The following is a 72089-nucleotide window of genomic DNA, read 5'->3' on the forward strand; positions in this document are numbered from 1 at the left end:
TAGCAAATTTCTGTTGGCACTTCGCATTCGTCTCAATATCAGAACCCAAGAAAGTTGAAGAAGCCTTCGTGGAACCTGAATGGATTCAAGCTATGCAAGAAGAGCTTCAACAGTTTGAGCTGAATAATGTATGGGAACTGGTTAAGCGTCCTGATCCACGGAAGCACAACATAATAGGCACCAAATGGATATACCGCAACAAGCAAGATGAGCATGGTCAAGTTGTCAGAAACAAAGCTCGTCTCGTTGCTCAAGGATATACTCAAGTGGAGGGCATTGACTTCGATGAAACATTTGCTCTTGTGGCTAGGCTTGAAGCCATACGCATACTGCTGGCCTATGAAAATCATCATAACATACTTCTATATCAAATGGATGTGAAAAGTGCATTTCTCAATGGCAAGATTGAAGAAGAAGTGTATGTTGCACAACCGCCTGGCTTGGAAAATCCAAAACATCCTGACATGGTATACAAGCTCAACAAGGCACTGTATGGCCTCAAACAAGTCCCTAGGGCCTGGTATGACACACTCAAATATTTCCTGAAGAGCAAAGGCTTCATACCTGGTTCCCTAGATCCCACTCTTTTCACGAAGACATATGATGGTGAACTGTTTGTGTGCCAAATATATGTGGATGACATTATCTTCGGCTGCACAAATCAGAGGTACAGTGAAGAGTTTGGATATATGATGCAAGAGCAATATCAGATGTCCATGATGGGGGAGCTGAAGTTCTTCCTTGGTCTTCAAATACGACAACAACGCAATGGCATCTTCATATCTCAAGAGAGGTATCTCAAAGATTGCCTGAAGAAGTTCGGTATGCAAGACTGCAAGGGCTTCACAACACCAATGCTAGCCAAACATCATCTGGGTCCTGACGACAATGGTAAAGAGTTCGATCAAAAGGTATACTGCTCCATGATTGGTTCTTTACTTTATCTATGTGCATCTAGGCCAGATATTATGCTTAGTGTTTGCATGTGTGCTCGATTTCAAGCGGCACCAAAGGAGTCGCATCACTTAGCTGTGAAGCGAATTCTTCGATATTTGGCTCACACCCCAACTCTAGGATTATGGTATCCAAAGGGCTCAGAGTTTGATTTGGTTGGATTCTCGGATGCTGATTATGCTGGTGACAAAGTTGATCGCAAGTCTACATCAGGCACATGTCACTTTCTGGGACGATCACTTGTATGTTGGTCTTCAAAGAAGCAGAACTGTGTATCTCTCTCCACTGCTGAATCTGAATACATTGCTGCTGGATCTTGCTGCGCTCAGCTTCTGTGGATGAAGCAAACACTCAAGGAGTATGGCATTCATCTGAAGCAAGTGCCACTGTACTGCAACAACGAAAGCGCCATCAAGATTGCCAACAACCCAGTTCAGCACTCGAAGACATTGAAATTCGACATCACTTTCTCAGAGATCATGTTGTGAAGGAAGACATTGATATCATACACGTCAACACTAAAGAGCAATTGGCAGATATCTTCACCAAGCCCTTGGATGAGAAGAGGTTTTGCAAGTTACGGTGTGAGCTAAATATCCTGGAATCCTCAAATGTCCTGTGATCAGGCACACATCCTAACCCTTATGCATATTGATGACTTAGATGTGCAACACACGAAGTGAAGTATATCTTCAATCAATGAAGACATACATTCTAAGTGTGAATACATTAATGTGGAATTTGACTTCAGAGTGCCACGATAATTGTGCGCCGTGTCTGGGTCTAATACTTCCTATACGGTGGGTAACGCCACCACCAAAGATCCATTTTGAAGTGTTTCTCTCATGGCGTTACCTTGCAATGTCTTCACATTTGGTTTGGCTTCGAACATATTTTAATGATTATCTTCACTACGTTGATTATAGAGATATATATATATATACTAGTGTTCTGTCCTCTATAGCATTCACTTATAGCTATGTCTTCGTGTTGAATCTTTTGAACTAAGTGAATGTGATCGGACCCCAAACTTCTCTATGCTTTCTATCTCAAACTCTATCTCTCTAAGTCATATGCATTCATTGAAACTGTCGAATGTCTTCACTGCGTCCTTGTCAGCAGATGATATAGAGACAACCATAAAGTCTGTTTTCAATGCTCATTCCTCCACATAAAATCCGGAGAAGCAGGAACGACCGCCCGATAATCCAGGCGTGCGTGGGACGTGGAACAAACCCCAAACTTCCACAAACTGGCCACGCGTTCCTCAGATGTGAATCGCCAGGGGCACCTGTGTAATAGCACAGTGCCGCCCCTGTGCCTATAAATTCACACTTACCGCGGTCATTATCTCCTTCTTCCACCCTCGCACGAACCCTAGCGCCACCGCTAGCTCTCGACGACGCCGGCGACGAAGCGCTTCGCTGCCGCAACTTCTCCGACGCCGTCTTCACGCCGATCGCGTTCATCATCCTCTCCGCCGTCGCCGTAGGTGTCTTCCATCGCCAAGTAAGGGCACGGAGGATTGAACTGCTCGGCATCATCTCCCACTCCGTCTAGCAGTTCCAAGTGTGGTAAATAAAACTTCTTTTTACAGCCCCTGTTGATCTCATGGTTCTGTCACTTTCTACCATCAGAAGTTTCTCTTCACACAAGTTAGATCTCTCAATCTGCATCTCATAACATGCCTAGTATATTCACTTGTGCTTCATGAAGTAGTTAGATTCCTCACTTGTACTGATCTGTGGGTTCGTACAAATCTGGAACCAACTTCTTATCTATGAGTGAATGTCTTCGCACGATGAGGTCAATGTCTTCTAAACTGATTAATCTTCAACACCTTCTGAGAATGCATATGACCTCTTCCCCTTCCCTCGCACCTTAATGCTGTCACAGGTACATGTCCGTGGGAGAATCCTTCAATTCTCATAGTCTGCATTCATTTGCAGAATTCCTACAGCATCACATAAATTCTCCTGAAGCCAGTTCCTGTTGGTCCATCAAAAGAAAGCCTTTGAAGCCTTACAAGTTAAAGTTTATGGCTTCAGAAGCAGCAGCAAGGAAGGGGGGCAGACAGCGACGTGGAGGAACTTCCAAAGATCTGCCTAAAGACCTGGCAGAAATGTATAAAACAGATCCTGAAGAGAATTATGGGCAGCGCAAGACCCGAATCCAATGGATTCGACGCTACTGGGCAGAACAATGGTTCAAATACCGCTTCACAACCCAAGAGTATGCTAAGAAAAGTGCCATCAAAAGATCGTGGGGAGACATCTTATACAAGAACCTTGTACCCAGGTCCAGAGATGAAGCTATTGCCCAAAGCTTCTATCCATGCATGGTTCGTGGGCCACAGCCTGATGATGCACATCCGTCGTCACTACTCTGGTGTCGTGACGACAATCTGTTCAAGCGCAACTTCCAGTTTGCCCAACAATCAGCGAAGCAGAACAAGAAGAAATTTGGGTTAGACTTCAACCCTAGTCCCTCCGCACCAAGGGCAGACGGCACACACGACGCAGAACCCAATATCATCGTTCTGTATGCCAACCTTGAGGGTCTCATCACCCGCATCTTAGTCCAAGGGACTGTCGTGAATGACCCTCCAGCTGACTCTGAGTCTGATGAAGCTCCTGCGGTGCCGAAGCCAAAGCAGTCGAAGAAGCCAAAAGATTCAAAGCCGGCCCCTTCACCACAAGTCTCAAGGCCGAAGCCATTGGAAACTGCACCTCCTGAAGACAGTGTGCAGTCTGAAGACGTATCCCGTGTCTCCAAGCCCTAGAAGGCCAAGATGCCTTAGCCACACAACGGCAAAGAGCTCACAGCTGCTGACATTCTGTGCAGCGAAGCCATTGATCTGTCAAGTGATGAAGATCTTGGAGATGACGCTCTCGAGCAGCTCATCAAGAGCAAAGAAGAAGCTGAAATCTTCAACAATTTGCCTCTCTTTGATGTCGCCATCATCCACAACTTCATCGACGAATGGTTTGCCACACCAAACATCACCTTCGATGATCTGCAGCTGCCCGTTGGCCTTAGCGTCGCCTTCCAAGGCGCTATTGCTTCAGAACTTGCAATTGCCCAGCGCATTGTTGAACTGAAGAAGAAAATTGATCATGAAAAGGCTCAGTTCAAGAAGCATATGGCCAAGCTCAGTGTACAAGAAGTGAAGAGCTTCAAGATCATGTTGCATGAACTAAAGGAAAACTTTCTGAAGAAGCATGCAGAAGCTCAAGGTTTGCGGGAGCGAATGAAGACTCTTGCAGACAGATGTGTGCAGGCCTACAATGAGGCCGAGAAGCGCAAGGCACTTGGGCGTCCTGGCATCGACCCCAAGATGGCCGCGAAGAAGAAGAAGAAGCCTGCTATGGCTGAACCAGAGGCACCAAGGCAAGAAGCGGTTCCAATTGTCTTCTCAACTGCAACGACTGGCTCGAAGCCAAAGAGCCGGTTAACCGCTTCAGAGCTCAAGAAGACGCGAACTGCAGAGGCTGAAGCCAGGAAGCGGAAACACTCTGAAGCCTCTCCTTCTGCCCCCACTCAAAAGAAGCGAAAGATCAAGAAAGCTCGGGCTGCTCCCACAGAGCCCATGATGGTTGAACCCCTTTCTGTCGTCTATCCTGACGCAGAACGACAACTGACAGTTCATGAGCCTGCTTCCACAGAGGCTCCTAAAGCTGAAGACATACCAGCAGCCGACCCCATCGCTGCTGAAGACATTGGTCATCAGGACAATGTACAAGATGATGCAGCCCTTCCTCAGTATGAACACGGCGAACTCATCAGCATTGGTCGTCCTTTGACGCCAATTGCACAAGATGCGTCATGGGCGGATCGCCCTCAAGAGGAAGAAGACAATGAGGCCTAGCCCACTCCAACCCCACAGGCGTCGTCTGCATTCCGCAGGCTTCGCAAAGGTCTAAGGCCTCAAGTCTATGCTGAAGACATTCCGGCTGCATCAGCCGCAGAAGAAGCACCAGAAGAGCCCACTCCTATGCTCCACCAAGAAGCAGTTGTCCAGGAGAACATGCTTGTGACCGATCCTCTAGCTAGTCAAGCGGAGGCTGAAAATATTGAGGCTGCCACAACCAACACTGAAGCCAATGTGGAGCCCTCCCCACCAAAAGCTTCAGAAGACAGCGAAGCTACTAATCCAGACACTTCTGTTCCTGAGTCTGCTGCAGGTCCTCAATTTGATTACCATGTTGAGCACAGGCCTCATGTCCAGAAGCCAGTCCCACGGCTGCCGAGGTTCCCAGGTCCTGCATCAGCACCTGGATCCTTTAACATCAACAGCTTCAAGGCAGATAATACGTTCTTCAACAGCTCCAAGAACCCCTATTCAAGGGAAAGGATTTCATCAGATAGGTTCTGGAGCTATCCTCAGCACAGCTACTATTCATGCATCCTATACAACCAAGGTCGCATCTTCCCGCACAAGCGCCTTGATGTTGAAGCTATTGCTGGTCTGCCCTGTCTAGAGGAAGCATTGGATTGCTTCAAGCAAGTGGGTCTGCTGCAGTTTGTAACTGATGAAGAGCACTGGAATGAAGAGCTTCTGCTGCAATTCTATGCCACCCTCCACATCAAAGGATATAACAGAGATCCGAAGACTTGGGCCCTGGAGTGGATGACCGGCAATGTCCATCACGAAGCCAATGCATTTGAGATCATTGAGCTCATCGGCCTGCCCACTCCTGGCGAATTCTTCGAGGAAGGCTGTCCACTGCACACTGAAGCTCTTGAGAGCATATTCCAGAGGCCTGAACCGAATATGAGTCAGATGCTCTCAATGATGAAGCCATTGCCCAACGATGCTCCTTATCCAACAGAGTTCTTCGTTGAAGACTTTGAGTACCTGCCCAGAACCATCTATCACATTATCCGGCGGACTCTCTGGCCTATCAAAGGGCACTCTCCAAATGCCAAGGTCGAGGGTGCAATGAAGACTCTGCTGTTTTGTATCCTTCATGGCAAATGATTCAACGCACAGGACTTCTTCATATGACAACTAGCTGCATCAGGCTCAGATTTACTTGGTTTGAAGTTCTATGCTCCTTGGGTAATGAGACTGATCAAACTTCACTCTGCGATCTCATATCAGCCCTCAGCCCGCAACCATCGGATCTTCTTGCCAGATGTGGATACCTCTGCTGAAGCTATATATCCTGAGCCTGCCAAGCAACCTTTGAGTCTTCAGAATGCAGAACACCAGAGCTTCACTCAGAACGTTGAAGGTGTTGAAGCCATCTCCAGGGTGTATCCTTTGGCTGCCACTACACGTGCACCACACCCTGCTTCAACTGAAGCCACTGACAGTGCAACTGCTTCAAGACCCAAGAAGCGTGCTCGTGTTCTCAATGACCGAGAGCTTCGTGTGGCCCTTCATAAAAAACAAGATAGGCATCATGACTGGATAAAGCGTCAGATGAAAAGCCTCTTGGTGGATGTTAATCGTCTTCGAAATCTTGTCACCAAGAATGCTTTCGTTACCCATGAAACCTGTCGTCGTACATGGAAAGGGCTATCAATGATGTGTACTGAAGCTGAACTTGCAGAGGATGGCTTCACTGAGCGATTCAAGTTTGACACCACACCTCCTAGAAGGGCTGTGATGCGAAGCACACCATCACTTGAATACTCTGAGTTTTCTTCATCTACTGCCACAGTCACTGCCAAAATCATTGATGAAGAAGACGATGCTACCTCACCGCCACCTGCTTCAACACCTCCAAGCTCTTCTGCACCGCCAAACACCTCCAACGACCCTGCTTCTCCTGGGAACGAGTAGACGCTCTATGTCTTCAAACCTTTCTGGTCCTTGCTGACAAAAGGGGGAGAAGCATATGGGTTGATAGTCTTCAAGCGGGTCCATATGGGCGGGTGCTTTATGTTTTGTTATATTTTGCTTCGTGCTTACAACTTTCGTTTTACATTTGGTTCTTATGAGTTGTAACACTTAAACTAGATGGTCGTCTGCTACTTGTTTGCAACCCTGTTTTGCGAAGATAAATTCCGCATGTGCGACAATAAATTCCGCACTTATCTCATTCTGTAGACATCCATTTTCCATTATGCATGTCATTATCTTCATATACCTTCACATGCATAGTGGATTGTCATCATAAGTTGAAGTGGATCTCCACAAGTACAACCTGCCATGTGCATTTGCATTCCAAAGGCAAATTACTTATATGCACATCTTCAGGGGGAGCCCTTGCAACTTATGAAGACAATTCCCTTACAAATTTCACAGATTATATTCCCCGTTGAAAACTTCAACTAGTTTGTCATCAATCACCAAAAAGGGGGAGATTGTAAGTGCATCTAGTGCCACCCCTAGTTGGTTTTGGAGTATTGACGACAAACCTAGCTGAGGGACTAATGTGTTTGTGAGAATTGCAGGATAACACAGGTAGAAGTCCCTCATTGATTCGGTTTTACTACCAGAGATGACCCCTAAAAATGTATGAAGACATTGAAGTCAAAGGTGGTATATGAAGATATTCATATTGAAGACTATGACAAAAGAAGACACATTATGAAGCCTGTGGAGCTCGAAGACGTAGATCTTTCGTAGTTCTTTTTCTTTTGTGTTGAGTCATAGGAACCATCGTACTGTTAAGTGGGGTCCAGGAGAACCAGTCAGAATGACTGAAGTGATGCCTAAACCAAAAACCTATGTCTTTGAGTGAAGACAATGAGAGCGAATCTTGTCCAGAGCCGGACAAGTCAGCTTTGCTTGTAGCCCAGGTAAAGTTTCCATGAGAGTTTGAAATCTGACCGTTGAGACACATGTCAGTTCCTTAGTGACCCAGGGTCATTTCGGACAAATCAGGTCGAGTTGCCAAGTGGCTATAAATAGCCCACCCCTACAACCATAAACGGTTAGCTGCTCAGATTTCAGTGCACGGCTTTTGTCGTTTGAGAGAAACCCACCTCGAAGCCTTTGAGAGAGAATTCCTTGCAAGGATAAAGCCCTAACCACCTAGAGCCAGAGAACATTGGGCATCACTTAAGTCTTCTTGTCTGTGTGATCTGAAGACTTATTACACTTGAGGACTGTGCATCCCCAGACGGTTAGGCGTCGCGTTCAGAGCATCCAAGAGACATTGTGGATTGCCAGTGAATGAAGTCTGTGAAGGTTTGGGAGTCTACCTTGAAGACTTACCAGAGTGATTGGGCGAGGACTAAGTGACCTTAGCTCAAGGAGAATACGGTGAGGACTTGGTGTCCTGAGCTGCGTGTTCAGGACTGGGTGTCCGGGACTGTGTGTCCTAAGGTTTAAATACCTAACCGCTCCAACCAGACGTACAGTTGTCACATCAATAGGAACTGGTCCAACACATTATTGTCTTCAACGAGTCACTGGTTTCATCTTCACTTCCTTTACTTACTGATCACTCATTGTGAAGTCATTGCGTGTCTGTTCTATCTTTTGTCTTCACAACATGAGTGTATGATCTGTTTGCCTTCATAGTATCTTCCTATCTGATCCTTATTACACTACAGCTATTTGTCACTGTGCTTTCACTCTGTTGATACTTGACCATGGCTTGCCTAGTGTAGTCTAACTTTCGCTGCATATTAATAGGCATATCTCTACTGTTTGTCTTCATAACTTCCACGTTTTGAAGACTTTCATAAAAATCGCCTATTCACCCCCCTCTAGTCGATATAACGCACTTTCACATGGCAAGGACAACGAGCTGCGTGTCTGCTTCAACATGCCAGGGCTCAACACGGCCGCGTCCTAGGAGCGGTTCTGGCCTTCGCGCGTTGGTTGGTGCGACGGTCCACCTCACAGTTATGTTCGCATGCCATTCGGCCTACCGAATGCGGCTGTCACGTCCCAGCGCCACCTGTAGAGCACTCTGGCGGCTCAGGAGGCCAGGCATCACGCAGTCCTGGCAGAAATCGCGATGATTCTTCATGAGCCTCCCGGGCCCTAGAGCCTCCCGAGGCTCTAGACTCAGGCGACTCGTGAGGCGCAACTTCTTCAACATGCGTCTTCAGATGCTTCAACATCCCTTCAGCAACAGTGCCAGGTGACTCTTCCAGATTCATTCAGTTGGGGCGCCCCTCGGGCAGCATTATCCCGAAGTTGCATGGGCCTGTCCCTGTGATGTGTATCCTTCTGTGTCTTTAATTTGTTGTGTTGGGGGCGCCCCTTGGGCTGCATCATCCCCAGGCCACATGGATCCGTCCCTGCGGCATGTATCGTTCTTGCATTTATCAAACTAGCTTGCCTCCTTCCATGAGTTACCTTAAGATTATGCCTGTTCGGTACTTCGATACCATAAATGTCGTACGCCGTTGCAAACCCACCCACGATCGCCTCATGATTAAGGGCTGGCACGGCGTCTGTGCTTGGGTTCGTCCCTGCAGTGTCACTAAACCCAAGAGGCTGAGCTCTGGCTCGCGGGCCAGCTCCCATGTACGCCACCTCCCATGGCCCTTGGTGTCATGTTCTCGCATGAGCTAATCACGGGCGGATGAGCCAGGGTGCACGAACTGGCGCCCCGCCACCACAGGAGCCGCGCTCCGGTTGTCTTTATTCAGGATCTTCACATGAGAAGACTGGGCATGATGTTTGTGCTTGGGTCCATCCCTGCAGTGTCGATAAACCCAACGACTGAACTCTGTCTCGCGGGTTGGCCCCATTCATGTCACCTCCTGGGGTCGTTGGTGCCTGGCCTTCTCATTTGATCACCTCAGGAGATTCATTCGGCGCAGGTTGCCTAACCATCTCACAGGACCATCACAACTATCAACAATCAAATTTAGGCGCAACCCGCCTTGAGGTTGGGCCTCATGACTCCCGCGCTAGCTCACGAGTGCCCAGACACACCTCGTCTAGCCCTGCCGTGCAAGCCACATGTCAGGGCGGGCCTGTACATGCCCGGTGGCTCCACTTAGATGGAGCCCACACCCATGCACAAGTGGAAGCACCATGATCCGCGCTGGCAGTCAACATAGTCGAGGCGCCCGCTATGCCCGTGCAAGTGTAGAAGCGCCATGCTCCGCGCTAGTGATAAACAACTGAGGGCAGCCCCATGGCCGTATCAACCTCGGGGAGCCACCAGGCTCATTGACCAGCCTCAACGCAACACTTTCCCCTCGGGAGAGTCGCGCGAGGGGGCTGGGCACGGGGGCTGCGCTCAGGTTAGGCCTAGCGCACGCCACCCTGCTAGTGGGACCACGGCGAGGAAACGTATGGAGGTATGTTTACGTGTCAAGGGGGACTCCTGAGCATCGCGATTCAGGAGCCTAACTAGTCACGTAGCCCTCACCCCTTGGTCTCGTCCTGGTGGTCCGGACGACCCAACGGCAGCTGAGGTACACACGGGGTCGAGCCCTGCTGACACAGAACACTAAGGCCTACTTTCGCATCTCCTTCCCGTAGGCCGTTTGTGCATCAAGGGGGACCCCTGAGCATCGCGACTCAGGAGCCTAACTGGTCACCTAGCCCCTCACCCGTTGGTCTCGTCCTGGTGATCCGGACGACCCAACGGTGGCTAAGGTATGCACGGGGGCCCTGCCGAGGTAAAACATCAAGCAAATGGGAAGGAAATCGCAGAATCCTTGCAAATTATTACAAGACATGTAGTTCCTCAAATACCAAATAGCAGTTTTAACGCCTCCAGGAGGCACAGTGCATATCGCAGGAAAGTAAAGTGGAAAGGAGCACTGCCAGCATGCCTCCTCTTCAACCTTGGGCACAGCTGTCATGGAGCGCCCCATCGTCGGCAGCGTCGCCCTCGCTCGTGTCGTCGGCCGTGGTCGCGGGATTGGCGGCGCCATCAGCCGGAGGCGCAGGGTCGATGGCAAGGCACTTCTCAAGTAGGGCTTCCACCAAGTCCTTCACGACGTCGGCAGCAGCTGCAAAGTGATTCTCGTCCACAGGTCCCAGCAGAGCTCCAAGGTCGATGCTGGGGTCGCGAAGGTGGAGGTGGCTGAAGATGAGTGTCATAGCCGAGGAGGAGAGTGTGCGAGCTTCCCCTTCCACCATGGTGCCAACACCATTAGAGATGCCCTCGAGTGCCTCGACAAGCTGAGGGAGCAGCTCGGCAGGGCCCTCCTCGGCCATCACCAACGGCTTCTTCAACCCCCTCCCGTAGAGTTGCTGCAATGCCTCGCAGGATCTCTTCTTAAGAGAGTCAAATGTGGCGCGGTCATTGGTAAGGATGCCGGCCTTGGGCTCCAACTGGGCCTTCTCCCCTTCCACCTCCTCCTTCAGCTTCTCCAGGCTCTCGCGCTCCACGGCCTGCGCCCGCGCCAGCTGCTCCAGCTCGACGTCATGGGCAACAACCGTGTCCTCTCGAGCCTTCAGCTTTTCCTACCGTGCCTCGTGCTGACGAGCCTCGGTAGCATGTGCATTGCGTAGGTTCTTCAGGTCGGCCTCCGCCGCCCGGCAGCGCTCCTTGGCGGCCTCGGCATCCTTAAACACCACTTCACGAGCGGTTGCGGCCAGGTCGGCGGCCCGCTTACCCTCCTCAAAACTGCCACGGCCTGACCCCATGCTGCCCTCACAGACACATCGGATCATAGCCACCCCGCGATCAACTCCGGTCGCCCCGACGCCAGCCGACTGTTAGCACCCTGCAGGTCATTGCGAAGCTGGGACAGCGCGAGAAAGGCATATTCCAGGGCATCAGCCAAAGCAGGGAGACCACAGCCCAGCGGTGTGACAGAAGGGGGAAGAAGTGGCATCGACGCTAGGGTCTGTAGATTTGCAACGGCAGAAGGAGCCGGGGACTCCTGAGCCTTCGCGACCTCAGCATGTGAGCTGGGGGCGGAGGCCTCAGGAGTCAGGTTGGCTATGGAAATCGCCTTCTCCTGAGAACAGGCTTCTGGATCTCGCGAGGATGACTCGGACGCTGAGGCTCGGGAGCCCTCGCCATCCCTCCGTGCCAGAGGAGGCGTGGTAGTAGTTGGCTGCTGGGCCTCAGGGGCTGCGCTTGCCCCCTTCTTCTTCTTCACCACCGACGTTGGCCTAGTAGTGCAAGGGGAGACATCAAGAAACTATGGCAAGGACAAGATTGAAGGATCAGGACGGAGCGCTTACTGGTCTCTGGCAGCGTACTCCCTCGCCCTCTTTTGAAGCACCTAGCCCGAAGGTTTCGCGGCCTCGGGCACTAGCACGCGAGCCCCAGGGGCAGGCAAGGGTATGACGGTCGGACCCAGAGCAGCGCCGGCTGGCGACAGAGCAGAAGCGCCGCCTTGGGAGATCAGCACCGATCTGCTCTTCTCCGGGACCCCGGTCGGCAGCTTCTTCGGATGGGTGCCCCCGGACCTCGTCGTGACCCCGACAGGGTTCGGCGACTCCCCCACCGGATGTTCGCCGGCCTCGTCGTCGTCAGGGAAGGAGCGGAGGAGATCCGCCAGGCGAGGAGGAGAAGTCTCCCCCGCTGAGGGAGTCCTGGACTAAGGGGTCCTCGGGCGTTCGGCCTGTTAGACATGGGCCGGACTGATGGGCTGTGAAGATACAAAGACCGAAGACTCTACCCGTGTCTGGATGGGATTCTCCTTGGCGTGGAAGGCAAGCTTGGAAACCAAATATGAAGATTCCTTTCTCTGTAACGGACCTTATGTAACCCTAAATCCCTCAGGTGTCTATATAAACCAGATCGCTAGGTCCATAGACAGATAGATCCTCATAATCATAGTCAGACAGGCTAGACTTCTAGGGTTTAGCCATTACGATCTCGTGGCAGATCAACTCTTGTAATACTCATATTCATCAAGATCAATAAGGCAGGAAGTAGGGTGTTACCTCCATAGAGAGGACCCGAACCTGGGTAAACATTGTATCCCCTGTCTCTTGTTACCATCGACCTCAGACGCATAGTTCGGGACCCCCTACCCTAGATTCGCCGGTTTTGACACCGACATTGGTGCTTTCATTCAGAGTTCCGCTGTGACGTCGAAAGATAGGATTGATGGATCACCTTGTTCTCAAGGACAACGTCACCTCCGGAGGAACACTGGCCCTAGGCCAAACCCTCCGGCTGGGCGGCTTCATCATGACCGCCCGTTCGGCCGTTAAGCCGACAATGACTTCTCGGGTCATCGAAAATCCCCTCCATGTTGACTCCAAATACTCCAAGCAGGTGGATCCGGCGGAGCTGTCTTCTTTAAACAAGCTCCTAGATCGAATCTCCGCCCTGGGGGTCGCCATAGACTATGATCGGACTAGGCTTAAACCGGACGAGAGAGACATTATAACTCCGTCGATCACCCACCGAATAGCGGTAGTAGAGGAGCAGGACGACAAATCTTCCTCTATATTGAGGACGAACTACGTTTGGATCTCTGAGCTTGAAGAGCCAGACACCTACCTGTAGAAAGACATGCCTTGTCCTCCGAACATAGAATCGGACGACAAGCCCAGAAAATCAGTTGACATCCCGGAGCCCGAACTACTAATTCCGGAAGTTCTTCAAACTCTGGATCCTAAATTGGGTCAGGGTTCGGATTTCAGAACACCCACCCGCTAAGATATAAGCGCTCTCATGGGCATACGATAGTAGTTTCAGGAAATGGTCCACCACTTTTGGGCCAGATTCCTCCTTGTCAAAGATAAGATTGAAGATTGCCGCGACGAAGTCGCGATCTCAGCGTTCCACAACAATTGCACAGATGAAGGAATCCTCAACGCCATCAACCATCATCGCATGTCACGCTTTGCATGGCAACACTAGTATACAAGTACTCGCAATGGAGAGCGCCTGGAAAACTCAGGCAGCTTGCTGGGAACCGTCGTTTTCCACCCAACCCCTCATTCAGGAGACAAGGACGCACCCTCGTGGCATGCCCAACCCAATGATAAAGAAATATAAGCCCGTTACGGGACATGGAACCATTCTGGAGGGATGGCTCGATGGGCCATGCAAGTTACACGCAACACCAGATACTATATACCCATAGCCTTAGAGCATGTTGGATACTCCGGCAGGTGGCCAAGAGCGGCGAGGATATCCTCACCAAAAATAACCCAGAGTAATATCCCGACAGAAGATGACGACCTCAGAGTACTGACGGTCTTCAAGACTTTCGCTTCAAACAATAAGCGCAGAAGGGCACTCAGCGACCTCGCCGAAGTCTTCCAAATAGCAGCAACAAACCCTTGGAACGACACGGCCATAACTTTCAATGCCGATGACGAAAAAAATTCAGGACAATCCGGGCACTAGCCGCCTTGGTCCTCAGTCCGATCGTGGACGGCTTTCGGCTCACCAAGGTTCTCATGGACGGCGGCAGCGGACTAAACCTCATTTACAACGATACACTCGCTAAAATGGAAATAGACAGGAGCCGCATTGAGCAAAGTAGCACGACCTTCCGTGAAATCATTCCCAGTTGGGAGGGGTGATGCGCGGGAAAAATCACACTCGACGTGGTATTCGGCACACCGGAGAACTATCGGACCGAAGAATTAACCTTCCAAGTGGCCTCTTTCAACAGTGGATATCACGCCCTAGTGGGGCGAGATGCATTTACATGCTTCCAAGCTATACCTCACTATGCGTATATGAAGCTCAAGATGATTGGGCCCAACGGTATAATCACTCTCGCTAGTGATCCGTACATAGCACTCCGCGCTGAAAATAAAACCGCATCCCTGGCCCTTGAGGCATTATCTGAAGCCCTTGCAGCCGAAGAATTAACCGCATTACGCTCCATGGTGGATAGAGATGATGTAATCCTGGACAAATGACCCAAATCCACCTCCTTCAAACCAGCAGAATAAATAGTCAATTCCAGGTCCATCCAACGGACCCCAAGAAGATAGCATCTATCGGGGCACAACTAGACCCAATGGTCGACACCGCGCTACGAGAGTTTCTGCGCGCGAACTGGGATATATGCCTGGCACCCTTCTCATATGCCAAGAATCCCACGCAGATTGGCCGAACACAGCCTCAATATATTGAAGGGATATAAACCGGTCAAGCAAACATTGTGACGCTTTTCCGAACCCAAACGTCAAGCAATGGGGGAGGAGCTAGCCAAGCTTTTCGAGGCCGGATTCATTAGAGAAATAAAACACCCGGACTGGCTAGCAAACTTGGTGATGGTGCCAAAGAAGGATAAATCTTGGCGCATGTGCGTCGATTTCAAAGACCTCAATAAGGCCTGCCCTAAGGATCCCTTCCCCCTCCCCTGCATCGACTAGATTATTGATGCCACCGTAGGACACGACTCACTGTGCTTCCTCGACGCATATTCCGGATACCATCAAATCAAAATGAAGGAATCTGATCAAGATGCAACGACATTCATTACCCCATATGGGTCATTCTGCTTCAACATCATGACCTTCAGGCTCAAAAATGTCGGGGCCACTTACCAATGCATTATTCAAACATGCCTAGAGAAACAGATCGGCAAGACAGTTGAAGCATACGTGGATGACATTGTCATTAAAACTAGGCACGCCGATTCACTAATAGACGATTTACGTCTCACATTCGACAACCTCCGCGCAAATGACATCAAGCTCAATCTGGAAAAGTGTGTTTTCGGCGTCCCTGCTGGAAAGCTGCTGGGCTTCATCATTTCCAATAGAGGAATTGAAGCAAATCCAGCCAAAATCCGAGCTTTGTCACAATTGGCTACGCCAACGGACCTTAAACAGGTCCAAAAACTCGCTGGATGCGTGGCAGCCCTAAGCCGCTTTATCTCCAGATTGGGAGAAAAGGCATTGCCACTGTATCACCTCCTCCGGCGCACCGATCAGTTAGAGTGGATGGATGCGGCAACAGCCGGATTGGAAGAAATAAAAACACTTCTTGCGAGCAACCCAATCCTGGCCGCGCCGAACATCGGCGAACCCATGTTATTATATATATCGGCAACACACCAGGTGGTGAGCACCGTGCTCGTCGATGAGCGAGAGCAGGACGGACACAAATTTCCGCTTCAGAAGCCGGTATATTACGTACCTGCTGTCCTAACACCATGCAAATCCCTGCACCCTCATCATCAAAAGATAGCATACGTGGTCTTCATGGCATCCCAGAAGATACGACAATACTTCCAAGAATGTTCAATCACGGTGGCTTCCGAAGTACCACTAAATGATATAATAATCAACCGCGATTCTACGGGCCGGATAGCCAAATGGGACATTGAGCTCCTTCCATTTGACATAACATACAAACCATGTCGAGCCAGCAAACCGTGCCTATGATGTACACATCATAGAACATGTACATTGATGTCTACTACACAACATTCTTCTTGTAGACGTTGTTGGGCCTCCAAGTGCAGAGGTTTGTAGGACAGTAGCAAATTTCCCTCAGGTGGATGAGATAAGGTTTATCAATCCCTGGGAGGCATAGGATGAAGATGGTCTCTCTCAAGCAACCCTGCAACCAAATAACAAAGAGTCTTTTGTGTCCCCAACACACCCAATACAATGGTAAATTGTATAGGTGCACTAGTTCGGCGAAGAGATGGTGATACAAGTGGTATATGGATGGTAGATAAAGGTTTTTGTAATCTTAAAATATAAAAACAACAAGGTAACAAGTTATAAAAGTGAGCGTAAGCGGTATTGCAATGCTAGGAAACAAGGCCTAGGGTTCATACTTTCACTATTGCAAGTTCTCTCAACAATAATAACATAATTGGATCATATAACTATCCCTCAACATGCAACAAAGAGTGACGCCAAAGTCACTAATAGTGGAGAACAAATGAAGAGATTATGGTAGGTTACGAAACCACCTCAAAGTTATCCTTTCTGATCGATCTATTCAAGAGTCCGTAGTAAAATATCATGAAGTTATTCTTTCCATTCAATCTATCATAGAGTTCGTACTAGAATAACACCTTAAGACACAAATCAACCAAAACCCTAATGTCACCTAGATACTCCAATGTCACCTCAAGTATCCATGGGTATGATTATACGATATGCATCACACAATCTCAGATTCATCTATTCAAACCAACACAAAGTACTTCAAAGAGTGCCCCAAAGATTCTAATGGAGAGGCAAGACGAAAACGTGTGCCAACCCCTATGCATTGGTTCATGGGCGGAACCCACAAGTTGATCACCAAAGCATACATCAAGTGGATCAATAGAATACCCCATTGTCACCACGGGTATCCCACGCAAGACATACATCAAGTGTTCTCAAATCCTTAAAGACTCAATCCGATAAGATAACTTCAAAGGGAAAACTCAATCCATTATAGGAGAGTAGAGGGGGAAAAACATCATAAGATCCAACTATAATAGCAAAGCTCGCGATACAACAAGATCGTACCACCTCCAGAACACGAGAGAGAGAGAGAGAGATCAAACACATAGTTACTGGTACATACCCTCAGCCCCGAGGGTGTACTACTCCCTCCTCGTCATGGAGAGCGCCAGGATGATGAAGATGACCACCGGTGAGGGGTTCCCCCTCCGGCAGGGTGCCGGAATGGGTCTACATTGGTTTTCGGTTGCTACGAAGGCTTCTGGCGGTGGAACTCCCAATCTATTCTGCTCCTCGATGTTTTTAGGGTATATGGGTATATATGGGAGGAAGAAGTACATCGGTGGATCTCCGAGCTGTCCACGAGGCACGGGGCGTGCCCAGGGGGGTGGGCGTGCCCCCCACCCTCGTGGGCAGCCCGGGACTCTCCTGGTACATCTCTGATACTCCGTGGGCTTCTTCTGGTCCAAACATAAGTTCCGCAAAGTTTTAGGTCAATTGGACTCTGTTTTATTTTCCTTTTCTGCGATACTTTAAAACAAGGGAAAAAACAGAAACTGGCATTGGGCTCTGGGTTCATAGGTTAGTCCCAACAAATATAAAAGTGTATAATAAAGCCCATAAACATCCAAAATAGATAATATAATAGCATGAATACTTCATAAATTATAGATACGTTGGAGACGTATCAGCATCCCCAAGCTTAATTCCTTCTCGTCCTCGAGTAGGTAAATGATAAAAGAAATAATTTATGAAGTGTGAATGCTAGCAAGTGCACAAGTTTGATGAATTATAATTTCAATCACCTTTTCTAGCATCATTATATATCATAACAGTAGCTCATCTCATTAAGCTTCTCATGATCAAGTAACCAGCTATTCACATGTTAAAGTATAGATCATAAACTTTCTTGAAAACTAACAAACCGTGTTATTAGTCATCAAACAATTACAATTCATCTTATTTTCAGGAAGAGTCCATGTCAGAGCTTTGATTTAGCAAACTCCACATAGTCAACTATCATTTAGTCTTTCACAATTTCTAACACTCACGCGATATTTATGGGTTCAAAGTTTTAATCAGACACAGAGAAAGATAGGGGCTTATAGATTCGCCTCCCAACCTTTTACCTCAAGGGTAATGTCAACAATAATAGTTCATGATGCCTTACATCCAATTGGATATAGATATATATATCAGAATCTTTCGAACACGAGGTGCTTGCCAAAGGATAAAATGAAAAAAAGGAAAGGTGAAGATCACCATGACTCTTGCATAAGGTAAAAGACAATAATAAAAGATAGGCCCTTCGTAGAGGGAAGCAGAGGTTTCCATGCGCTTTTATAGTTGGATGCACAAAATCTTAATGCAAGGGAACGTCAATTTATATTGCCACTTGTGATAGGGACCTTTATTATGCAGTCCGTTGCTTTTATTGCTTCCATACCACAAGATCACCAGAAGAGCAATTTTTATTGCATGCACCGATGACAACTTACTTGAAGGATCTTACTCAATCCATAGGTAGGTATGGTGGACTCTCATGGCAATACTGTTTTAAGGGATGTTTGGAAGCACAAGTAGTATTTCTACTTGGTGCAAAGAATTTGGCTAGCATGAGGGGGAAAGGCAAGCTCAACGTGTTGGGCGATCCATGACAATATACTTTATTTCCAATATAAGAAAACATAACCCATTACGTTCTCTTCCTTGCTCAACATCAACCTTTTAGCATGTCATATTTTAATGAGTGCTCACAATTACAAAAGATTTCCAAGATAGTATATTTATATGTGAAATCTCTCTTCCTTCAATATTCTTTCATGAATTGTTCATGTGACCAATACAATGTTTGCTAACATTCAATAAATTTACCACCTCTACTTCTTATATGTTAAGTCATTAATCCCTATGGGATAAGCATATGAAACATATATAATTTTAGATTTATGACATTCAAATCATTCAACCATTTACTGATAGGATATAAGTGAGGCACACGAGTAAATGACAAACTAATCCAAAAAGATATAAGTGAAGATCAATGAGTAGTTAAATAATTATGTAGCTACGTGAAGACTCTCTCTCATTTAAGAATTTCAGATCTTGATATTTATTCAAACAGCAATCAAAACAAAGTAAAATGACATTCTAACAATAGCAAACATCATGTGAAGAAGCAAAAACTTAGGATCAACCGAAACCAACCGATAGTTGTTGAAGAAGAAAGGTGGGATGCCAACCGGGGCATCCCCAAGCTTAGACGTTTGAGACTTCTTGAAATATTATCTTGGCATGCCTTGGGCATCCCCAAGCTTAAGCTTTTGTGTCTCCTTAATTCCTCTCATATCACGGTCTCCCTAAATCTCAAAATCTTTATCCACACAAAACTCAACAAGGACTCGTGAGATAAATTAGTATAAACCAATGCAAAAACCTTATCATACTAAATGCCTCTGCATATTGTATAGTCCTATCCTCAAATAGAATCATTAAATAAGCAAACATAATAGCAATGTGCCTAAACAGGACAGCCTGTAAAGAGTGCAGCGAGATCCATACTTCCCCACCTCCAAAAATTATGAAAGAAAATTCCCACTGTAGTAAATTTATCAGAGCTTATTATGAAAAAGGTTTCAACATTTTATCACATTCTGACTTTTCTAGGGAATTTTTGCAACAGTGGTAAACTTTCTGTTTTCAAACAGCAACATGTGGACTTGTGAAACTTTTATTGAAATAAAAGATGAAAAAAATTGTTCTAAATAACAGCAAGCAAATCCTAACAAAATAAATTGACGCTCCAAGCAAAACACATATCATGTGGTGAATAAAAATATAGCTCCAAGTAAAGTTACCGTTGAATGAAGATGAAAGAGGGGATGACTTCCGGGGCATCCCCAAGCTTAGGCTCTTGGTTGTCCTTGAATATTTCCTTGGGGTGCCTTGGGCACCGCCAGGCTTAGGCTCTTGCCACTCCTTATTCCATAATCCATCGAATCTTTACCCAAAACTTGAAAACTTCACAACACAAAACTTAACAGAAAACTTCACACCACTTCGAGGTACTGTAATGAACTCATTCTTTATTTATATTGGTGTTAAACCTACTGTATTACAACTTCTCTATGGTTTAGAAACTCTTTTACTAGCCATAGATTCATTAAAATAAGCAACCAACACACGAAAAACAGAATCTGTCAAAAACAGAACAGTCTGTAGTAATATGTAACTAACGCAAACTTCTGGAACCCCAAAAATTCTAAAATAAATTTGTAGACGTGACGAATTTATCTATTAATCATATGCAAAAACAATTAACTAAATATAACTCTCCAATAAAAAATGGCAGCAATTCTTGTGAGCGCTAAAGTTTCTGTTTTTTACAGTAAGATCAACAAGACATTTCCCCCAAGTCCTCCCAACGGTTCTACTTGGCACAAACACTAATTAAAACATAAAAAAAATCAATCATAACAGATGATAGATGAAATATTTATTACTAAACAGGAACAAAAAGCAAGGAACAAGAATAAAATTTGGTTGCGTCCCAACAAGCGCTATCATTTAACGCCCCTAGCTAGGCATGATGAATTCAATGATGCTCACATAAAAGATAAGAATTGAAACATAAAGCGAGCATCATGAAGAATATGACTAGCACATTTAAGTCTAACCCACTTCCTTTGGATAGGGATTTTGTGAGCAAACAACTTGTGGGAACAAGAATCAACTTGCATAGGAAGGTAAAACAAGCATAACTTCAGAATTTTAAGCACATAGAGAGGAAACTTGATATTATTGCAATTCCTACAAGCATATGTTCCTCCCTCATAATAATTTTCAGTAGCATCATGAATGGATTCAACAATATAACTATCACATATAGCATTATTTTCATGATCTACAAGCATAGAAAATTTACTACCCTCCAGATAAGCAAACTTCTTCTCATGAATAGTAGTGGGAGCAAACTCAACAAAATAACTATCATGTGAGGCATAATCCAATTGAAAACAAAAATCATGATGACAAGTTTCATGGTTATCATTAATCTTTATAGCATACATGTCATCACAATAATCATCATAGGTAGCAACTTTGTTCTCATGATCAATTGGAACCTCTTCCGAAATAGTGGATTCATCACTAAATAAAGTCATGACCTCTCCAAATCCACTTTCATCAATATAATCATCATAAATAGGAGGCATGCTTTCATCATAATGAATTTGCTCATCAAAACTTGGGGGACAAAAAAATATCATCTTCATCAAACATAGCTTCCCCAAGCTTGTGGCTTTGCATATCATTAGCATCATGGATATTCAAGGAATTCATACTAACAACATTGCAATCATGCTCATCATTCAAATATTTTGTGCCAAACATTCTAATGCATTCTTCTTTTAGCACTTGAGCACAATTATCGGAATCCTTATTTTCATGATAGATATTAAAAAGATGAAGCATATGAGGTACCCTTAATTCCATATTTTTTTGTAGTTTTCTTTCATAAACTAAACTGGTGCTAAAACAAGAAACAAAAAGATTCAATTGCAAGATCTAAAGATATACCTTCAATCGCTAACCTCCCCGGCAACGGCGCCAGAAAAAACCTTGATGTCTACTACACAACCTTCTTCTTGTAGACGTTGTTGGGCCTCCAAGTGCAGAGGTTTGTAGGACAGTAGCAAATTTCCCTCAACTGGATGACCTAAGGTTTATCAATCTGTGGGAGGCGTGGGATGAAGATGGTCTCTCTCAAGAAACCCTGCAACCAAATAACAAAGAGTCTCTTGTGTCCCCAACACACCCAATACAATGGTAAATTGTATAGGTGCACTAGTTCGGCGAAGAGATGGTGATACAAGTGGTTTATGGATGGTAAATAAAGGTTTTTGTAATCTGAAAATATAAAAACAGCAAGGTAACAAGTAATAAAAGTGAGCGTAAGCAGTATTGCAATGCTAGGAAACAAGGCCTAGGGTTCATACTTTCACTAGTGCAAGTTCTCTCAACAATAATAACATAATTGGATCATATAACTATCCCTCAACATGCAACAAAGAGTCACTCCAAAGTCACTAATAGCAGAGAACAAACAAAGAGATTATGGTAGGGTACGAACCCACCTCAAAGTTATCCTTTCTGGTCGATCTATTCAAGAGTCCGTAGAAAAATAACATGAAGCTATTCTTTCCGTTCAATCTATCATAGAGATCGTACTAGAATAACACCCTATGACACAAATCAACCAAAACCCTAATGTCACCTAGATACTCCAATGTCACCTGAAGTATCCGTGGGTACGATTATATGATATGCATCACACAATCTCAGATTCATCTATTCAAACCAACACAAAGTACTTCAAAGAGTGCCCCAAATATTCTACCGGAGAGTCAAGACGAAAATGTGTGCCAACCCCTATGCATAGGTTCATTGGCGGAACCCGCAAGTTGATCACCAAAACATACATCAAGTGGATCAATAGAATACCCCATTGTCACCACGGGTATCCCATGCAAGACATACATCAAGTGTTCTCAAATCCTTAAAGACTCAATCTGATAAGATAACTTCAAAGGGAAAACTCAATCCATTACAAGAGAGTAGAGGGGGAAAACATCATAAGATCCAACTATAGTAGCAAAGCTCGCGATACATAAAGATCGTACCACCTCAAGAACACGAGAGAGAGATCAAACACATAGCTACTGGTACATACCCTCAGCCCCGAGGGTGGACTACTCCCTCCTCGTCATGGAGAGTGCCGGGATGATGAAGATGGCCACCGTTGAGGAGTTCCCCCTCCGGCAGGGTGCGGGAATGGGTCTGGATTGGTTTTCGGTGGCTACGGAGGCTTCTGGCGGCGGAAGTCCCGATCTATTCTGCTCCTCGATGTTTTTAGGGTATATCGGTATATATGGGAGGAAGAAGTACGTCGGTGGATCTCCGGGCTATCCATGAGGCAGGGGAGCGCACCTAGGGGGGTGGGCGCACCCCCCACCCTCGTGGGCAGCCCGGGACTCTCCTGGTCCATCTCCGATACTCCGTGGGCTTCTTCTAGTCCGAAAATAAGTTCCGTGAAGTTTCGGGTCAATTGGACTCCGTTTGATTTTCCTTTTTTACGATACTCTAAAACAAGGGAAAAAACAGAAACTAGCACTCGGCTCTGGGTTAATAGGTTAGTCCCAAAAATAATATAAAAGTGTATAATAAAGCCCATAAACATCCAAAACAGATAATATAATAGCATGAATACTTCATAAATTATAGATACGTTGGAGACGTATCATATGTCCATTATACCTGCGGGCTTCCCGGACAGAAGCTTATTCTTATTTTCGAGCATCAAGATCATCTCATATGCATTTTCCCCATATGGACCTTTTCTTCGCCATTATATGCATCGATATGACTTAAGTTTTGGCCAAGCTGGGTTGCCTAGCTCCTGTGCTTATGCCCTACGCTCCCGTTAGCTCGGCTAGGGCATAAAGGGAGCACCTCTGCGATTTTTACTGCCGGGTCATCCGGATGTGTACCTCAGACTGGGTGAAGCTGAAATATAGCATTCTTAAGGGAATATTCGGTCGGTGGATTAAAGATGTTTTTGCATTCACCCCATGGTGAACCCCCAGATGTTACGTATACTACGATTATTTCCAATCACAGTTCGGACATGCATTTTAACGCATGCACACCCAGGGAAAGGAACCCCTAATGGGACTATTATCTCTGGAAGATGTTTCTTACAATCATAATATAATATAACATAACTATCCGGATACAACTTGTTTGTGCAAGAAACTATGACCCCTACGCCTGGTTTCCACGCATACCCCGGTCTATTTTACCGCACAGGTATTCGGAAACACTCCGCACCTTCGGGTCCAAAGGTCGAAGCAAAAAGGTCTGCCATGACAAAGTTACATATGTCAAGGAAAGTACATAGTCAGTTGGACTCAAAAATTTCCTCCTCTATACCGTCCAGCAGGCTGTCTAACTTACAATCCTATTGGGAATACTTAGCGACTACTTCTACTTGGTCATATACCAAATTAACAAGAACTTCTTTTCCATCTGACCCTAGAGGTCCGACCCGAGCCATATGATTCGGATCAAGCTTGGTATACCGTGTTTTCACCATGGCCCAGGCCTCTCGTGCACCTTCCCAGCAGGCCGATATCTTCCACAATCTAAAGAGCCGCCGCACTCCCTTGAATAGTTGTATAAGCTCCTCCGTCTTTCTCGGAGGGGAGGCGAATGGCCATAAGGCCTTGGCAGCACTTCGCCTTGCCTGCCGAGCCTGCTCGTGCACTTGCGACAGCTCTTGTAGCAGATCGCTCGAGAATCCGGACATCTCCTCTTCGGGACGACCGGTCAGCATACCTGCAGATCAAACTCTGCCAGTCCCCTCTTTCTCCGAATTATTCGAAGGTAAGTTCCACCACATACTGAATATGCCGCCTCACACTCCTTTACAGAGTCAGCCAGCTGGGCCCGTACATCTTTCAGTTCCTCGCCCAGTTGGGTATTAGAATCCGGGAGCTTGTTTTTCTCCATCACGACTTTTGTTAGCACAAGCTCGCCAATGGCTAGCAGTTTTTTGGCTTCTCATTCTCCGCCTTGAGCGGCTTTCAGTTGCTCTTGCAGTTGATCTAATGATCCTATTAAGATGTGAGCAACCATGTTTGCATTATTGGTATACCATTATGTTTTCTCGATGGAGGGGAACATTACCAGGAGACGCCTTCTTGGATTTCTCCAGTTCGGCATTGGCATCAGTTAGCTGGGTCCGATACTTTTCTAGTTCCTGAGATAACAGGTTGTTCTTCTCCATATGTACCTGGTTATACAATGATCCTTAAATCAGTTGTATCAACTGCTATAAGTCTCGGGGACTACTGGTGTATGATTATTAAATCTACGCTTACCCGCATATCTTTCAGATGCTGGTCCGTGGCTCTGGCAAGCCCATCCCGGGCAGCTTGGATGTACGCATCAGCTAAGCTGAAGGCATCAAATGCCTCCTTTCAAAAGCCGTGGTCACGGAGAGCGGCCCTTCGACGATGATGATTCATGGCGCTCTCCACTTCATAGTTCATGACGGACATATCGTCTGAATCCTCTATGGAAGGACAGTTCAGCGCCACTCCCGTGTCAGCCCCCGTCCTTAGGGCACGGTCCGGAACCTGACTAGTGGAGACACGTCCGGCCGGACATAGTTCGGTGGATACTTTTTCTGATAGAATGCGGCGAATGGCATCATGATTTGATGTGGCGATCAGAAGATGTATTCTTGAAAAGAAAACCTTACCTCTTTGACGAGGGTTCTACCATGTTATCGTTTGCCTTCCTCTTCGAAGATATGCTCGGCGCGGGCGCCGTTCTCCTCGGAGACGCTTCTAGTGCACATTGTGGTGTTGCATGCCTTCCCTTTGGAACAAGAAATAGTGTGGTGGGTGAGGCATAGTAATGAAACTCTTTCAAAGAATGTGTCTTTGAAATTACTCACATGCGAAGCAGGGAGGAGACCGGGGTAATCGACGATGATAGGTACTTCTGTACCATCGTAACTCGTCTGATAGAATACTCCATCCTCGAGCTCCACAAATATGTTCGGATCTTCTTCGAATCCAGGGTCAAGGTCTCGGTTGTGACCCTCTGGCTGGGCAGCGGGGCTATAGCCTTGCACCATTCCTGTAGCGAGTGGATAGGTTATTGTCTATCAAAAATAATTCAGGGAGGGGAGTAAAATGGTGAGATTGGAGCTTACCCAGCTGGGAGGATTATACATGGAAAATCCATCTCGACGTTGGAGACGAGTGAAATCCTCCTTCTCCCCTTTGTACAGTTCGGCCAATATTTTGACCAGAGCGGCAGGGTTTTTTAGACCCTTCTGACCGCAACATGAGGTGTCATCTTCCCCATTATAGCGCCACATGGGAAGCCCTCTGTATTGGAGTGGTTGGACCCCCCGCACTATGGAGATCACCATTTCCTCGACTGTTGACAATCCGGACTGGGCAAGCATCTTAATCTTGCTCATCAACGGGGCACCTGAAAATTCGGGGAGGCCCATTCGGACTACGTCAGGAAGAGTGACGTCATCAATGTAGAACCATTCGGAAGGCCACTCTTCGGAAGGCTTCTTCGGCGTGCCGGACAGGTATCCGGTCTTGGCAATACGCTGCACTTCGGCTCCTCCCACTTCGAATATTGACCCTCCTTGATTACGAGGGACGAGGCCGAACAGTTTTCTCCATAAATCAAAATGGGCCTCGCAGCCTAGGAATAGCTCGCATAGAGCAACGTAATCCGCGATGTGCAGGATGGAGGCGGGAGTAAAACTGTGTAGTTGAAGGCCATAATACTCCAGAAGTCCTTGGAGGAAGGGATGGATTGGAAATCCGACGCCTCTTAGAAAGAAGGGAATGAAGCATACTCGTTCCCTCCTGGACGGATTGGGGAAGTTCTCCACCTGAACCTCGCCATTGAAGGACGTCAGCCCTGCTCGTACGGGGACTAGATCCGTGGGAGGAAGAAAGCCCTATTTTTGAAGCTTCGACAGCTGACTGCGAGATACAGAGCATCTCTCCCAATCACCCTTTTCGGAGCCATGGGGACGAAAGGAAGAGATGGGAGTGTTAGCCAAGTTGGGATGGTTCTGCTTAGCAAGCTTTGAGGATTTTTTCCATGGGGTGTGGAATGGATCTGAGATCTATTCTATTTTAATAGGCACCTCTCTTGTATGGTCAGGGTGGTATGTACAAAAATACCCCGACCTCTGGTATTCACTCGACACATGGAAGCTGAAGTCATGAAGGCACAGAAGCCGAGGGGTACAACATTAAATGAAAAGCCGAATACATCGCTTTGAAGTCATCGGAGGAGGAACCCTCCTTGCAATGCTGAAGACTATCTACGCGCCAGACACCTTGTCATTGAAGTCTGGTTCAGGGGCTACTGAGGGAGTCGTAGACTAAGGGGTCCTCGGGCGTCCGTGTAACGCCCCGAGACCATTGTGCCAGGTGTCCTCCAGTTATTCGCTGTTGTTGCCTTGTCATTGCTTGCGTGTCATGCATTGCATATCATGTCATCATGTGCATTTCATTTGCATACGTGTTCGTCTCATGCATCCGAGCATTTTCCCCGTTGTCCGTTTTGCATTCCGGCGCTCCGTTCTCCTCCGGTGGTCATTTCTACCTTTCTTTCGTGTATGGGGATTAAACATTTCCGGATTGGACCGAGACTTGCCAAGCGGCCTTGGTTTACTACCGGTAGACCGCCTGTCAAGTTTCGTACCATTTGGACTTCGTTTGATGCTCGAACGGTTAACCGAGGGACCGAAAAGACCTCATATGTGTTGCAGCCCAACACCCTTCCAATTTGGCCCAAAACCCACCAAAACCTTCTCCATCATCTAGAGCGTTCGATCACGATCGCGTGGCTGAAAACCGCACCTCATTTGGACTCTCCTAGCTCCCTCTACCTATATATTTGCACCTCCCCCCGAAATTTTCGGGCGAAACCCTAGATCCAATCCTCCTCTGCGTCACCGGACATTCTCCCCGCCGCCGGACATGTCCGCCTCCTCCCTCGGCGCCCCAAGGCCCAGCCTGCTCCAGCTCCTCACCGGCCCAACTCCAGATCCAGCCTCGCCTGTCCAGATCCGTGCCTGGGCCACTTCTTGCACAAGGCCCAGCGCCACCCAGCGATCCAGCTGGCCACTGCTCCATCCAGCTGGGCCAAGGCCCATGGTGAGGACGCGTCCAGCCCCTCATCTGTTCCTGTTGGGCCGGCCAGTTTCGGCCCGTGTATGTTTTTTTCCTGGTTCTGTGATTTGTCCAATTATCCAGAGAACTGCAGTTTTACAGAAAAACCATTGCACTTCATGCATATAATAACTTGTTTAGAATTTTTTCTAGATTCATAATATCCAACTTTCATGCATGTTTGAAATGTTTAAAATGATGTTTGCTTTAATTTGCCCCTATGCCATGTTAAAATGATTTATTTCGTAACTAAATATCCGTAACTCGGATTTTAATAAACTTTATATGTAAATGGGGTAGAATTTTGCCTAGTTTAACATGGTGCACTCATCTTGCATGTTTAATAACTAAAAAAATATGGTTTAGGGCAGAACAGGACCAAACCTAATATATGCACATGGGGATTTACCGGAATTGTTGTTCGTTGCTTCCGGCCTCATTTAAACTTGACTAGATAGGTAGTTTTCTTTGCTTCACCCTCTTGCCATGCTAACAACATTTAATCTTGTTGGGTACATAAACAAGAGAGAACTAAATAAGTCACGTGGTGATTCGTCAATATGCAACGGAGTTGCATGTTGAGCTCCACTTAATTTGTAGGATTGTTAGTGCATTTTGCCATGCCATGCTTTTTTAAACCGGACATGCATTATACTCGATTGTGCATCATGCCATGTTGATGTGTTGGTTGTTTACTATGTTGTTTGCTTATTTCCGGTGTTGCTTCTTCGGGTTGTTTTCCGGTAACGTCGTGATTGTGAGGACCCGTTCGACTACGTCCGTTTGTCTTCTTCATGGACTCGTTCTTCTTCCTTGCGGGATTTCAGGAAAGATGACCATACCCTCGAAATCACTTCTATCTTTGCTTGCTAGTTGCTCGCTCTTTTGCTATGCCTATGCTGCGATACCTACCACTTGCTTATCATGCCTCCTATATTGTTGAACCAAGCCTCTAACCCACCTTGTCGTAGCAAACCGTTGTTTGGCTATGTTACCGCTTTGCTCAGCCCCTCTTATAGCATTGTTACTTGCAGGTGAAGATTGAAGCTTGTTCCATGTTTGGAACATGGTGTTTTGTTGGGATATCACAATATATCTTATTTAATTAATGCATCTATATACTTGGTAAAGGGTGGAAGGCTCGGCCTTATGCCTGGTGTTTTGTTCCACTCTTGCCGCCCTAGTTTCCATCATATCGGTGTTATGTTCCCGGATTTTGCGTTCCTTACACGGTTGGGTTATAATGGGAACCCCTTGACAGTTTGCTTTGAATAAAACTCCTCCAGCAAGGTCCAACCTTGGTTTTATCATTCGCCACCTAGCCTTTTTCCCTTGGGTTAGGCCAGCCCAAGGGTCATCTTATTTTAACCCCCCTCCCCCGGGCCAGTGCTTGTCTAAGTGTTGGTCCGAAATGGGCAGCCTGCGGGGCCACCTCGGGGAAACTTGAGGGCTGGTTTTACTCGTAGCTTGACCTATCCGGTGTTGCCCTGAGAACGAGATATGTGCAGCTCCCATCAGGATGTCGGCACATTGGGCGGCTTTGCTGGACTTGTTTTACCATTGTCGAGGATGTCTTGTAGAACCGGGATACCAAGTCTGATCGGAATGTCTTGGGAGGAGGTCTATTCCTTCGTTGACCGTGAGAGCTTGTCATGGGCTAAGTTGGGACTCCCCTGCAGGGTTTTGAACTTTCGAAAGCCGTGCCCGCAGTTATGGGCAGATGGGAATTTGTTAATGTCCGGTTGTAGAAAACCTGAAGTTGACCTTAATTAAAATGCATCAACCGTGTGTGTAACCGTGATGGTCTCTTTCCGGCGGAGTCCGGGAAGTGAAGACGGTGTTGGAGTTATGATTGACGTAGGTTGTTCTAGGATCACTTCTTGATCATAGTTTATCGATCGTGCTTTGCCTTCTCTTCCCGCTCTCATTTGTGTATGTTTAGCCACCATATATGCTAGTCGCTTGCTGCAGCTCCACCTCATACCTTTACCTTTCCCATAAGCTTAAATAGTCTTGATCGCGAGGGTGCGAGATTGCTGAGTCCCCGTGACTCACAGATACTTCCAAAACCAGCTTGCAGGTGCCGATGAGTCCGTGCAGACGACGCAACCAAGCTCAGGAGGAGCTCGATGAAGACCTTGTCCTTTGTGTTGTTTCGTTCTAGTTGATCAGTAGTGGAGCCCAGTTGGGGTCGATCGGGGACCTTGTCGCATTGGGGTTCTTCTTTTATTTTGGTTCCGTAGTCGGACCTTGATTGTATTTGGATGTTGTAATGCTTTATTCATGTATTTGTGTGAAGTGGCGATTGTAAGCCAACTATGTTTCTCTTTCCCTTATGTATTACATGGGTTGTGTGAAGATTACCTCACTTGCGACATTGCTTTCAATGCGGTTATGCCTCTAAGTCGTGCTTCGACACGTGGGAGATATAGCTGCATCAAGGGCGTTACAGTCCAGCCTATTAGACATGGGCCAGACTGATGGGCTGTGAATATACAAAGACCGAAGACTCTAACCATGGCTGGATGGGACTCTCATTGGCATGGAAGGCAAGCTGAGCGACCAAATATGAAGATTCCTTTCTCTATAACCCACCTTATGTAACCCTAGATCCCTCAAGTGTCTATATAAACCAGAGGGCTAGGTCTGTAGACAGATATATCCACATAATCATAGTCAGACATGCTAGACTTCTAGGGTTTAGCCATTACGATCTCGTGGAATATCAACTCTTGTAATACTGATATTCATCAAGATAAATCAAGCAGGAAGTAGGGTGTTACCTCCATAGAGAGGGACCGAACCTGGGTAAACATTGTTTCCCCTGTCTCCTGTTACCATCGACCTCAGAAGCACAGTTCGGGACCACCTACCCGAGATCCGCCGATTTTGAAACCGACACCCGCTTCCTCCCGGGCCGCCTCTGAGTGAGGCCTCTCCTCCTCGCCGGACTCGCTAGAAGACACCATCACCGGGGCTGCAACCAGGAGGTGGAGAACCTTGTCCAGCTCCTTGTTGGACAAAGCATCCGGGCGCAGGCGGAGGTTGCCTCCCTCGTCCGAGAGCTTCCACAAGGGGAGCGAGCGCACCTGGAGTGGAGCCAGGCACTACGAAAGGAACTCCTTGACGATCATGGCCCCCGTCAGCTTCTCCGCCCTCGGGTCATCAGGCTTCAGGTCGGCCGCCATCCTCCCCAACATCTGCTCCGCCCGTGGGTCGGTGAGCTTCACGCTACTCCACCCATCACGAGGCACGGGCATCCCCGTAGGCAGCACCAGCAGAGGGTAGGGGCTCTTGGCATCCATGAGGACCCACTTGTTCCGGAAGCCATCCTACTTCTTCCCTGCTCTCGAGATTTTGTTGCTTTCATTGGCTGCAACAAAGTTGGCGCACCCCGGGCATGGTCCATCCTTGTTTCGGAGGTAGAAGAAGTGGCAAAGCAGCGCCACGGACGGCATCACCCCCATGAATGCTTCAAAGTAAAAGGCCTTTTCCACAGGAGGAGGATGGAGTCGGGATGAAGATGGACGGTGTGGATCTTGTAATGGCGGAGGATGGCATAGAAAAACTCAGAAAAAGGGGGGACCAGCCCCGCGAAGACACTATGCATGAAGAAGGGGTAGAAGGTACTACCAGAGGCCTCCGGCTTGGCGGAGCCGGCCCGAAGCGCGGTCTCCCCCCCCTCATTGCCGTCTCCCGCTGCTATCAGGAGTGCGGGGGCGAAGTTCTTCTCCGAGACATTGGGTGCGCTCAGGGCGGGCTCAAACAATGAAGGCGAGCGCACGGCCTCCGCCTTGTCGGACGCGATCGGCTGCAGGCTCGGAGAGGAGTCTGTGTGGATCTAGAGTCTCCTCGGGCGAAGAACAGGAAAGGGGATCTGGAGTAAGACGAAGGAAGGCAATGAAGGCTCTGTTGCACGCGCCAGCCTTTTGTCAGGCGAGAATGGTTGCCAAGGCCGCGGTGGGAAGCGGAGGAGCCCACGTCCCGTCAATCGCCACACGTCGACCAGGGTCGCGGGCGGTTGGGGTGAGCGGCGCTCCACACTTGCCCTTTGGCTTCGCCTCGAAGCCAAGCTCGAGCATGCTTGCGGCCCTGGGGCTACTGTTGGCATCCTTGGAATGGGGGTACCCAGACTTGCCTGCTTGCGGCCCGTGGCGTGGCTCCATCAACGGCTCGGTGCGGCCCATCTTTACCAGCAACAACTCAAGACCCTCGCGAGTGGTCGGGCCTCGCGAGGCGGATGACAACAAGACCTCGCTGGGGGCGGTCTCACTAGGTTGTCTCCCAAGGAGCGGAGATATCTATGTAAGGGGCACGTCGCAAGATTCGCGTAACATGAGCCATCAGGACCAAGGTCAGGCGGTGACAGTGGGCGTCGTGTACAAGTTTCCTCTTTGGTGCTAGGGAGACAAGCGCAGGCGTGGGGTCCCGATGAGTCAGGAAAAGGTTTCCATATCTGTGCAAAAAGACCAAGACCAGCAGAACGGCAGCGCAGAGGTCATCGTGGATCCCACAGTAGCGTCACCACCAGAGCCTTTGGAAGGAGAAGACTACTTTTGTCAGGATAGCTTGTAGTAGTTGTTCCCCTTCAAACTTGGCCATTGTGGGATCCCTTCCCACCTAAACATTTGGAAAGTGGACCTAGGCCAGGATAAATAGGACCTAGCGACCACCATAGAATGAGATGGATCATTGAGATCACCCTCTCACCAGCAGCTCATCAAGCTCAAGAACACCTCACCTCCTGAGGCTGCTTATCCACTGTACTAGTTCATCCTCAGCCCCTCGTGGCAATCCACCCACAAACTGGAGTAGGATATTACACCGCAAGTTGGCCCGAACCAGTATAAACCCCCGTGTCTCTTGTTCTTTGGGTTTGTCGAGCAAGGCCGTGGAATCGTTGAGCAAGCGAGTCGGGGAGAGAGTGTTCTTCGTGCACACACTAGAGTTTTAACCTCTCAATGGTTTGCTGGAACCCGTAATCTGACATTTGTGCTTCGGCCTTAAAACTCGCGGACGGAGGGGCGAAACGAGCGGCGAGACAGAGCTTTGTCGCACCCCACAGTAGCGGATGGCTCCCATGTCCCATCAATCGCCTGGTAGGGCCGCAGACAGGCATGTCTGGGTACCCTCGTTCCCAGGACACCGATAATAGCCCCCGGGCTCAAGGCACGCTCAAGCTTGGCTCCGAGGCGAAGCCAAAGGGCAAATGCGGAGCGCCGCGGCCCCACTTCCCCATGCAGCCTTGATACTCGCCCGGCTTGGCGGCCGCTGCCATTGGCTCAGTTCCATCTTCATTGCTCGCCATGAGCTTCCTTGACCCTTCCACCTTCTCAGTTCCTCCTTGTCGCCATGGCGCCGAAGCCTGCAAGGAAGAAGAAGACGACGAGCTGCGCCCCAGCCGAGCCTTCGCCGCCCTTCGAGCATGCCGTTGAGCGGTCGGTGGTGGTCAACTAAGAGAGGCTCCAGCACCTCCAGAAGTTCTACCCATGAAGCAAGGCCCAGTGCCTGTGATGGTCTCCTCTCGTGACACTCTCACGTAATAATGAGTGGGGCTGTACATGCCCCGGAGTCTCCGGAGTTCCTCCCTCAGACCTCGGGGGCTCCCTCCCACGTCCTAGTGGCAGCACCTAGCTCCGCACTGGTGAGAATACTAGACTAGGTGCCGGACACGGCTGTTCATTTGCTTTCTATAGCTGGTTGCAACCTTTTATGAAATTTATAGTTCTGGCGTTTCTCGATTGCTTGGTTGAGCCCCCTTTTCCTCTATTTCGTCATTCGCTTCTTCGTTTTGCGTCAGGGAGTACGACACTTGCCCGACGCTCTCCCTCGTGCGCCTCGCGCGGGGGCTGGGCAAGTGTGTGCATGCGCTGGGCCAGCCTAAACCACAGACACACCTCGCGAAAGATTCGGCTCCCTTGATCTCCCTAAGGCGCCCTCGATTGATCTTGTGATTGGCGCACCCTTCTAAGTCCGTGCCCCACGCATACCACGATGCGGTGTGCTAAGCCATGATTAGCCCATGCCTAAGGGCTCGCGTAAGGAGGAGTAAGGCACCCGACGGACGACACAACAAACTCTGCAGCTTCGTGATGCCTCCTGAGGTTAGCGGCTCCCGAGTCGGTAACAAGGAGGCCTCACTAGATGCTAGGAGGCGCGCCGTCCCGAGACGGGAAACTACCCCGAGAGTATCAAGCTAAGTTACCCCCTTCTTTTTGCATCTATGTGGAACACGAACAACGTCGAAGAAATAAGCATAACATAGCAGCGTAGAGATCACAATTCATTACACGCCCCAGCAGGGCCATCTACCTTTTTCAAAGTGCAGGAAGAAAGGAAAGGTCAAACAAAAGCAGCCCGCATGACCGTGGTAGCTGACGTGGCATGGGTACGAACACCTCCCGGACTCAACTCAATCTGAGTACCTCTCGCGCTTCACTGCCGCGTGGTGGCGGGACGTCCGGCCGCCATCCTCGAAGCGGGCTCGGCGGTGAGGCGGCTGGTCGTAGCCGCCGCTGCTAGTGCTCTCGCTGGCGGATAAGTTGCCGCCGCTGGGCAAACCGCGGTTGTCACCTAGGGCAAGCTCGCCCTCAGCCTGATGCGGTCGTCGCCCAGGACAAGCTCTCCGTCGCCGCCGCTGTCTTCGGGGCAGCAACCTATGCGGCGACCATCTTCCGTAAACACCCTCACGAAGAGGGTCGCGGTGCTGTCATACTTGAAGTGGAGGGTACACCGCCCGCTCAGGCCGCGCACGCGGGCAAATGTGTGCAAGCTGCGGGCCAGGGCCACGTTGCCCGCGATGGAGACCTCCACGGCAACCCACGAGGCTTGCTGCAGCAACCGTTGGCCTGCAGTTAGAGGCCGTCAAGACCCCGGGCGGGGAGCTTGCCGGCAAAGGAGCGCGGAAGCTGGAGCCAGGTGCCAGCTGGACTCTCTGACCACACGACGAACTCCGGGAGCACCTCCGCGGAATGGAAGCACGGCCGAGGAAGCCGGGCGACCACGACACACCTCCCCTCAGCGCAAGGGCTGCTCCTCCTAGAGAGGCCCTCGCCATGGGAGGAGACACCGCTGTGGCCGCCGAGGATGACGCCAGTCCCTGAAGGAGTGCAACCGCGCGCCCGAGTAGCCACGGCAGGGGTCATAGTGTGCTTGCGGGGACAGCCCCACCCCCTATTGGGCGGCGGCAAGACAGGCCCATCCTGGTGAGCCTTCCCCTTCTCCGTGGTCGAAAACCTCTTTGTGGGCGCCATGGGGATAGAGGCAACATGGCAAGGCGAGGAGCAAGAAGAGGGAGAAATCAACGAGGAGGCCGAGATGAGCGAGGGGGATCTACCCCTCCCTTCATTTATAGTCAGAAGAGGCCAACTGCCAGCCTCCACGATCGCATGTAATGATGATTTCCTCCTGCATGGAGCGGCGTCTCGTCAAGTCGGATGGTTGCCGAGGGAACATGGGGAAGCGGAGGTTCCCACGTCACATCAATCGCCACGCGTCGACCAAGGCCGCGGGCAGTTGGGGGCTACTATCGGCATCGTGGGAATAGGGGTTCCCAGACTTGCCTGCCTGCGGCCCGTGGCATGTCTCCATCAATGGCACGGTGCGGCCCATCTTCAATAGCAAGAACTAAAGACCCTCACGAGGGGCCGGGCTTCGCGAGGTGGACGACACAAAGACCTCCCTGGGGGCAGCCTCACTAGGCTGGCTCCCGAGGAGCGGAGATATCTATGCAAGGGGCATGTTGTGAGGTTCGCGTGACATGAGCCATGGCACCAAGGCCAGGCGGGCGCCAGTGAGCGAAGTGTACCAGTTTCCTCTTTGGTGCTAAGGAGGCAAGCTGAGGCATGGGGTCCTGAGGAATTAGGCAAAGGTTTCCACATATGTGCAACAAGACCGAGATCAGCAGGACGGCAGGACAGAGGTCATCGTGGATCCCACAGTAGTGTCACCACGAGAGCCTTTGGTAGGCGAAGATCAGGATAGCTTGTACTAGTTGTCCCCCTTCAAACTTGGCCATTCTGGGATCCCTTGCCACCTAAACATTTGGGAAGAGGACCAAGGCCACTATAAATAGGACCAAGCCACCACCATAAAAAGGGACGGATCATTGAGCTCAAGAACACCTCACCTCCTGAGGCTGCTCATCCACTGTACTAGTTCATCCTCAGGCCCTCGAGGCAATCCACCCACAAACTGCAGTAGGGTATTACACCGCAAGGTGGCCCGAACCAGTATAAACCCACGTGTCTTTTGTTCTTTGGGTTCGTCGAGCAAGGCCGTGGAATCGTTGAGCGAGTGAGTCGGGAAGAGAGTATTCGTCATGCGCACCCCATAGTTTGAACCACACAAGGGTTTGCTGGAACCCGTAATCTGACATTTGGCATGCCAGGTAGGGTGTGCTGAAGCCTCTCTCTTATCTATCAAAGCCCCACGGCTCCACCGCTTCCACGGATGAAGCTCGTTGAGCCCTTGCTGAGCGCCGAGCCACTCTCAATGCTGGTGTCGCACAGATGGTGCCTGTCGACGGGCCTCCCCGTAGCTCCCCATCACCCGCTGCCAACGCCGCCACTGGCCCGACGGGGAACAAGCAGCAAGCTTCATCATTGCACCCCTCCGTGCAGAGGGACGGACGCACTGCCACCCCGTCGTTGACTCTGGACGCGCGGGCTGCACTGCTCATAGCGCGTGAGCTCCTACGCTATCGCCCCATTGACGACCTCTACGAGGATTGGCTGGACCGCATCGCCGAGCTCTTCAGCTCCGCGGGGGGGCTCCCCTACACCGTCCCTTTCACGGCCTCATCCGCCTCCTCTGGCAGGTGACGTAGCCCATGGAGCACCTCCACCACCCCCGCATCGACATCACCCTTGTGCTAAGAAGCGCAGCCCCGCGGCGTGACCCACCGCGCAGGCCGCCCGTGCGTGAAGAAGGAACCTGTCAGGAAATCCCACGGCCGCAAGAAGGTGCCCCTGCGCTCCCAGCTCCATCGCGTCAAGACCGTGCGCCACCGGCAGCGGCGACGCGTGGATACCAGGACCTGGCTCCGCCCGCACGGCGACTCCAGTCACCATCGCGGACTATCGACCCTTCACCCCCGGTGTCCCTTGTTATTTGGGTTCATCGAGCTAGGCTGTGGAATCGTTGAGCGAGCGAGTCGGGAGAGAGTGTTCTTCGTGCGCACCCCAGGGTTTGAACCTCTCAATGGTTTGCCGGAACCCGTAATCCGACATTTGGCGCACCAGGTAGGGGGCTACGTAACCTCACTAGAGCGCTTCAGCTCCACGTGGCGTCGCGGGGTTTGGTGATGTAGAACCACTCCTGCTGCCACACCTTGACAGTCTCCGCGAAGGCCCCCTTTGGCCAAACAGCGTTGGCAAGCTTGCTCACCATGGCGCCGCCACAATCCGCATGCTACCCATCGACCTCCTTCGGCTTTAGATTGAAGACCTTGAGCCATAGGCCGATGTGTGGGGGGATACGGGTCAGCGCCTCGCACATGATGATGAACGCCGAGATGTGGAGGAAAGAACTCGGGGCTAGATCATGGAAATCTGGCCCATAGTAGAACATGAGGCCCCGAACGAAGGGATGTAGGGGAAAACCTATCCCATGGAGGAAGTGGGAGATGAATACAACCCTTTCTCCAGGCTCCGGAGTGGGGATGACTTGATCCTTTGTAGGGAGCCTGTGGGCGATGTCCGCAGACAGGTATCCCGCCTCCCTAAGCTCCATGACATCCTTCTCGGTGACAGAGGAGGCATCCCACTTGCCCTTCGAGCCAGATCCTGACGTGGCTAGGGAGACTGGTGGCGGTGGGAAAGATCAAAGATTGGGCGCTAGAGCTTGAGGATGAGAAAGCAGGAGAAGGAAGAAGGTGCGGGAAAAAAAGAGGGATCTTTATCCTCGTATATAGGCACTAAATATCAGACGCGCCCCTCAAGCCTTAAAACTCGCCTGTTCCCAAGGGGTCGTGCGAATGACACAGTTGGATTACCCAAAAACCGCATTGATGAGGATCCCGCAATGGGCGAACACGATCTAACTTTTGAGAAGACGTGCCAACGGAGGCTGTGCCTCGAAACGCAAAGCGGGAGGTGTAAAAACTATTCGAAATGTTAAGAGACCAGACATGACATTTCACCAAAAAAAGTTGTCAGTGGAAGGACACTGTTTTGATTGATATCTTGCCTTCATGGGTAAGGGTTGTAACAATTATACAGAGCCGGATACAGTTCTTTTGTTCTGAAGATTGCTTTGAAGTATTCAGGAGGAGGAACCCGCCTTGCAATGCCGAAGACAATCCGCGTGCCAAACATATCGTCATTGAAGACAATTCAAGGGCTACTGAGGGAGTCCTAGATTGAGGGGTCCTCGGTTGTCCGGGCTATTTGGTATGGGCCGGACTAATGGGCCGTGGAGATATTAAGTGAAAGTCTTTCCGCCGTGTCCGGGTAGGACTCCCCTATGTGTGGATGGCAAGATTGGTGTCTGGATATGTAATTTCCTTCCTCTGTGAACCGACTCTATAGAACCCTAGGCCTCTCCGTTGTATATATAAACCGGAGGGTTTAGTCCATAGAGGCTATCAGAATTCATACAGGCTAGACATCTAGGGTTTAGCCATTACGATCTCGAGGTAGATCAACTCTTTTAACCCCTATACTCATCAAATACAATCAAGCAGGACGTAGGGTTTTACCTCCATCAAGAGGGCCCGAACCTGGGTAAAAACATCGTGTTCCCTGTGTCCCTTGTTACCTTTGATCCTTAGATGCACAGTTTGGGACCCCCTACCCAAGATCTGCCGGTTCTGACACTGACAGCACGGGCGTCAAACACCGTGTGGACACGGGGGTTCCCCAGCTGCAGCCACTTCCAGATCAAAATCTAGGGTTGGCTGCAGTAGAGGAACCTCTGTAGATGTGCACTAGGACTAGTCCCACACAAGAGGAGCAAACAATCTAATCTAGAGAATAGCTAGAAACCCTAAAAGCTAGATAGGAATCCATGGAGGAACAAGAAAGAGCGGGGGAGGGGAAATACCGGAGGAGGACCCCATCTCCGACGATCTCCACGGAGCAAGGAACCTCCACGGTGCCGGGAGGAGTGCTGGTGAGAGGAGGCGATGGTGGCGGCGACCCTGGAGGTGTCCTGGGGAGTGGAGGGGCGACAGGTGAGAAAGAACCCAAGCCCCCCCCCCATGCCCCACCTCTTCAGCGCCTGGAACTACAAACCCTGTGCACACGGGCTAAGTGAGCCCCGTGCGCACGGGGGTCCCATGCGCGCGGTACAGAGCCCATGCACATGGGGGCCCCGTGTGCACAGTATAGGCCCGTGGACATGGGGTACTCAGATAGTTTTGACAGAAATATCTCTTGAAGGCATGCCTGAGTGACAACTCTTACCAAGCATTTAAGGAGTATTTTGGTCTATGTTTATGAGTACGCCGCACGAGAAATCCTATTAATACTAGAAGGATATGCGTGGATCACTTGCACTAAAAGAAATGATCAACAAGCAAAACAACACAAGAGAAACAAAAACACAAAAACACCACACACAAGAAGATGGATAAAACCTCCAAGGAGGGCGATTGCTGAGGACACCATGTTTGAGTTTGTTTGGTTTGACACCGCGAAGATATGAACCTTGGGCCCAAGACCAACACTCAACTTTGAAGCACAAGTGCCACCTAAAAGTGTCTAATGTGAAAGATTTTGTTCAATTTATGCACTTATTAGATGAGGTAACTCATGAGTTGAGCTAGCTCCACCTAGATATGTGCCTACATCTAAGCAAGATATTATATGAGTATGTGTGCATGAGCAAGAATATCAACCCAAGTTACTTATATCCACGATATTTAGCTCATACCTTAACTCGCGGAATCTTGCTTCATCAACAGGCTTGGTGAAAATATTGCCTAGTTGATTCTTGGTGTTGACATGGTGTAGGTCAATGTTTCCCCTAGCCACATGATCTTGAATGAAATGATGAAGAATCTCAATACGCTTGGTCTTGTTTTGTTGCACTAGATTCTCGGCAATCTTGATTGCACTTTCATTATCGCACCAAAGAGGCACTTTGTCACATTTAACACCATAATCCATCAAAGTTTGCCTCATCCATAATAACTAAGCACAAAAACTTCCGGCAGCAATATACTCAGCTTCGGCCGTTGAGAGAGATATACAATTTGCTTCTTTGAGGGCCAACTTACCAAAGATCTCCCTAGGAATTGACATGAACCGGAAGTGGAGTTGCGGTCAACCTTGTCTCCGACCCAATCCGAATCCGAGTATCCCATTAACTAGAAAGATAATCCTATGGGATAATCCGAACCAAATATCGAAGGATATATTCTTTGCACTACCGAATAGTGGCTCTCCTTAGGAGCGGATTGAAATCTTGCACACATACACACACTCAATATAATGTCGACATGCACAAAGGTAAAGCAAGGAACCGATCATGGAGCAATATACCTTTTGATCCACTTCTTTACCATTGGGATCAAGACGAAGTTGGCCATTGGTGGGCATGGGTGTATTCATGGGCTTGACATCTTGCATTTTGAACCTCTTGAGCATGTCTTGAATAAAAAGAGATTGGTTGATGAAGGTTCCTCCTCTCAATTGCTTCACATGAAAACCGAGGAAGAACTTCAACTCTCCGATCATGCTCATAGCAATTTCCTTAGTCATAAGATTCTCAAACTCAATGTTAATAGAATGGTTAGTGGACCCAAAGATAATATCATCAACATATATTTGGCACACAAACAATTCTCCTTTTACCCTTTTTGTGCAGAGAGTGGAATCTATTACCCCAATCTGGAACGGCTTCTCGCTTAGGAACACCGTAAGCTGATCATACCAAGCACGAGAGCGCCTTATGGAGTTCATAAATGTGAGAGGGGTGATCAGGGTGTTCGAAACTGGGAGGTTTCTTGACATACACCAACTCCTTAAGAGGACCATTAAGAAATTCACTCTTCACATCCATTTGATATAATTTAAAATCATGATGAGAGGTATATGCAAGCAAGATGTGAATGGCTTCAAGATGAGACACGGGAGCAAAAGTTTCACCAAAGTCCAAACGTTCAACTTGGGTGAAACCTTGTGCCACTAACCTTGCCTTGTTCCTTATTACTTGTCCATGTTCATCTTCCTTGTTCTTGAAGATACACTTTGTTCCAATGACATTATGATGCTCTTTGGGTCTCTCCACAAGGGTCCATACTTCGTTGTGAGTGAAGTTGTTGAGTTATTCATGCACGACATCTACCCAATCTGAATCGTCAAGTGTATCTTCAACCTTAAGGGGCTCAACACAAGAGACAAACGAGTGATGCTCACAAAAGTTTGCCAAACGTCTATGAGTAGTTACCCCTTTTTTATGTTTCCATAGATGTTTTAGGTGAGATGTTGAAGATGCTTTAACTTGGCGGCCCCCTTTTTGCTCTTTGACTGCAAATTGTTCTTCACTTGGTTTTTAACTTGATGAAGAAGCTTGTCCTTGAGATTGTTTTAGCCTTGGAGACACCCTTCTCTTCGCAAACACATGTTCTTGTTCATTGGGAAGTGATGATGAAGAAGAAACTTGCGGTTGTGGTTGATCTTGATCTTGATTACTAACTTGAGCTTGATCTTGAGCCTCTATAATTGATTCTTCACCATTCGAATGAGCTTTCCCTTGATCTTGGTCAGGAACATGAGGAACTTGATATTGTTCTTGGATAGGTTCATGATCTCCCGTATCATCTTGTACAAGAGGTGCCGGTGATGAGTTCCCTTATGGTGACTCCACAAGAGGGGCTCTTACTCCTTATTCTTCTACTTGGACTTTGGGTGTTTCTTGTGGAAGAATGTGGCCTATACACATAGTCCTTATAGATTGTGAAGGAGCGTCATCACCTACAACACTAGGAACAATTTTCTCCACACGGGAACCGTTATGTTCATCAAACTCCACATTCACTGTTTCCTCAATGCATCCGGTGGATTTATTGAGAACTCGGTAAGCATGAGAATTTGATGCATATCCAACAAATATGCCATCATAAGCTTTAGGCTCAAACTTAGCTAAACATGATTTCTGGTTTAGAATGAAACACTTAGAACCGAATACCCGAAAGTATTTGACGTTAGGCTTTCTTCCGATTAGGAGTTCATATGGGGTCTTGTTCTTGATCTTGTGAAGATAAAGCCGGTTTGAAGCATGACACGCGGTGTTGATGGCTTCGGCCCAAAGCTTGTATGGAGACTTATACTCGTCAGGCATGGTCCTAGCCATCTCAATAAGAGTCTGATTCTTCCTCTCCGCCACACCATTTTGTTGGGGAGTATATGGCGCATCATATTGATGCTTTATCCCCTCTTCACTCAAGAATTCAGCCATTGTGTAATTCTTGAACTCGGTGCCATTGTCAATTCGAATTGCCTTGATCTCACAATTATGTTGACATTGAGCTTCTTTGGAAAAGTTGATGAAGGTTTCTTGAGTTTCATCTTTGGTCTTGAGGAAGAACACCCAAGTATATCTTGTATAGTCATCGACAATGCAAGGCAATACCTCCTCCCTCCCAAAGAATCATAAGTTGGAGGCCCCAAATGATCTAAGTGGATAAGCTCGAGAGGCCTCAAGGTGGTGATGATAGTCTTCACTTTATGAGCTTTTTCATGTAGTTTTTGGGCAATGCAATCACTACAAGGACGTTCCTTGGCAAAAGACACATTGGTTAGTTCAAGGATGTGCTCCACCTTTAAGAGAGCTTGTAAATTTATCATGCCAACGTTGGCTAGCCGTCGGTGCCATAGCCACCCCACGTCGGCCTTGGCCATTAGGCATGTTGCAAGATGAGTTTTCTCTTTTGAGAAATCAACCACGTAAAGGTTCTCTTCAACATGCCCAACAAAGACCACTTTGAGATTGCTTCTCTTAAAGACGGTCACATGGAATTCACCGAAATGAGAATCATAACCAGCACGAGCCAATTGAATTGTTGAAAGTAAATTGTAGTGAAGGGATTGGACAAGCATGACCTTTGAAAGAGAGGGATCGTTAGATATTACCAGCTTGCCCAAACCCAATACCATATTCTTTCTATTGTCACCAAAGGAGATGTTCGAAGAGGCCTTGAGTGAATCAACGAACTCCACAAGCATCTTCCTTTCTCCGGTCATATGATTGGTGCATCCACTATTGATCAGCCATTGTTTTACACCGGAGATATAGTCCTACTAGAATCAAGCTTTGGTTTTAGGTTCCCATTTTGCAGTGGGTCGTAGAGAGTTAGCAACAAGGGTCTTAGGAACCCAAATAGTCCAAACATAATCATCATAGTTAGGGCCAATTTTTTTTGCAAATGTATAGCCACCATCTCCTCTCATGAGGAATTAAGATCGATTGTTCTTGCCGGCAACATCCTTGGGAATGGCCTTGTCCCTAGTGACCTTGCCATTCCCAACAAACCCTTTTTCCTTCTCCTTCTCCTTGTGCCCTTCTTACACAAACCCTACCTTTTGAGGAGGAGGAGGACTGATCTTCTTCTTTTTGATCTTCTTCTTGTTCTTACTATTCTTGGATGCGGGATCAAACCCAATTCCTTCCTTGGCAACACACTCCTTTTGGTTACTCAACAGGTCATTGAGGTTTTTCTCCCCTTGAATGCATGACACAAGCCCTTCCTCAAATTGGGCCTTTAACATCTTATTCTGCTCTTGGAGAAAGGTGCAATCATGAAAAAAGTTAGCCGTACAAGAATCTTCGTTAAACTCCATATGAGGTACGGAAGTTGAGCATAAGACTTGGTGAGGGTAATGAGGTCGCCTTTGACAACCTTGGAACAAGTCACAAAGAACTCATGTTCCTCAACAAGTCTCGTTTGATCAACTAGAAGCTTTTCAAATATAACATTAAGGGCATCTTTGTTCTCGAGAGCAAGTTGCAAAGCATCATTGGTTTCAACAGTGTCAATTTGATGAGCTGACAAGGATTCCTCAAGTGATGGTCTCATGACACTCTCTTCATGTAGTTTGTGCTCGAGGAGTTCGGCTCTCTTTTTCCTCTATGAGGAGGTTTTCAACGTTCTCAATAAAGTCATTGCATTGAGTGAGTGACTTAAGGAGATCGCCAAAGCGAGCACGAGCTTCACCATGAAGAGTTTTCATGGAAGACATCAAGGATTCCTCATCATTATCCACGCCCTCATTACACTGATCCTCCACTATCTCACATGAGACATTGGGATTTTAGATGGCGGGTTTTTAGATTTGGACTTAGTTTTTACCTCTTTGGCCATAAGGCACCGATGTGTGAAAGTATTGTCCTTGTTTGGAGAGTCGGAGAGGCCGGTGGTGGAGGAGGAGGTAGTGGCATCCATGGCAATGGTGGCCGTGCCCACTTGATCATCATCACCGACATAATCATCTCCGAACATGTATTATTCATGAACAAGATCCTTGTCATCATTCCTCTTTGCAAACTTGGTGAACATCATCTTCTTGAGCACAAGCTTCTCGAATTTCTCTTCACGTCTCTCATATAGATAATCATGCACAAAGTGTCTTGGGCTATCACAATCGTAGCATTTCATTCATCCAAATGATCTTCCTTGAAGATTCTTCCCTTTGTTTTCCATGGTCCCAGAGTACTTTTTAACTAAGGGAGCTGTTGACGCTCAAAAGTGGCACGTTTATAAAGAGTGGCTTGAAGTTATGTCAAGATTAATTCAAACTTACTATTGAAACTCACCATGAGATGGCTCTCTTTGAGAAGATGAAGATGAATATGAAGATGGTCTAAAACGGAGCTCTGATGTAAAAGTTATGATAAGCTCAGAAATGCTCATGTCGACACCAGATTAGAGAATGGCTAGAAACTCAATTAAGGTTACTTAAAATGGAGAAAGTTTCAACATGAATGTTGTGCGTCTCGTCGAAAAAATCGATTTTGATATAACGATCGTCCCAATCTGAGATCGTATGCAGAAGTTACAGCTCGCACAGCGTGACCCTCCAGTGAGCAAAATATGACGCCCAGAACCAGACACATATGTGGGTATGTCTGATGAGCTGCGTGAATACTTAGCTGTTTTGTGCGAGCGATCTGACCCTCGAGATGACCTCTATTGAAAAAACTCTCAACATTAAAGTTGTTCGTCTCGTCCAAACGGTCAAGATTTCTTTTGGACTCGTTTCCATCTGAGGTCGTTTATCACCACAAAAAAGACCCACAAGGTGCAACCAGTTTTAGACTGAACAATTTTGGAAAGTTCGGATAAAACCAATCCGAATTTGACTACGGTTTTGGACATGAATCCAAACCTTTTCCTTGCATGGGAAAGCCAGCCACCTCTTATAAACCTAAGGGGTGATGGCCGATTGAACAACACACAATCGACAAAATCATCTACCACTTTTTATCTTTTATCTTTTCTCCTTAACCCTAGTTCTTCTTCTTCTTCTCTTTCTTTGTTCGTTCTTCTTGTTGCATGGTGGCGATCCACGAGGCCCTAGGGGCGATCAGGTCTACCTATGGCATCCCATAGCCATTGCGTGTCCAGACGGGGTCCCTCCCAGGCGTGTGGGGTTTCGGGTTCTCAAAAGCACCCGCCGAATTGCCTGCGTACCGCGCTTCCGCCCGGGTCTCCTTCGACGTGAGCTGCGGTGCATCACTCCCGGCGTCGAGGGTACACGGTGACGTGTTCATGTGTGAACACACTTTTTGGCGACTCCGCTGGGGAAGCATCATCAAGTTGCTGCAATCTACAAAGGTAATATGAATACCCAATTCTCCTTTGTAGATGCAAATAATCCATATGTTGTTGCTGGATCACCTAATGAGCATAATGTATCGGCTAGCCCTAGTTTTATCAATCATGCATCTAATTATGTGCAAGGGACGATGAAAAACAATCTTCATGCTTCAAATTCTTATGATTTTAGCAACGTGCAACATATGTATCCAGACCCTCATGCATCCGCAACCCCACAAATCCATATGCCGATGAACAACATGATGGGTTTGGTTAATCAATTTGAAACACCTCATGTTAAAATTTCCAATAGCATACAAGAAAGTGTTTCACCTTTTTATTCATCGGCAACTAATTTGCAATATGTGAATCAAACCTTGCCATGCTACTACTAGCTATTCGGCCAGTTACTCTCAACCATCATATGCTACACCTCTTGTTAGTAATTTTTCATCACCGTATGCAACTATAGATGTTCATAATTCGGCCCCGCATCTTCATGGTCATAGCCGAATAAGTGAAAATTTTACAGGAATACATGTGCCATCATCAAATACTGTAGCATATAATGCATACTCTATGCAATTCAAGAATTTCGACAACACTAACGAATCATTTTCGAAAGAATCTAAAAGTATTGCGGAGCAATCCCTTCCAGAAGCGGTTGTGGCTACATTAAAAAAGAGCTTGCCACAAAACAAGAGAATTAGTTCTCTTTTCTTTGAAAAATATAAAAGGGATTGTTTCTTGATTATGCTGCAATAAAGGCTAGAGTTTCGCAGGAAGTTGAAACTTCATCAATTGATAGTATTGGTGAGAGAGCATATCATCATACAGCAGTTCATACACCTCCACCTAGTACCGCAGCATATTATACACTCCCTAGGCAATCACAAAATTTCAGCAACACTAACACTTCATTGCCGAAAGATCCTAAAAGCATTGGGGGCGGCAAACTAATCTAGAGTGGGCTGAAATTGAGAGGGTAGTTAAAGCTTTGCGTGATAGGGTGCAAGTACTTTGGCAAGAGAGAATTGATAGGGAATTAGCTCAAAGAAAAGAAGCCTTGCCAATTGATATATCCGGTTAAAAGAATGATGATTCGGAAACTAAAAGTGCTTCGGTTGAAAAAGCCAAATCAAGTAGTATATATTCTGAATCCATCACATCCAAATAGGAAAACATTGCTGAGAAAGGGCCTGGCAAGCATAGGAAAACAACGGTGCTTGATTTTTTTGAAGTTAATGGAACCTACTTCCTTCCCTATGAGTTCCGTGCCGTAGAAATTGACAAGCTTCAAGGACAAGAACAAGTAGCAGAACAAAGTTCGGCTGAAAAAACCTTCAGTGTAATGATGCACGGAATCAAGAAAAAGATGATGATGAGGCGTTGGGGAGCCACCCAAAGATGAAGCAAGATATTGTTCAAGTCACACCACCATCATGCTCTCCCAACATATTTGAAGAGGTATGTTTAGAAAGTAATTTACCTATTTTTAGATTTGGTCAAAACTTTATTCTTGATACATCTATTAGAAAAATCTTCTAAGTAATTTTGAAAGACCAATGAAGAAGGGTAATTTACTTGTTAGCAATAAATTTGTTATAGAACATATTGGTCAACCCATTGCGCCATTTATAAAGACCGATACTGAATTATTGTTGTAATCAAGGCTTTCCTCATTGCTTCATTTAAACTTCGTATCTACATGGGTAGCCTTGCTTCTTTCATACTTGGCTTACTCTTGGTCTCAATTGAGGCATGCATGTTCTAACTATTTTTGTTTTAGACACATAAAGCCAAGGTTAGATTCTTTTCAGAAAACTGATGCTAGTATAATATCTTATCCAATGACATCGGTAAAAGAATGCAAAATAAAAACCATAGCCGAATGGGGTGATACAAAATCTGAACCATTCGTTTGCTTACCTCCAAAGCCGTTTTCACAGCAAGATCGCCTAGAAAATAAAAAAATTACCTTCAATTCCAATATGTGTGATCTAATCTTTGATTTGTTGTTGAGAAATAATTATATTTGAATTATTGATCACCATGTTGAGCCATCTGTCCAGGGACGAATGTATTGTAAGTTGCATGATTCGTCCATGCATAATTTTGAGGATTGCAACATGTTTCGTCAAATAATTAAATCGGCCATTGATAAAGGACGATTGAAATTTGTTGAAACACCAAGAGATGACCAGTCTATTCCGATTGGTCCCAATGGCAGAAAGTTTTTGCATCGGCTGCTTCAAGCCGTTCCACTTAAAGAGAAGGTAAAAACTGCAGGTGTTGAGATCAAGATTTCAAGTAAAGAAGTTGTTGAAGAGCATAATGAACACAATCTTGAGGGCGAGAATTCCATCGAAGCTACAATGCAGATGCCAAGGACTAGGGGGCAGCAAGAAAATCCAATGATCGACGAAAGCAAACCAAAAGAAAACAAAGGCCGAAATAAGCACAAGTGTAAGAGATCAAAAATCACCTTCACTGAACTATTGGATAAATATCAAAAGAAGAGTGAAGATAAGAATACATATCGGCCAAATCATGCAGAGAAACCAAGATCACCCCCAAGGTGCAAATACGAGGATTAATATTGGCAAAGTGAGAATTTTAATGCATATTCATATGCTTATTTTGGGCCGCCAATGCCAATGCCGTGGATGCCTCCCTATGGTCATATTGATCCATACCCATCATGGGACATGTATGATACAAGGTCACATTCTCCATCTTATTTTAGACCATCTCACCAATATTATGCAGCTCCGAGAAGATCAACATTTCAACAACCACATGTTAAAAACTATTTCAATCATAAGGAATCGGTCCAGAGCTCAAGGAAGAAGAAAGAGGTGGTCAAGCAATTTTACCGTGTTAAAAGAGATGGTCATAAGAGTGCAACTTCAGATTTGATCTCAAATGAAAAGAGCCAATTAATGTGTTGACATTGGCTACAAAAGACAATAAGACAAGGCAACCAATTATTGAGAGTTGAAGTGCCAAATATGAAGATAAGAAGTTGAGAGTGCACAAGGCCCAAAAAGAGATGCCATTGGTTGAAACAAAATCACAGTCGAGGTGCTCACTTGGCTTATCGTATTGGCAAAAGTAGAAATTACAAAAACTTAGTGCACAAGAACTTGATGAAAGGAACATCGCATGGGTTCCCAAAGGAAGTGCTCAAAATAAGAATTATGTGCAAGCTTCCATTACAAGAAGTGCAGCAAAGGTGAAGAAGGAAAGGAATGAAAACTATGAAGGAACAAGCCGAAGATTTCAACATCTTTGGTATACAAATTATCCATATTCTTCAACTATGCCATTAACGCCTATGCCATGGAATTCGTCATCATATATGATTGGTAACCCTCAATGGGCTTATTTTAATCCATGGATGCAATATAATTTCTTAGGTCATGAAAGGGTATTACCAATTCACTATACATTTGATTAGCTACAAGTTTGTTGCTAATCCAAAGGGCCGAAATACTTTATTTTTCATTTCACTTGTTTATTTTGGCTATATGTGCTTTGAATGAAGTTTACATGGTAATGGACGATATTTATCTATTGTCCTTAGAGTATGTCAATGGATGGCCGGTGTAGTATTCTAACATCATCCTTAGTTTGATTGGAGAGTGAGACAAGGTACGTGCTCATGGAAATTTATATGTATGGCTATATTATGATTGAATGGAGTTGAGACATCATGACCGATGTCATTGAATATATGCTGCATAGACCAATTCATAGCTGCAGAATTGGTTAGTGGGCTTATACTTTTTTTGGATATGATTTGGCTTATGCATCTTTGAGATCTATAAGAGGCCAAATCGTAGATGATTTTATTACTGAACATGGGATTAATGTCATGCATAATATTAATATTAGCCTTGTCTCTCAAGTACTATGGAGATTTTTTTTGATGATTCAATTCATAGCAATGGCCAAAGTGTTGGTGTTATTTATATATCTCTTTATGGTACTCTTTTTGAAGCCTCATGCTGCTTAGAATATTTTTATGCACGATTAATCAAGGCCGAATATGCATTGTTATTCGGATTGACTCTTTAACTTGATATAGGTGCTATACATATTGAGGCTTTCGGTGATTCGTTATGAGTAGTGCAACAAATATCCAAGGGTTATCAATGTTTTGACGAATCACTTATAATTTATCTTGGGGTATGTTTAGATGCAAAATTTACCTTGGGTTAGATTAAAATTGTTCATATATTTAGACATGACAATTGGAGAGAGTTGGCATAGCAAGCATCCGGCTACCATGTCCATCATGTTGTATTGCATTTCTCTCAATAGCCAATGCTTAGTCCCGTCAACATAGGTAAGGCCGAACCGAAGTCCATAGCTTCGGCCACTAATGAAATTTTTATGCAGGCGAAAGTAAGTATCGGAGAAAGTTTATTGTTGATTATATACAAAATCCTAGCAAAAGGGTGAACAATATGGTTCGGATGATGACCTTGAGATACATATCTATGAAACATTATCACCAGATTATTAATGAAGCTGAGAAGGTTTCACCCAAGTTTGCATCAGAAATTTCACACAAATACATGGACGTTATATACTTATCGTCCTAAGAATATATAAATGGCCGATGGAGTGTTGACATTGTCCTTAGAACAAACTTGGTACAAGTTATTTCTCGGCACGCTAGCTTTGCCGAAAAACAAGGGGGCATGTGTTGACGCTCAAAAGTGGCATGTTTATAAAGAGTGGCTTGAAGCTATGTCAATATTAAATCAAACTTACTATTGAAAGTCACCATGAGATGGCTCTCTTCGAGAAGATGAAGATGAATATGAAGATGGTCTAAAACAGTGCTCGGACGTACAAGTTATGACATGTTCAGAAATGCTCATGTCGACACCAGATTAAGGAATGGCTAGAAACCCAATTATAGTTACTTCAAATGTTGAAAGTTTCAACATGAATGTTGTGTGTCTCATCGAAACAATCGATTTTGGTATAAATATCATCCCAATCCATGGTCGTATGCCAAAGTTAGAGCCCGCACAGCGCGACCCTCCAGTGAGAAAAATATGACGCCCAGAACGAGACACATATGTGGGCATGTCTGATGAGCTGCGTGAATAATTAGCTGTTTTGTGCGAGCGATTTGACCCTCCAGATAACCTATGATGAAAAAATGTTCAACATGGAAGTTGTTCATCTCGTCCAAACGGTCAAGATTGCTTTTGTACTTGTTTCCATCTGAGGTCATTTATGACCACAAAAAATACCCGCAATGTACAGCTAGTTTTGGACCGAACAATTTTGGAAAGTTCAGATAAAACCAATCCGAATTTGACTAGGGTTTTGGACATGAATCCAAACCTTTTCCTTGCACAGGAAGTCCAGCCGCCTCTTATATACCTAAGGGGTGACGGCCAATTGAACAACACACAATCGACAAAATCATCTACCACTTTTTATCTTCTATCTTTTCTCCTTAACCCTAGTTCTTCTTCTTCCTCGTTCTTCGTTCGTTCTTCTTGTTGCAGGGCGGCGATCCATGAGGCCCTAGGCGCGATCAGGTCGACCTAGGTCAGCCCATAGCCCTCGCGCGCCCAGATGGGGTCCCTTCCGGGCGTGTGGGGTTTCGGGTCCTCAAAAGCACCTGCCGGATTGCCTACATACCGCGCTTCCATCCGGGTCTCCTTCGACATGAGCTGCGGTGCATCACCCCAGGCGTCGAGGGTACACGGTGACGTGTTCGTGTGTGAACAAGAGCCTAGTCTTCCGCAAAGTCATTTGCCGAGCATGAGGTGTCAACATCTTCCTCACATATATCTTCACTCACTTCTTCATCCCTTGAGGGTTGACTCATCACTTTCTTGGCGTCCAAGGCAAGATTGGAGTTCTTTGTTGTTTGAGCCATTGCAAAGGTCTTCTTGGACTTGGTCCCCAAAAGAACATGAGTGGAGAATGTGGAAACAACTTGAGCTGCAGTCAACTTGTGATAATCCGGACATTGATGTATCATCATGGCCATGGTATATTCCGTGCGAACCATTGCATCTATGAACTTGTCCTTGATGAAGTCATCATTTGCCCAAGTGCACTCAAAGGTTCTCAAGTTGAGCACAAGGGACATTAACCTTCGGTAAAGATCTTCTGCGGACTCGCGCTCATTCCTCACAAAGAGATTGACTTCTTGCTTGAGAAAAGCCAATCGACATCTTCGAATTGCTTCATGTCCTTTGAGAGCCTCCTCAAGGAAATCCTATATTTCCTTGGCGGTCTTAAGGAGAGCAATGGAGTCACTATAGTCTTTGGTCACCATGGTGTGCAACATGTTGTGGGCGGTTGCATTGAGTTGTTCATCAACCACTTCGCTTGGAGTGAGATTCATTGGGTCCTTGGGTTTGAATCCATTGACCACAATCCACCAGAGTTGTGTTGATGCACTTCGAATATGAGGCTCCATGTCTAGCTTCCATTTAGCAAAAGCATTAGCTTTCAAAGGGGGCAGAGGCCCAACAGGATTAATGAAAGGATGTTGCAAGGGTTGGGGTGAGTAAAAGGGTTCCATGACATTGTACTTGGGAACTTCAGTACGAGCCGGAGATTCAAGAGGTTCTCTCGAGTCATCCGCATCATGAATATCATTTGGATCAAATGAGTTTGATGCGGATGTCGAGGGCTTTAAGCGAGCATCAATTTCCACCTTGACCGAGGAATGGACTTCTTTCAACTTAGCAGTTTTGAGGTCCGCGAACATTGAAAAAAATATCGGCCGTGGTCAAGGGGGCACCCAGGTTGACGGGAGCAGTGGGAGCAACGATCGGAGCACCAAGTGCATCGGGCATGGCGGGGGTAGGTTTTCACCATCCTCCGCAATGGGTGCACCACCTCCCGCATTCCCTTGGTCGACCATATCCTCTGAGGTTGTAAAACCTTGAATTAAAGCACGTGGCTCTGATACCAATTGAAAGGATCGATAGTTTACTAGAGGGGGTTAATAGGAGACTAAACTTTCTAATCTTTCTTGTCAATTTTAAGGTTTAGCGGATAAATAGGGTTCACTAGATATGCAACTAGGTGAACACAACCTATATGACAAGAAATCTTAGAGCCAAGAATGCTAGGCAAAAAACTGATTAGCAAGCCAACAAGCATACAAGACAAAGTAAAGTGAGGGAAGGGATTAACGACAAGTGAGGCGAGGAAGAGGATTTTATCCCGAAGTTCACTCTTCCTTGGAGAAGTGCTACTCTTCGTTTAGAGCGGTGTCCGAGCCAAGACTTGCAGAACGACATGAAGGTTCACCGTATTCTCTTTCGAGTCACCTTCAATGGATGATCCTCGAATCGCTCGGGGCCGGTCTTGAAGGCGACCACCACACATTTACAAACTTCTTCGGAGCACACCACAAGCAAGGAAGCTTCCGTACGAACCTCTATCCACTTAGGAGCCCAAGCTCCAAGAGTAACAAGTCAATGCGGAAGAAATGTTTAGGGGAATATGATTTGGTTTGGTCAAGTTGTAGATCACGTCTTGCTCTCCCAATCCCAAACTTTCAACAAGTTTGGGTGGAGCGATGTTGGAGCTCAACAAGACATTAGGGTATGGGATGGAGGTGCAAGAAGGGGGCTTTTGTAGTGTTCTTACCCGGGTGGCCGTTTCTGCCCGTTGGACCCTGCGCACGGGCTATGTCAGCCCCATGCGCATGGGGTACTCCACTACTAGAATTAGCTTATTTTCCGTCTGCAAATTCTTTGCCATCTGCTGGCTGACGGCTAAGAAGGTCTTTGTCGTCCGCTTACAGAAAACAGACGACAAAGAACTGGCTGATGGCAAAGAAGGTCTTTGCCATCAGCCAATTCTTTGTCGTCTGCTAGCGGACGGCAAAGAATCTTTGCCGTCAGCTGGCGGACGGCAAAGAGAGAGGTGGACCCCACTAACGAGCTGCTTAGAAAAAACCTAATGGCCCCCCTCTTTGCCATCTGCTAGCAGACGACAAAGTGCAAAAAAGCGGACGGCAAAGAATTGACCTAACTAACGGCCGAGCCCCACCACGACCCCCTCTCTTTTTTTCTGTCCTCTCCTCCCTGACAACAACCACCACCCGCCGCAGCCCCCACAACTCGCCGCCGCCCCCTTCCCCCACCACCCGCCCACCCACCGCCCGTCGCCCCGACCACCCGCCGCCCCCCCCCCCCTTGCCCCACCATCCAACCACCCGCCGTCGCACCTTGCCCCTTCTCCCCTCGCCCCGTCGCCCTGCCGTCCCGACCACCCGCCACATCCCTGCCGCCCGCTGCCCGAACGGCCCACTGTCGTGGCGCCCCGCCGCCCCGCCGCTCAAACGGCCAACTGTTGCGGCGCCCTGCCGCCCGAACGTCCCACCGCTGTGGCGCCTCACCGCCCCCACCAACTGCCCAGCGCCTCGGCGCCACCGCCCCAGAGCCCTGCGGCCCCCGTCACCACCGCCACCCTGCCACTGCGAAGCCCCGGCCAACGGCATCTCCGGTGAGTTTTTTCTTCTTTTTTCAGTTTAATTGTTAGACTAGCCTAGATATGTGTTAATGCTAGATTTAGTGCTAGATTATATTAGATTAGACTAGTGCATGAGTTTTAGTTAATTAGTCATATAGTTAAAAGAAGTAGAAAAAAGATGAAAAAAGAAGAAGAAGAAAAGAAGAATATGTAGAAGGGGGAAGAAGAAGAAGAACAAGAAGAAGAAAAGAAGAATATGTAGAACGGGGAACAAGAAGAAGAAGAGGAGGAGGAGGAGGAGGAGAAGAAGAAGAAGAAGAAGCAGAAGAAGAAGAAGAAGAAGAAGAAGAAGAAGAAGAAGAAGAAGAAGAAGAAGAAGAAGAAAAAGAGTAGTAGAAGAAGAAGAAGAAGAAGAAGAAAAAGAGGAGAAGATGACAAGAAGAAGAAGAGGAAAAAGGAAAATAAGGAAGAAATAAAAGAAGAAGGAGAAGAAGAAGAAGAAGAAGAACAAGAAGAAGAAAAGGAAAGAAGAAGATGAAGAAAGGAAAGAAGAAGAAGGAGAAGAGGAGAAGGAAAGAAGAAGAAGAAGAAGAATAAGAAGAAGAAGAAGAAGAAGAAGAAGGAGAGAAGGAAACACCCCGACCCCCTGACCCCGACACCCCTACCCCCTGACCCCGACACCCCGACCCCGACACCACCCCGACCCCGACATTCTGACCCCGAAACAACACCTCGACCCCGACACGGCACCCCGACCCCCTGACCCCTGACCCCGACACCCCGACCCTGAAACAATACCACGACCCCAACACGGCACCCCGACCCCCTGACCCCTTAACCCTGACACGACACCCTGACCCCAAAATAGCACCCCGACCCCGACACGGCACCCCGACCCCCTGACCCCCAGACCCCAACACCGCGACACCACACTCCGACACCCTAACCCCGACAAGACACCCCGATACCTCGACCCCGAAACAGCACCCCAACCCCGACACGGCACCCCGACACGACAACCACGACACCACGACCCCCAACACTTCCTGAAAAGTTGCTCTTTGGCCTTCCAGAGGCCGATGGGGTCATATATTTGTGAATTATGAGTTAGGTCGTATATTTTTCTATACTGTTATGCAAAACATCATATATATTCGTGTTGATCGGGTGTATTTAAATGTGCAGTTGTTTCGTCGCTGCGAGGGTGTGGTGTTTAAAGACCTCCCTGTGCGTTCGATGAGGTCCGCCCCTGTGCTTGTTGGTGAGCACAAATGGCATGTCCTCCTCCCCCTTCATTTGCTCTGTTTCGGTCTTCATGCCGATGAAACTTGCTAGCTATAGGTGTCACAGTACGTGTAACAACTATGCGTCTCCCATTCGAAAGGGTTACATCTATAAATATGCATGCATTTGCATATTTATAATCATGATTCTTTCGAATTGTCCAATGTTATCCATGGACAACCCGAGTATGTGTAGATTTGGTTCGTTTTCCCATATGCTCTGCTCCGGATCAGATGCAAAATTTCGTCAGTGCCTCCCTGTTGTTCCCCGGGTACACATCCTCTCTGCTTATTGCCGAGACGTATATCAGGAGAACAGCGAGGAGGTGCTGCCGAAATTTTGTGTCGGATCCGGAGCAGAGCATGGTAAAACGAACCCAATCTACACATACTCGGGTGGGATTAGGACCTATATTTACCTATTAGCATGTAGGTTGCATGGACGTAATAAAACTGACAAACTCCATTAACTGATGGATATGGTTTGCTTAATTATGTATATATTTCTTTTGTGTCCAGTAGGAAGTCAATATGAGTGATCGTGCGTAGATGTACACCGGTTACACTAGACAGAAAGTTTGGACTGAGGAATGGTTAACGAAAACCAAAGGGTTTGTTAGAGCCGCATTTGCAAATGGCCAAAAATTTAGCTAGTGCCCCTGTGTCCGGTGCGACAACTATAATAAGAGGGACGAGCTTGAAATGAGTAAAGACCTGAAGAAGTTTGGTTTTACGTCTAGTTACATGGTCTGGACATTTCAAGGTGAGTCTGCCCAACGTGCCAGAGCCGAGGTGGTTCATCGTCGCACCGACGAGCATGGTACCGGGATGGAAGACATGGTGCAAGACTTTGACGATGCTCGGGACTCGGATGAGGAGATGGAGGAATCTGCAAAGGCCTTCACTGAAATGTTGGAGTCCTCAAAATGTCCTCTCCATGAGCACACTAAGCTTTGTCTGCTGGATGCCATCTCAGAAATAATGTCTTTGAAGGGTCAATTCAACTTGGGCATAGAATGCTACAACACGATGATGACTGTATTCGAACGATTTCTGCCCAAAGGCCATGTGCTACCTTCAAACCTGTACCAGTGAGACAAAATCCTCCATGCTCTTAAGATGCCCTATGAGAAGATACATGCTTGTGAGAAAGGATGTGTCATATTTAGGCTTCAGTATGAGGACTTGAACTATTGTCCCATTTGCAATTCTTCCAGGTATTTTGTGGTAGACAACGGTATGGGTGAGAAGACGCGGACCAAAATACCTGTTAATGTTCTTCGGTATATGCCAATCATACCAAGACTTCAAGTCTTTTCATGGTTGAAGAGACGGCCAGACAAATAACATGGCACAAAACAGGCTAGAGAACCGAACTAGATGAAGATGGGAATGTGATGATGGTGCACACATCGTACAGTGAAGCATGGAAGCGCTTCAATGCATTACATAAGGAAAAACGGCAGATCCAAGGCATCATCGAGTCACCATCAGTACAGATGGGTTCAGTGTGTTTGGTAAGGCGGCAGCCCCTTACAGTTGTTGGCCCGTGTTTGTCATTCCACTCAATCTCCCCCCCCCTAGCAGATTATGTAAAGAAAGAACATTTTCCTGATGTTGATAATTCCAGGGTCCAACTATCCGGGGAAGAATATGAATGTGTACATGCTGCCACTTAAGGAAGAATTGCAAGAAGCTAGGGATAATGGGTTCAAGAAGCTAGGGATAATGTGTACATGCAACCGTGTCTGGTACATGTACTCGACGCATGACTTGCCGGCGTATGCGCTATTCATTGACTGGTGTGTGCATGGAATGTTCCCGTGCCCCACATTCAAGGGAGCTCTTGAGTTTCGTTGGCTGACGGCAGGGCACAAGTATACTTGCTTCGACTTGCATAGACCGTTCCTAGATCCTCTCCATAAGTTCAGGAAAGACAAGAAGAACTTCATCAAAGGTAGAGTTGACAAACACTCTTCACCACCTGCATTGACAGGCCAACAGACCCTAGATCAGTTAAATGCTCTCGAGCCAAATCCAAGCGTCCAGGGTATTTCAAGGGGTATAATAAGGAACACGCCTGGACTCACAGGACAAGCTTGTGGGATCTGCCTTACTTCAAAGACCTCCTTTTCCCACACAACATCGACGTGATGCGCACTAAAAAGAATATCGCTGAAGCCATTTTTGGTACATTGTTCGGCATAGAGGGGAAATCAAAGGATAATACTAAGGCTACAGTCGATCAAGAGGAGCTGTGTGATAGACCGTTACAAAACATGCAAGAACCGAAAGGAAAGTGGAACTGGACAAAGTCAAAGGCATGGTTCATTCTTGGAAGGCCATCTATGAGGGAAATTATTTTGTGGGTGAAAATGTAGTTGATGTTCCCCTATGGGTATGTAGCAAATATAAAGAGGGGAGCGAGTCTTGTAAAATTGAAAATATTTGGTCTAAAATTCATGATTGGCACATATGGATTGAGCAGATAATGTCGGTGATGTTGCGTGGATTCATCCCTGAGGATGAATGGCTAGTATTGGCAGAGCTGAGCTATTTCTTCTATGTTCTTTGTGTGAAAGAACTATTGCCTGGCCTCCTAGAAGAAATGGAACAGTTGGCGCCGGAGTGGATCTGCAAGTTAGAGATGATCTTTCTGCCAAGCTTCTTTAATCCAATGCAACACTTGATTTTGCATCCCCCGACCGAGGCAAGATTGGGGGGGGGGCGTGCAAAATAGTTGGGTGCTACTCAACTGAGAGGATGGAGAAGACGCTTTGAGCAAAATGTAAAAATAAACGTAGATGTGAGGCATCGATGGCCGAGGCATTCATCACTGAGGAGGCGGCAAACTTCGTGACAGCACACTACGAAGCAAAAAAATCATCATTTGAATAATTCGAACCCTCGGTACAATGCTGATGACCCTAATAAGGGTCGATCCAACCTCAGCCCATTCAAAGGGAATCTCGCAGTAGCTAGTGGTTGGAGACCAGTATCGTTGGATGTTGAAGAATGGCGGACCATTTCGCTATATCTCTTCAACAACCTAACAGAAGTGCGGCCGTGCATCGAGTAAGATCTCGGTACATTGTTTCGGAACTTCTAATTCCTTTGAACTGCCCTTATTCTTGGATATTTGAGGTAGTCGATACGTAGCCATATTCTCGTATGGAGCGGTGATCCAAAAGGATTTCGTCGAAGAGTATGAGCTTCTGGCAAAGTAAGGAGGCGAATATCCCGGTTTCATCTCTTGGTTCAAGAAACGATAATTTCCATCAGACCATTTAATTTCTTTGGCTAATTTGCGACTAATGCAACAATACTTTCGTATTAAACTTGTAGGCTAATTCAGAGATTATGGATTCCGAATTGAGATAAGTAGCTAATGGTTTTGACTATAAGGTCCGTTCATTTGACAAATACGACATCAACGGGTATCGCTTTCATAACTATGGCGAAGAGCTATCTATGGCCAACCGAAAGTCTCCAGATTGTTGTGTCTCTGCTATCGGCGAAGGAGATATCGAGTATTATGGAAGAGTTGAAGTAATTTAAGAACTTCAATTCTATGGTGAAAACCCACCAAACGTCGTAGTCTTCATACGTTATTGGTTCCAGCCAAGGGAGACTAGAAGGACTCATGAACATATAGGGCTAGTCGAAATCAAACGAAGAGCCCATTTGGATGTTCCTGATGTCTATATTACGGCTCAATAGGCCTCCCAAGTTTTCTATCTACCGTGGGACTGTCAAAGTGATCGAAATCTCAGTGGTTGGGATGTTGTTTATGAAGTGCCGCCATGTGTTAGACCACATCCCCCCAATGAAGAGGATTATGAACCACACATTAACCAAGACACATATGATGATGGAGAATTCTTCGAAGAAACACGCCTTTCCAAAAAACGTTTCAAGAACTGCTCTACTCCACCCAAAACATTGAAGTAGACAATGATGGTGAATCCAACTTCACCCCTGAGCCAGAACAAGAAGAGCTGGAACAAGAAGAAGTTACTGCTCCAGATGACCTGTCAATGCCTGAACGATTACGTAAAGGAGGCCTTCCACATGTTGATGCATTTATTGATGATGATGATGAGCATGTCACTGATACATCTCCGTCATATCCACTTTTCCAAACACTTTTGCCCTTGTTTTGGACTCTAACTTGCATGATTTGAATGGAACTAACCCAGACTGACGTTGTTTTTAGCAGAATTGCCATGGTGTTATTTTTGTGTGGAAATAAAAGTTCTCGGAATGACCTGAAAATCAATGGAGAATTATTTTGGAATATATAAAAATACTGGAAGGAAGATCCACGTTAGGGGGCCTCCACCTGTCCACGAGGGTGGGGGCGCACCCTACCTCCCTGGGCGCACCCCCCTGCCTCATGGGCCCCCTTGACGCTCCACCGATCTCAACTCCAACTCCATATATTCGTGTTTGGGGAGAAAAGAATCAGAGAGAAAGATTCAACGTGTTTTACAATACGGAGCCACCGCCAAGCCCTAAACTCTCATGGGGGGCTGATCAGAAATCCGTTCGGGGCTCTGGAGAGGGGAATCCATCGTCGTCGTCATCATCAACCTTGCTCCATCACCAATTTCATGATGCTTACTGCTGTGCGTGAGTCAATTCCATCATAGGCTTGCTGGACGGTGATGGGTTGGATGAGATTTATCATGTAATCGAGTTAGTTTTGTTAGGGTTTGATCCCTTGTATCCACTATGTTCTGAGATTGATGTTGCTTTGACTTTGCTATGCTTAATGCTTGTCACTAGGGCCCGAGTGCCATTATTTCAGATCTGAACCTATTATGTTTTCATCAATATATGAGAGTTCTTGATCCTATCTTGCAACTCAATAGTCACCTACTATGTGTTATGATCCGGCAACCCCGAAGTGACAATAATCGGGACCACTCTCGGTGATGACCGTAGTTTGAGGAGTTCATGTATTCACTATATGTTAATGCTTTGGTCCGGTACTCTATTAAAAGGAGGCCTTAATATCCCTTAGTTTCCAATAGGACCCCGCTGCCATGGGAGGGTAGGACAAAAGATGTCATGCAAGTTCTTTTCCATAAGCACGTATGACTATATTCGAAATACATCCCTACATTACATTGATGAATTGGAGCTAGTTCTCTGTCTCCCTATGTTATGACTGTTACACGATGAACCGCATACGACATAATTCTCCATCACCGATCCAATGCCTATGAGCTTTCCATACATTCTTCTTTGATTATTTACTTTTTCCGTTGCTATTGTTATCATCACTATAAAACACCAAAAATATAACTTTTGCTACCGTTACTTTTGCTATCGTTACCACTACTATCATATTACTTTGCTACTAAATACCTTGCTACAGTGTGGTTGAATCGACAACTCAGCTGCTAATACTAGAGAATATTCTTTGGCTCCCCTTGTGTCAAATCAATAAATTTGGGTTGAATACTCTACCCTAGAAAACTATTGCGATCCCCTATACTTGTGGGTTATCAATCATTGATAGTGATGATGATGCATTTAATGATCCTAAAGCATATACAGATGATTTAGAGTAATATTAGTAATGTGAGGTATTCAATTTTTTGTTATGTTCATGATGATGATACACTTAAATTATATACATATTATTCATGTCAGGTATTCAAATTTTTTATGTTGTACTAATTTTGTTTACTTTTTGTCATTGCAGGTGTTGACAGGATGGTTGGCAAGGGTCCAGAGCGCCCCGAGCCTCCTGTGAGTGCTACTAGGATGGGTTGTTCCATTATTCCAGCCCAGCCCCTCTGGAGAGCGCTGCTAGACAGTATGCAGAGAGCTGTGGCGGGTGCTTCTTCTTCGGCTGGGATAGGTCGGGGGAGGATGAAGAAGGCTGCCAGAGGTGGACATGGCAGCGGGAGAGGTAGGAAGGCTGCTACACCTTCCTTTCCGCCACCCTCAGCTGATTCACCCAACCACAGGACTGCTCCGTCTGACGTGGACCCATCTCGGACTGTTGTGGCACATCTTACTAAATTAAATGATATAGCCACCCTGTTCACTAATGTTGAGAAAACTCGCTACTATTATATCCTTAAGATATTTTCGTTCTCACTACAGGGTGATGCTAAGATATGGTTTCATTCTCTTGATCCTGGTTGTGTGCGTAGTCCCCAGGATATGATTTATTTCTCTCTGCTAAATATTTCCCTTCTCAAAAGAAACAAGCTACTTTAAGGGAAATACATAATTTTATGCAAATTGAAGAAGAGAGTCTCCCAAAAGCTTGGGGGAGGCTTCTCCAATTACTCAATGCTTTGCATGATCATCCTCTTGAGAAAAATGAAATACTTGAATATCTTTTATAATGGACTAACCGATGCTCCAAGAGACCACCTGGATAGTTGTGCTGGTTGTGTTTTCAGGGAAAGAACACCTGATGAAGCTGAAATTTTATTGAATAATATGTTGACCAATGAAAATAATTGGACACTTCCTGAGCCAACTCCGAAGAAAAGGGGTGTTCTATTTTTTAGTCCTGAAGATATGCAAGAGGCAAAGACATCTATGAAGGAAAAAGGTATAAAAGATGAAGATGTTAAGTATTTACCTCCTGTTGAAGAAATAAATGGTCTTAATTTACCGCCTGTTGAAGAAATACATGGTTTTAGTCCATCACCTATTGAAGAAACACATGGTCTTGATAACTCGACGCAGGTACTAAAGGTAAATTCTCTCTGTAGATATGATAAAGCTGAAATCCCTCCTACTAAGTTTGCTAGCCAATGTTTGGATGAGTTTGATAACTTTATGGTTAAGCAATAAGACTTCAATGTTTATTTTGGTAGAGAATTAAAACACAATGCTTATATGATTGAACACTTGAGTGATTACATGTACAGAGTTAAAGGTGAACTTAAACTCATTTGCAAACATGATTCTATGGTTACCACTCAAGTAGAACAAGTACTTAATGCTCAGAGTGATTTTCTCAATGAATTGAATAGTAAGAATAATGATTTTGTTGTTAGAGTGGCTACTAGAACTGGTAAAATGACTCAGGAACCCTTGTATCCTGAAGGCCATCCTAAGAGAGTTGAGCAGGATTCTTAGAGAAATAATGTAGATGCACCTAGTCCTTCTAAGAAGAAGAAAAAGAAAAATGATAGGACTTTGCATGCTTCTAGTGAACCTATTGTAGACACACCTGAGAATCCCACTTATATTTCTATTTATGATGCTGAAACCCAATCTGGTAATGAACATGAACCTAGTGATAATGTTAATGATGATGTTCATGTTGATGCTCAACGTAGCAATGATAATGATGTAGAAACTGATCCTGTTGTTGATCTTGATAACCCACAATCAAAGAATCAACGTTATGATAAGAGAGACTTTGTTGCTAGGAAGCACAGTAAAGAAAGTGAACCATGGGTTCAGAAACCCATGCCTTTTCCTCCTAAACCATCCAAGAAAAGGGATGGTGAGGATTTTGAGCGCATTGCTGAAATGATTAGACCTAACTCCTTGCGTATGTGTTTGACTGATATGCTTAAAATGAATCCTTATGCGAAATACATGAAAGATATTGTTACTAATAAAAGAAAGATACCGGAAGCTGAAATTTCCACCATGCTTGCTAATTATACTTTTAAAGGTGAAATACCTAAGAAACTAGGAGATCCCGGAGTACCAACTATACCATGCTCCATTAAAAAACTGTTAAAAGTGCTTTATGTGATCTTGGAGCCGGTGTTAGTGTTATGCCTCTCTCTTTATATCGTAGACTTGATTTGAATAAGTTGACACCTACTGAAATATCTTTGCAAATGGCTGATAAATCAACTGCCATACCTTTCGGTATTCGTGAGGATGTGCCTATTGCAGTTGCAAACGTTACTATTTTAACGGACTTTGTTATTCTTGATATTCCCGAGGACGATAGTATGTCTATTATTCTTGGAAGACCCTTTTTGAATACTACAGAGGCTGTTATTGATTGCACCAAAGGCAATGTCACTTTTCATGTTAATGGTAATGAGCATACGGTACACTTTCCAAGGAAACAACCTCAAGTCCATAGTATCAATTCTATTGGAAAAATTTCGACAATTAGTATTGGTGGTTTTGAATTTCCTCTTCCTACTGTCAAGAAGAAATATGATATTCTTATTGTTGGGGATGTCCATATCCCCGTTGAGGCAACCTCGTGTTATTCAAAAATTTTCCGGTTCCATGTTACTCGCAATGAGTTTGTTAACAAGACCTGATCAACCTTGTTAGTGGATTCCTTTTGATGACCATGAGATGGATGAATTTAGAAAATACAACTATCTGTACCCTCTTTTTACCTTCTGTTATTTATATTAAATAAAGCAAAAATCGTATATTTTCTGTCTGTTTTTTGAATTATCAATGCAATAAAAAATACCCCGAAAATAAAAGTTCTCCAAATGACCTGAAAATTAAATATGATTTTTTTCTAGAATATTTGAGAATATCTGGCACTAACAACATAGCAGGGGGAGCAAGCACCTGGCCACGAGGGTCTAGGGCGCGCCCTACCCCTTGGGCGCACCCCTGCCTCATGGGCCCACGGTGGCTCTCCTCCACTTATTCCAACCACCACACACTCCTTCTTCATCGTAAAAAATCACCAACCATCTCAAGCACGAGTTCTATCTCATTTTGCTGCGATTTTCGATCTCCTTGCTCAAAGCACCTCTCACAAAACTGCTTTGGGGGATTGTTCCTTGGTATGTGACTCCTCCAATGGTCCAATTAGTTTTTGTTCTAGTGCCTTATTCATTGCAAATTTTTGCTGCCTAGGTGACCATGTTCTTTAGCTTGCATGTCAAATTTATATGGTTCCAAGTAGTTCTAATGCATGATATAGTCTCTAGGCACTTGTGAGAGTAGTTGCTATAAATTTTGTTGAGCTCGGTTCACTTTTATTTGAAGTTACTAAAATTTTCAGAAATTTTTCAGAGGAAGAAATATGTTTAGGAAAATGTACCAAGGTGGTCCTTCAAGGAATCAAGGACCCAGGCTCGCAATACACGATGCCGATGATGAACCACCGAGGGAAGCTCAGGTGCGGGTTTGTGAATGGCCGTCAGAGGACTTTATGGATCGAGCAGGAATCAAGGAATAATTTAAGCGTATGTGCGTAATGCCGATCTTGAGGGCTTCGAGGCAGATAAGTGCCGCCAATACCACAATCTCACTGATTCCTTTGTGAGAAGGTTTGAATTTTCATCATCACGCAATTCTCAAACTATCCTATTTGATCTTTATGGAAATTCTTATACTAAGGACTTATAGGATTTTAATACTGCTTGCAAACTTCCACAATGGGGCAGCACTAGTGAGCCTCGCAAATCTGAGTTTAGAGATTTTCTTGCTAGTATAACTGTGGGGGAATCTAGATATATAACAGAAGCTACCATAGGGAGCATTCATTTTCCTGCTATGCATTATTTTGCTCTCTTGATAGGTAGGTGCATAAATGGTAAGGATGAAGCATGTCACATGTGTGCCCCTGACCTCAGTGTTCTCAGGAGTGATGTATTAGGAGATAAACATTATAGTTTGGGAGCCATTGTTGCACATAGGTTGCATAATAATAGATTTAATGGAGATTTCTTTGGCGGAATTTATGCAACCCGTCTAGCTAATTTTCTTGATGTACCCATACGTGGGTATGATATCGAGTTGCCTCCTGTTTATTTAGATTATGAGGCTATGGTTCGTCATTAGTTTGTTGAGAGGAACGATCAGTTTCTCCAGTACCGACTAATCTTTGACAGGCGACGCACCTATCACGTCACTCTCCCTGCTCCTACTTTCTTTGACTTTCAGGCAAAAGGGAGATATGTCATAACCAGGGAAGAGGAGAACAAGTATGAGAGGAGGACTGAGACAGCTCGCCTCCATGTTGCTGCCCATGATGCAATAGCCGCTGCATCTCAGTAAGACCCCAACTACAACTTTGGATATCCGCCAGGCTAGCCATGGCCATAGACCAACTTAGGCCAAAAGCCTAAGTTTGGGGGAGTACGTATTTCCCACCGACATTAAATTTATGTTCACACACTCATTGCTAGTTGTCGGTGCTCATACTTTTTCATTGTATCATCCATGCTAGTTTATTTTCCTTTTTATGCTTTCTTCCTGTGTGTTTCATAAACCTTAAGAAAAACAAAAAAATTAGTTGTAGCTTTTTAGCTAGTTTACCTTCCATGCTTGTAGTAGTAACTAAAAACAAAACCCAAAAATATTTCTCGTTCTTCTTTTGCTTGTTGGGAGCTTTCCCGTGTAAATAGTTTTATTTCTTTTCTTGTTCTTTGGGGGTCAAGAGGAGAAGACCATGATTAAAATGTTAAAGTGGCTCTTATATGCATTATTGTTGATCTGACACAAGAGCCCATATTACCTTGTCTTCTCCCTTGAGTTGAATGCTTGCAGATTCCAGCTTAGTCCAATGCACGTGCACTATTTTTATTATCCACACTATTTGGTCATGCAAGTGAAAGGCAATAATGATGATTGTATGATGAACTTATTGAGATGAGAAAAGCTGGTATGAACTCGACCTCTCTTGTTTTTGTAAATATGATTAGTCCATCGTTCCTCATTCATCCTATTATGAATAAACATGTTTGCAATGACAATTAGAGATTATAGTTGCTTATGCCATGCTTCATTAGTTAGGAGCTTATAATGGTTTACCTTGCGTGCCAACATGCTATTAAAATGGTTGTGATGTGGTATGATAGGGTGGTATCCTCTTTTGAACGATTCGCGTGGCTTGACTTGGCACATGTTCACGCATGTAGTTGAAATAAAATCAACATAGCCTCTATGATATTTATGTTCATGGTGCATTATATCCTACTCTTGCTTGCATTCCATGTTGATTAATTTTAATGCATGTTCATGACTTTTGTCGCTCTCTAGCTGGTTGCTTCCCAGTCTTTTGCGAGCCTTCACCTGTACTAAGCGGGAATACTGCTTGTGCATCCAATTCCATAAACCCCATAGTTATTCCATATGAGTCCACCATACCTACCTATATACGGTATCTACCTGCCATCCCAAGTAAATTTGTATGTGCCAAACTCTAAACCTTCAAATAAACATTTTGTTTTGTATGCTCGAATAGCTCATGTATCAACTAGGTCTGTCTGTATCTTCCATGCTAGGCAGGTTATTCTCAAGAGGAGTGGACTCCGCTCCTCACTCATGAGAAAATGGCTGGTCACTCGGATGCCCAGTCCCATGCTTTATGCAAATCAAATCAAAATAATTGCAAAGAAAACTCCCCCGGGACTATTGTTAGTTGGAGGCACTCGTAGTTTCGAGCAAGCCAGGGATTGATGCTTGTTGGTGGAGGGGGAGTATACACTTTACCATTCTGTTTGGGAACCGCCTATAATGTGTGTAGCATGGAAGATATGGAGATCTCTTGGTTGTTATGTTTACAATGAAAGTATACCGCTCAAAATATTTTTCATATCTATTTCAAAACTGAGCTCTGGCACCTCTACAAATCCCTGCTTCCCTCTATGAAGGGCCTATCCATTTACTTTTATGTTTATTCATCATCCTCTTATTAAAAAGCACCAGTTGGAGAGCACCGTTGTCATTTGCATCCATTACTATTAGTTTACATTGAGTATGACTTGACTGGATCTCTTTTACCATGAATTACAATGTCTAGTCAGTCCTTGATCTTTAAAGGTGCTCTGCATTTATGTTTTGCGGTCTCAGAAATGGCTAGCGAGATACCATCTTATTATATCATATCATGATTGTTTTGAGAAAGTGTTGTCATCCAAGATTTATTATTATTGCTCGCTAGTTGATTATGCCATTGATATGAGTAAACTTGAGACCTAAATGTTATTGTGAATATGGTTAGTTCATAATCTTGGCTGAAAACATGAATGCTGGCTTTACATATTTACAACAACAAGAGCAAATAGAGTTTGTAATTTTTTTCTTTATCACTTTCATTTTATCAACTGAATTTCTTAAGGACAAGCAAAGGTTTAAGCATGGGGGAGTTGATACATCTCCGTCGTATCTACTTTTCCAAACACTTTTGCCCTTGTTTTGGACTCTAACTTGCATGATTTGAATACAACTAACCCGGACTGACGCTGTTTTCAGCAGAATTGCCATGGTGTTATTTTTGTGCAGAAATAAAAGTTCTCAGAATGACCTGAAAATCAACGAAGAATTATTTTGGAATATATAAAAAATACTAGAAGGAAGATCCATGTCAGGGGGCCTCCACCTGTCCACGAGGGTGGGGGACGCGCCCTACCTCCCTGGGCGCGCTCCCCTGCCTCGTGGGCCCCTGATGCTCCACCGACCTCAACTCCAACTCCATATACTCGTGTTCAGGAAGAAAAAAATCAGAGAGAAAGATTCATCACGTTTTATGATACGGAGCCACCATGAAGCACTAAACTCTCTCGGGAGGGCTGATCTGGAGTCCGTTCGGGGTTCCGGAGAGGGGAATCCGTCACCATCGTCATGATCAACCTTCCTCCATCACCTATTTCATGATGCTCACCGTTGTGTGTGAGTAATTCCATCGTAGGCTTGCTGGACGGTGATGGGTTGGATGAGATTTATCATCTAATCGAGTTAGTTTTGTCAGGGTTTGATCCCTACTATCAACTATGTTCTGAGATTGATGTTGCTATGACTTTGCTATGCTTAATGCTTGTCACTAGGTCCCGAGTGCCATGATTTCAGATATGAACCTATTATGTTTTCATCAATATATGAGAGTTCTTGATCCTATCTTGCAAGTCAATAGTCACCTACTATGTCTTATGATCCGGCAACCCCGAAGTGACAATAATCGGGACCACTCCCGGTGATGACCATAGTTTGAGGAGTTCATGTATTCACTATGTGTTAATGCTTTGGTCTGGTACTCTATTAAAAGGAGGCCTTAATATCCCTTAGTTTCCAATAGGACCCCGCTGCCACGGGACGGTAGGACAAAAGATGTCATGCAAGTTCTTTTCCATAAGCACATATGACTATATTCGGAATACCTGCCTACATTACATCGATGAATTGGAGCTAGTTCTGTGTCACCCTATGTTATGACTGTTACATGATGAACTGCATCTGACATAATTCTCCATCACTGATCCAATGCCTACAAGATTTCCATATATTGTTCTTCGCTTATTTACTTTTCCGTTGCTATTGTTATCATCACTATAAAATACCAAAAATATTACTTTTGCTACCGTTACTTTTGCTATCGTTACCGCTACTATCATATTAGTTTGCTACTAAATACCTTGCTGCATATATTAAGTTTCCAGGTGTGGTTGAATTGACAAATCAGCTGCTAATAATTGAGAATATTCTTTGGCTCCCCTTGCGTCGAATCAATAAATTTGGGTTGAATACTCTACCCTCGAAAACTGTTGCGATCCGCTATACTTGTGGGTTATCAGTCACTGATAGTGATGATGATGATGCATTTAATGATCCTAAAGCATATATAGACGATTCAGAGTAATATTAGTAATGTGAGGTATTGAATTTTTTGTTATGTTCATGATGATAATACACTTAAATTATATACATATTATTCATGTCAGGTATTCAAATTTTTTATGTTGTACTAATTTTGTTAACTTTTTGTCATTGCAGGTGTTGACAGGATGGTGGGCAAGGGTCCAGAGCGCCCCGAGCCTCCTTTGAGCGCTACTGGGAGGGGTGGTTCCATTATTCCAGTCCAGCCCCTCTAGAGAGCGCTGCTAGACAGTATGTAGACAGCTGCGGCGGGCGCTTCGGCTGGGATAGGTCGAGGGAGGATGAAGAAGGCTGGTAGAGGTGGACGTGGCAGCGGGAGAGGTAGGAAGGCTGTTACACCTTCCTCGCCGCCACCCTCAGCTGATTCACCTGACCACAGGACTGCTCCGTCTGACGTGGACCCATATCGGACTCTGGTCCATGAGCCTCCGGCCGCCGATCCTTCGCCCCACTAGACTCAGGTCGCCGATCCTTCGGCCCACCAGACTATTGTCGCCGATCCTTCGCCCCACGTGAGTCCGGTCCCAGAGTCTTCGTGCCAGAAGTCTCCGGTCTAGGAGTCTTCGTCCCAGTAGACTCCGATCTGGGAGTCTTCTTCCAAGGAGACTCTGGAGGCTAGTGGCCCTACTGATGGTAGCGAGGACACCTTTTCTAATGATAGCTATAGCGACGACGAGCTGGTTGAGAAGGGCAAGAAGGCCTACAAGCGTGGCTGTACAAAGCTCCCGCCCGTGCCGACGACCCCCGACCAGAGGTGGTTGATTACGCCTAATGCGTTGAACTAAGTGCATTTACTATTTTTTAACCTTTTGCCTTCATGTTACTTCAAATTAATATCTAATGCCTTGGCCTTGTCATACTGCAGGGGCTAGGTACACCCACGTGGTGTCCGCTGGCCCAACCAGGTCCTTGGTGTGCTTTGCCGACAGCACTTCCCTGGGTAGGTCACGTTGCCCCGTGAGGGTCAGGTTCCATAGCTAGCATTGAGCTGGGAGCTGTACTCAGTTGCCCCGGCCCCGCTGGTGGAGATGGTCGCCATTGTCTTGTACGAGACGGTGGCTGACATTGTGTTCCATCGGTTTTGGGTAATTTCTGCTTTATAGAATTAAAAGTCAACACTACCTAGTGATTGTACTAATCAGTGTTGTCTTTTTTGATTGCAGACCTTCTACAGGGTTTCAGAGGGAGAGCAGGAGGCCACGTATATGGTTGTCGAAACCGAGTGCAAGCGCCTACTTCAGAACTTACAGCACCAGGCTCGGGTGCAGGCCGTTCGAGACTACTGGACCTCGAAGGGTATTAGGAGGGCCAAGTCGAAGTGTCACGGCAAGTTTCTGAGTAAGGAGACGTACATGCAGGTAATTACCTATTCTTAAGGCCTTGAACTTAGTTTTCTTGATTTGATTCGTAGGCGTAGTGCTGAAATTTCTCTTGACTAACTTACGTGCCCCCGAGATGGTGTGTGTATAAGATGGACTGTTGGGAGGCATTGGTGGATGCGTGGTGCTCTCCCCAATGGCTAGTCGAACACCATAGGGCCTAGGATAAGCGCGACCAAATGGAAGGTGTGCCACACCATCAAGGGAGCTCCAACCTGTTTGAGTACGGGGAGAACTGGGTATGTGGTTTGCTACATGATTCATGCAATTTCATTCTTCATGCTAGCATTTATCCCTTCCAAAATGACTTAATATGCTTAGTTAGTTAAAAAATGGCATAACTACCTTGGATAGTTCATTTATGACATAATAACCTTAGATAGCTCTATAAAATAACTAAATATGCTTTAGTTAGTTAAAAAATGGCATGACTACCTAGGATAGCTCAATAACCACCTAAACTAATCTTAGCTAGTTGATTCATGACATAATTAGCTCTAAAATGACATAATAACCATAGATAGCTCTATAGAATGCCTAAATATGCTTTAGTTAGATAAAAATGGCATAACTACCTTGGATAGCTCAATAATGAAATAATTAGCATACTTTCGTCAAAATGGCATAATAATCTTGGTTACCTCCAAAATGACCTAAACTTAGCTTATTTTCCTCAAAAATGACATAATAACCTTACTTAGCTCCAAAATGACCTATTTACATACCAATATCATTCTTCATGCTAGCTTGAGCCCTTTACTAATATTTTGTTCCTCTCTCTCAGATGCACCACAACAAGAACCATGTGCCAAATCTGTTTGACCTCTATGGCATGGCCCATACGGCCTCGTACAAGAAGGCCAAGCCATTCACAGAGTCTGACCTAGATCATCCAGAGAGATTCACCAACATCTCCTCCCACCACAAGCTTGTGAGGTATAGAGATGAGGGGAAGGCGAGGAAAGGGCAGGACTTGAACCCGAGCCAGGATCCTTTTGATACAGAGCTGGTGATGATATCTGGTGGGGGAGGTCCCATGGCTCCATAGCCATTGGTGATGGACTGATACGTTGTCCTAGGAATCTCCCACAGATCAAGAAGCACCAGAGTAGCTCTGATCCTGAGATAATGCCTCGTGCACGGCCCGCAGAGCTCGCGATGGCGGTTAGTTATACAGACTATCTCACCTTTCCTCCATTACATTGTGTGTGTGTCCGTTGATGATTACAATGCTAACGAGGAGTGGTGTGTTGCAGGCATTGGTTGAGAAAGAGAGATTGAACACCCAGGCGGTTTTGGAGAAGGCAAAAAGAAAGGCGGTGGAGAGGGAGAGGGAGATGGAGGAGAGGACGGCTAAGCTGTTGGAGGAGGAGAGGAACCGGAACGAGGCGTCTAACCGGGACCTATACGAGCTCATCGTGGCATGTTTCTCGTGCATATTAGCCCAATCATGCACGTAATGTTCGCACTACTAACTATGTCGGCATTTTGTGAACGGGGGTCCCCAGACCTGCCTGCCTACGGCCCACGGCGTGGCTGGGCTGGCAGGTCTGTACGGCCCATCTTCATCAACAAGGCATTCAAGACCCTCGCGAGGGGCCAAGCCTCGCTAGGCGGACGACGCAAGACCTCCCCAAGAGCGGCCTCGCCAGGCAGGATCACGAGGGG

The sequence above is a fragment of the Triticum urartu genome, chromosome 4A (assembly GCF_056163025.1).
Source record: "Triticum urartu cultivar PI428250 chromosome 4A, HENAU_Tu73, whole genome shotgun sequence".
In the NCBI taxonomy this organism is placed as follows: Eukaryota; Viridiplantae; Streptophyta; class Magnoliopsida; order Poales; family Poaceae; genus Triticum; species Triticum urartu.